Here is a 65,713-nt window from a genome sequence, read left to right on the forward strand (position 1 = left end):
GGAGAATGATCATACTAAGATCCTGTGGGACTTCCAGATATAGACAGACAAAAATGGTAATGGCTAACCATAGTAGTGGTGGATAAACAGCATAAGAGGGCCGAAGTTATAGATGTGGCTATCCCAAACAATAACAACATCAGGAACAAGGAACATAAAAAGCTTGAGAAATACCAAGGGCTAAGAGAAGAGCTGGAAAAGATGTAGAAGATGAAGGCAACAGTAATCAAAGAACTAGGGTCTGTGTCCCCAAACTGGCAGAATGGCTCCAGCAGATCCCAGGAACAACACCTGAATTTTCCATGCAGAAGAGTGCAGTCCTGGAAATAGCTAATAGCGACTATGCTGATACTACACTGAAGGCTGGTGACATTGATTTAATTAATTTTTCAAATTAATTTATTAACTTATTAATTAAATTAATTTATGTGTTTATTTACATATATACTGCAGTACATACATTGTGAGGATTTGGACCTTTGTAGAGGAAAGATGTAATTGCAAACAGTGCCAAAAACTCCTAGGCAGTCGAAAACTCCACCCCCAAATCATCTCCTAATACATTTTCTTTTTTTATCCTATGTCACGGGGCCCCTACGAGGCATGGGGCCCATAGGCTGGAGCCTACTCTACTTATTTGGTAATCTGGCACCAATTGCAAGGACGTCGCTTAAGATTGTAGAGAGTGCAGTTTTACTTTAAAACTCAAATGTTACATAGTATATTGACGTTAACAATAATAAAAGTCATAAACCGTAATATCCTGTTGAGAAAGAAAAAAAAACAACTAAAACTCCATGTCACTCTTGAATGACTTCAGGTTACAGAGATTTCCTTGCCGCTGAAAGCCCAAGCCAATTTTAGCTTTAGCTTGAGCTCTGTTGCTTTTTCGCTTTGTCCATTTGCTTACTGGCTGTCTGTAGTTATAGCTAGAGTGTTTAGTTGACCTCGCACAAAGCCACATTAAATTCACTAAACTGTCATTTATACCAGCACCGTTAGCCATGTACCCATACTTGGGTATGATGAAATCAAAGAAAAATGGAGTGGACCTAGGTTTTACATTAGAGAATCACAAAAATGAAAGAAAACCATTTAGTAGATTTTCATCTATTAACTCAGTAAAATGGTGCTCTGGGGTTGTAAATCCAATATAACTTCATGCATATTCAAGACCACCAATAAACAACAAGAATGTGAGCTTTTCACATTACAATAGAGAAAGCAAGTCTATGCTTACCTGATTGGATTTTGAATGTAATTAAGTAATCTAATGCACTTATCACATTAAAATCAAGGTTTGATTAGGCTCAGCTATGTAAAAATTGTTATGCAGTGAGCTAAGCTGCTGTCTTTACCAGATTCCAGTAAGAGAGCAGAATAGTTGCACTACACATTATATTATACATAGCAACTAAAATGACAGCACTGTGACAACAAAGACAGGACCCTGATTTATGTGCATATTCAAAAACAATTAAAAGGCTTTATTACTCTGGTCATAAAACTGATTGACTGGAGAAGAATTTGATCAAAAAAACATACTGAAAAGATGCATATAAAATAAGAATAAAAATGCATCCCACCATCAGGGCTTCTCTGTTCTTGTGTTAAAAACCATTCATACCAGAAGTCTCAAAACTTCTTCAATCATTTTGACTTCATCTGAGAGCCTTAACATGAGCCTTAACATAAGTGCCTACTGGATCCAAAGTAAAACATGTTATATTGAATTTTAGATTATTAGAAGTCAAAATTTGACTGCCAAACATTCCCCCTCAATCAGAGTTTTGTCACACACCCACTACAATGTGCTGTACAGTGTGGTCTCCTATCCTCTTCTCATACAGATGTACACAAGCTTGACACCATTCACATACATATCCCTAACTATTTGCTTCTGGATCTGGGTCTGGATTCCACAAGTGACAATGTTGCTATACATAGACATTACATCCGCTATTATACATCAGTACTGTGACTCTCCTACTACAATAGTTTTTACTCTGACTTTACACCAACAAAGTTGGTGTAGCAGAAATTATGAAAACTATTGGTCCACTATGACATCAGAACAGTGTTTTTTTTACTAAGACTTGGAATACTGATGACAGTTGTGCTTATATCTTAATTTAACTTGGCACAGGGACCTGTGGCCAAGGCCTTCCCAATTGCTAATGAAATATCAATGTGATTTAAGGAAAATTCAAAGATATTAGGCTTTTGAAGCTCTATTATGTGTAGAAAGTCTGGTGTTTCACAATGACTTCATCGTTTGGGAGTTTTTCTTGATATGAACAGACCAGAATCTGCTGGATAAAAACAGCCAGAGAATGACATTTCAAATATTGTTCATTTTTGTGACAGATGCCTCTACCTATTAGGAGTGGGGATGGAGGATGGGGAACAGTAACATGTAAAGCACACAAGAGTCAAACCACATGTCAATTTAAATTGCAAATGCTTCTTCAACGAGAGCTATCATTTGGTTTTCGTTTTCTGTCCCTCTAACTGTGCGCTCTTTTGAGGACCACCTCAAGGCTGGCCGAGGACCCCCTCTGGTCTCCGTCTCTCTCAGAGAAAAGGAGCTTTGACTGGGGATAATGAGGCCCCCCGTACAGCCTCCACATACACTCCTGCTGTCTCAGAGAACTCAACAAGCACATGTGATGGATACAAAACCCCCACACCCCCAAAGTCACTCTCCCTGGCCCCCTTCTTTCACCCTACACTCTGAAGGTCTTGGTTTGTGCTGAATCCCCATAATTTGATCTTCTATGAGATAATTAGGAAAGAGGTGCGATATTTGTCTCACCAGGGAGAAAAGGAGATGGAGATGATAGGAGAGATGCAAATGATTATGCAAAGCACACAACAAAGCCAAATGAGCTACATCTCACTGTTATATTCTGTTTACTCAGATATATATATATATATATATATATATATATATATATATATATATATATATTTATTTACTTATTTATTTTTTTATTTTTATTTTTTTATTGTGTGAGGTCTTTATATGTGAATAAACCCTTGTAAATACTAACAATTTCTGCCTACTTGGGGAGCTCAGAACTCATTAATTCAATTAGTATAGGGAGAAAAATGCTAATACTACCAAAGAAGAATCAGGTTGCCACAACACATTATAAGGATGTAACCAAAATTGATGACCAAGACTGGAACAGACTAAGGGAGAGACAAGAGACAAGAGACCAGATTCATCGTATGGTCTCGCACTATGGAGGAACCCAAGTCCTATGGTCACTGCTGGGGCATAATGCATGAAGCTGAACTAATGGGTTTTTTTGTTTTTTTTTTACTTTAGTATAGAAAAGCTTAAGTGGCAATTTAATCAGAAAAAAAATGGTAACAGACAACATAGAAGAACATCACACCATGCTAAAGGCAGGAACTAAACTGGTAAAATTATATGAAAGAACAATTCACTGAAGGTGATGGGGAAAATATCACTCTGATTCTGATTCTGTAGCAGCCTTCAACAGTGAGCCCCATGTGTAGAAGAGATGCTAAATTGAGCAGAATGCAGGAGAACAAAATGGTGGGAGCTCATCAGATGACTAAAGTCCTTTTCTCAAAAACACCTTGACCAGAAGAGATGCTAAATTGTTTGCTTTTAGTAATGACTAATTAAATAGCCTGTAAAACTGATCTTTTCCATTATTTCACATTATACACTGTTACCAGCAAAAGTCATCTACACATTAAAGGAAATGCTGAAAAAAATGTAGAAAACCAATACTCATTCTGCAAATCTGTATAGCCTTATTCCACTAAATCAATTAGATGAGATATATCCAGGACTTCACTCTTCTGGACAGAGATCTAAGATGTTGTTCCTGTTATCTGTTAGTGCCATTCTCCCAGTTCGATGGTCCCAGCCTCTGTTGCTCCAGTTACCACAGGAACCAGCATTGCCTTCACCTTCACTTTTCCAGCTCTTCTCTCAGCCCTTGGTATTTCTTGAGCTTCTTGTGTTCCTCGGCTTTGATGTTGCCATCACTTATAAAATGTATTTATTTGGAGAGTAAAAGGGTAGTGGTGGTGGTTGAACTAAACCAAATCAAGAAGGTGGACAGGTTCAAATCTCCACTCCACCCCTTCAGCTTATTTACTTTTCTTTTCCCCCCATTTTGCCTTATCAGTCATTCAGACATGATCACAAAAACAACAGTGTGAAAGTGCACATTCTTCTCATTCAGCAAGCAAAGCAGAATGGATGGAGTGCAACATTTTTATTCGCTGAAGAAATGTTCACTCACTTGTAGCATGATTGGGGGCTTCTCTTGTAGCAGGAATTGGCAATGTATTAGCAAATGACCACCCTTGACCTTTACCCTAACTGCTGTGACTAAAGATCCTGGAGCCTCTGCTCTCTTTGACTTGTAACATGTGTTCATTATGTCACTGCTTCAATTGCTACAAACATGTCAGGGTACAAGTGACCTGCTAAAAACAAGAAACATGAGGCTCATTTAAGGAACATTACCAGACCCTGTTCATAAAACAGTGTTTCATGATTGGCAGAGCCTGAAATATGTTAGTATTTTTGTGCTACCCCTAATTATACTGGGAAATAATACTAAATTTCAAAAAGAAAATACAAGTAATTTACCGGGGACTGCACAAGACCCATCTTGGAGCATTGGTCTTCACTTCCAGCCATGGTGGGCCACCGACTGTGTAGTTCACTACACTAGCAGCATTCTGAGCTCAATTAGGGGAAACACTATACTGCAGAGGCATAGACCTCCAAATCTCAAAAGAACTCCACCTTTAACAGTAAGGAATTCACTGGCTGTGTTAAAAAAATTACAGTAGAATTACATGGCTGTATTTCTTTTTTGTCCAGATTGCAAAGTAAAATACCATTAGTTTGCTTACATCATGATGCCAATGGTCTTTTAATGCAATAGACCTTTTAATGCCAGGTAGTGCACAGCAGAACAGCTCATTACTGACACCCAGAGGAGAAATCAGGAAGACATCAGCTGCTTGGCACTGATATGTGCAGGGGGGTTGGTTTCTCAGTCTGAAAACTGTGGAGCCATATTAAACAGTATATGTTGATCAGAAGTCATTACTTATTGGCACCAAACATAAACAATGACAACATACATGTAAGCTTTTCTTGGGCCCCTGTCTTGTATCCGTTATTTTCATCCTTTTTTGAAAATGAACAAGAAGTACCATCAGCCACTCTAACAGCCTTAATGTGGGTGGCATCTCAAGGGCACTGTGACGATCACTATGACAAAGAATGCTTAAAGTTATCTTACAGCACATCACTGTTGTCCAGCCTTTATCAAGTACAAAAACCAGCAGCCCTACTGTCTAAATGCTCATGCTAAGGTATTAGGGGACCCAGGGGGTGTCAAGAAAACATTGCAAACACCATTCCTCCACCAGCCTGATCTGTTGATACCTGACAAGAAAGGATCTATTAATGCTACTTGTGCCAAATTCTGACCCTCCCATCAGCACAGTGCAACAGAAATCTGGATTCACCAGTCCAGGTGTTTTTCCACTGCTCAATGATTTCTGTGCCGTTTTGTGCACTGGAGTTTTGGATTTATCTCTCCCTTAGACACCAATAGCAATCAAATAGGCTGTCTGCTGTTTTAGCCCATGTTAAGGAACAAGTTGTGGGTTCAGACACATCAGTTGGAGCACCAGCGTTGTATTTGGCTGTAATCTGCTTGACTTTGCACTGCCTATTTGTCAAAATGATTCTGACATATTACCGTCTCTTCTGTCAACATGTTTACAGGCATGGGAGCCTCTTTTGCTGCATGTTGTTCCTCGATCAAACCACTCTTGGTAGACTCTGGACAACCATGCATGAGAAGACCTCATAAGTATAGCAGTTTTTGAAACACTGGCCCAAGCCAGTCCAGCACTTATGACCATACCTCATTCAAAAGTTGCTCAGATCACTCAATTTCCCCATTCTAATGTGGATTCACACTCAAACTGATCCACGGAAAACTTGCTAACCTGATTTTATGCTGCACTCTGGAGTCAGGTATCCAAATTTCATAGTGGAAATTTCCAATCTTCAAAAGGACAGTTGTCTCTAATAAAGCAGCCATTCAGTGCATGTTAACTCATTACCCAAATATTAGACCATAGTTTTTTTTTTCTGGTCATAGCCACCGCCATCCTGCCCAAGTCACTGATGATAAAAATTCCAATCACACAGTAAATTCAGGTTGTGAGTCTAAGCAGCAGTAGAAAGAAACACCAGAGATGAGGTTGTTCTTTGTTTCCTTGAATGCTGCCGACATTCCTCAACATAGTCATTCAACAATCACTTGAACATCTCTATAGCTAAAAAAAAAATTAAGATCAGACTTAAAAAGCAGATGTTTGCAGTCACATGGAGACAGTTTATTCACACATGGACTACTACAGTTGTGATAGTTTTATGTGAGCTGTGAACTCACACTTGCATTAAAAAAGAAAACGAGAGAGAGAAAAAAAAAACAAAAAAAACAACAACAAAAAAAAAAAACCTCACACCACCACATGATAATGTTGAGATCAGGTAAGAAAAAAAAATTAAACGTTTAAAAGCCCTGAACAATAGAGCTACAAAAATGAACTGAGAACTTTTGGCGACTGGGAGAAAATGTATTCTTAACAATTACAGGCACACAGATATAACACAAAATGGGGATCAGTCGAAATGATTCACCAGGAATTGTCTGTTAGCGGACAAAGTAAAGCTTGGAATGAGCTGCCTACAGAAATACTTTCTACTGTGTGTGTCTGCCAGTCCGTGTTTAATCCATTTTTAATCCATTTATCTCCCTTTACGGCAATCATTCCAGTTCTTTAAAACGGGCAAACATAGCCTTTCGTACGGCTTGCTTGTATGTGGCATAGTTCCAGACAACCGGTTCCTTCTTCTTCGGCTGTTTTAGAGGGGGACCAAACAAACAAAAAATACATGAGTACGCAGAGAGGAAAAGATAGTCCAAAAAGGAAACTATAAACTGCAATAATAGGTCATTTGCTTTCTTCAGGGCATGAAACCCATGGGAAGCAGCTCACCTCACTGGTCTCCAGACCTAGACCTGGTCTCTCACTGACTTTGTGTGTGTCCCTATAAAGCACAGAATGATTAGGTCTAAGGTTAGCAGCTGGTCCACAGACATATCTCAAAATAGCCAAAGGCAACCAATTGTGGTGCATCACGCACTAATTGCAGCTAAAAATGGTTCCTTTTAATGTGTACCTGGAACTGCTGCCCCATGTGTTCTGTGGTTTTCGTCTCTTCGCCTCAGGTGGACTGTTAGTCTCCTTCATACTCAGCTAAAACACCAGACTCAGAGTCAGATGACAAAGCCAATGTCAACTAGACTTTGCTTCAGATAACCGATTCAAGAAATAATACTAATTGGCCACTGTTTATAAAGTTGTTATACGTTATAGGGAAAGATGTGATCACACCACTGCACCTTAAAGCACAGAAGTGAAACCGCTTACCTCTTTTTCTTGATTTTCCAAAGCTTCAAGCTCCCTTTTTGATCTTTTAATCTTCTGATGAATCTCCAAATTTTGCTACCAATAAAAAAAGGTGAGTGAATGAAGAGGAAGAAGTCAAAAAAGCAGAAGGTGTTTGTCTATAGGCCACGGAGATGAGCACGCAAGTACCTTGTGCAGGTCTGAGAGCTGCTGGTGGCGGATGAGGGCGTCTTTGTTGGGGAACTGTCTCCTGCACAGTAGGCAGGCCATCTTCTTCCAGTCCGTCAGCCGGTCTTCCTTCTCCTCTGGCTGGCTCTTGGTAGGCCCTTCATGTTTCTCTGGCTTCTCTGGTTTCTCTGTCTTCTCCTCTTCCTCTTCATCGCTGCCTGCAGCATAATCAGCTGCTAGCATTCCCAGAGAGCCCATAGGGCGCTGCCAAGATAGGGTTTGAAAAAAATAGAGGAAGAAGCGCTTTGTAAACAACTCTGATACAGTAATATTTAATGCCAAACATCAAGCTTGGTGAAGTTACTTATGAGAGCTTTTTTTGTGTTTTTTGAGTCTGGGGTGTGACTGTGTGCATATGTGTATATCCAAAGCTCACTTTTGATCCTTTCTCCTCTTTCTTTGGTGGGGCAAGAGGCTTTTTGAATAAGTCATCTCCAACTGTGGCCTATGCAGGCAAAAGAAAAGGGGAGAATGAAGTAATTACCACCTACTGGATCACACATTGAGAGACTAAGGGACCAAGGTACTAAGGGATCAAGGGACTAAGGGACCTCTTAAAACAGCTGTAAAAATCAGAGATCCCCTGACCTTCCGCTCAAAGACGGCGAAAGCTGCATCGGCTGCCTTGGAGGCCTTCTTGTCCTCTGCCCCACTCTTGAGGACAGGAGATGGAGCTCGTACACTCTCCTTCTGCCGGTTCTGGATTTTGGCCCAGCGCTCCATGTCTTTCATAATCTGATGATATCCAACATAAGAATTCAACACCAAACACACTGGTTAGTCTGTCAGTCAATTACATGAACACTGGAGTGCAATTAAAAATAAAAGCTTCTTGAGTTTGAGTGCAGTAACAGGTTTAGGACTGATATAGGATTGCACCTTGAATGCTGCCAAACTCCTGGGTTTGTCCTCCTTCTCTTTCTCTTTCTTTTCCAAGCGTGGTGCAGCATCCTCATCCTCCTTCCGCTCTGGCGTTCCATCTGGAGCCACCCGGACTTCCTCGACCAGAGGTATGGCTGGAAGTAGAGCAACCTCAGGCATTGCTGCCCCATCCACAGAAGCACTAGCCTCCATATTCGGCTCATGGACATCTGCACTGGAGCCTTCCACTGGTATGTAGGTTTTCGAGGTGCTGTCCCAGTAGAGGTATTGCTGACTCTGAGCATTGTAGAAATACTAACACACACACACACACACGCATGATATAGCCTTTTTAAAACAATTATAAATTCAATTACTAAGCCCATACCAACAATAATGCTCTCAAGTGCAAGGATCTAAGGACATAAAGCAATACATCAACCTACTCTTGAGTTGGGATCATAGTACAGTGTTGTCTGAGGGTCATAGTAGAACCCAGATGTAGCATCATACAAAAATGCAGACAAATCCGGTGTATCTGAGCCTGAGGAAAAAGACAAAAGAAACCTGAGTAACGTTATTAAACAAAAACATGGGTCTGAAGACTGATAAAGTAACATGCCCTGTAATGACCTTTTCTTTCCTCCCTTTTTTTTTTTTATTATTCCTTCCAGAAATTAAACACACATGGAACACTTCATGCCAGCTCAGCTACGCCTCCCAGTTCAAGTCATTGCTTTTGTTGAAAAAGTGAATACTTCTACTGAACATCCAAGAAACCCTAGGGATAATTTACAACATGTATTCATGTAACTATTTGTTGTGGAATATTTCACAATAATGAAATAAGTATAAATTTCAACCCAATCCATTCAATAATAGGCAATCTGTGATGCTTATAATACACAGGCAGAGAGTTGGAAAAGTGATTAAATTTAGCTGAGAGGGCCATGGTCTAATGAATTTAATAGAAGTTTTCACTTTTTTAAAGAAAATCCATGATGAACTGGAATGCCTAATTAGCATGGAATGACCTATATACAAAAGTCAATATGTAAATAAACAAATAAAAATACAATGACACAAAGGCAACCACCATATGATTTTTAACCCAAACATTTTCTATCAGGTGCACTTCAGACTGAAAGGTATCTTACCATATGTGTAGGCCTCAGATCCCTCTGCAGGGATTGTGAGAACAGGGTCAGGTAAAGGTAAAGGTAAAGGTAAAGGTAAAGCTACAGCCTGGTGCTCTGTGGCCTGCTCCAAGTGCTCCACTACAGGGGTCTCAGAGTACATCACACCCTGCACAGTGCCAGAGAGAGGGCCATGAACCTCCACTTCACAGAAAGCTTAAATGAGACTTGCTTCTAAACAAATGTGTGTGTGTGTGTGAGACTCACGTGTGCTAGGTTTGAGCTCTGGAATGTAACTGAAGCAGAGGAGGAATCTGTCCCAGCTACACACACTGCGTCAGCAGGGGTACACACCCACCCACCCACACACACACGTTATGTTTTGTTCTGCAAATACATGTCGGAGGAAGTAGTTTAATTTCAAAAGCATTTTAAAGGCATGCCCCGCTGGCCCCATACCTTGCATGGCAGGTGAGACACCCAAGACTGTGTGGGAAGGCTGAGAGTAGCACTGCTGCTGCTGTACCAGAGGCAAAATGATAATTTGTAAGATTGTATTGCTTTATCTTGAATGTAATCATTTGATTTCAGATACCAAAATATTTGTTGACTAACAAGAGCTGCCCTTCAGCCAAATTACCAACCTCCATCACATCAGGTGGGTATCCTAAGAGAGACGTGTTGGATTTATCATAGTCCCTCCGGTAGCTGTAAAAACAAACAAATACTATTTTAGTGTTTTTTTAAGAGAAGGAATGAAAGAAAACAACACCACAGATGTAACTAATGAACTCAAGTCTCTGGTTATGTCTGATATTTGAACTCACTTCTGATTCTTTAGAGGCTTGGCTACCTCTGCATATACTCTGACTCCATCAATCATAATAGGCCGAGGTTTGGTCAGCAGCTCCACCAACCGTGTCACATGCTGAAGGATAGTAACGATACAAGGTTGCAAAAGCAGTATATAAAAGGGCCATGGCTAAGTCACGTGTTTCATTTAGACTGCATATTTATTACACACATGGTGGGTCACCCTCAACAAAGCATCAACACTGACAGGGTATTGGTGAGCTATGTGTACAGAGCTGGTACAGGATTTATCCAGCACAGCAGTGTTACTTTTCTTTTTCCGTGTTACTTCCACACGCACCATATTTAAAATGTATTCATCCATTCAATGTATTTTTAATTTTTATTCTAACTGTGGTCCTGTGGTGAGGAACTTAAAGGACTAGAGGATGGCATCATAATATTATGCATGGCAACAGACTTCCAAAAGGTTTACCTAGGAGTGTGTCTAAAAGTGGCAGGTCTGTGTGTGTGTGTGTGTGTGTGTGAGTGAGAGAGAGACTAGAGCCTGATTAGATTAATAAAAAAAACAAACAAAAAAACAACAACAAACAAATGACAACTACAATTTAAAAAGGACTCTACCTCATGGGAATCCATATCGACAAAGCAAAAGCATTTGGATCCAGGTGCTTTCCCTTTGACCAGACGGACATTACGTTCATCAAGGTAAGCGAAGGGATCCAGCACCTTCAAGATTGTCTCCACCGTAGTGGTGGGTAGAATGTTCTTAATGATCATTGCTAATAGGACAAGGCAAAGAACAAAAAATGGTAAAACATTAGCTCTTAACAGTTTGACATGCTTTTGCTTTTTTGCCAAAAAATAAAAAAAAACCCCTCCAATGTCAAAGAACAGTTTAATCAGCATTAAAAGCATTAACTTAATGCAGTTTAATCAGCATTAACTTAATGCAGTTGAATGAGTGAACTAGAACCTCGGCGATTAATTGTGAAGGAGTCAATGAAAACTTGCAGGATGTCCCTGTCTTATTACTTGGTACGCTGGACAAGCACGATGCCTTACCAGTCCTGCTTTCTTGCCAAATCCACATATTGCAGCTCATATGTTCCAGTGGAAAGTGATGACATGCATTAATAATAATCCATTAACATTCAGACAACCCCAGAGCAGTAAAACATGATCAGGTCAATAACATTTATAAGCTTTCTGTTCTTTATCAATTCTCAACATAAAATGCAATTAACAGATGTTGGTGAATTTCAAGTGTTGGTGAATTTAAAATGACATTGGCAGTAAGTTAGTTTTTCCAAAGAAAAAAAAAATGTCTCTAAACACTTGCAGCATATCAACAAAGCTTTTACTCACTCTTACTCTCTTTGAAAATCGGATCGGAGTGCTGTAGGTTGTGCTGGGAAACTCTCTGGCTGGCCCAGTCCTCAGTCTGCTTCTCGGCCTCCTGCTGCTGTAACTGCTTGTCAACCTGCTGTTGCCAGGCCTCAGGAGTCAAAGTGGAACTTCTCTGCCACACACCCTGAGAGTCAGGGTCACTGGATGGCTTGGAGTGGCCTTCCTCCTTCGCGCTCAGGGGTTTCAGCAGGACTGGACTTGGTAGCAGGCCATCCTGGCTTGTTGGAAGGACTTTAGGTGGCAGATCCTGATGTTTCTGTCCAAAGTTAACATTTTTTCCTATTCAACTTCAAGTGGAGCCATCTGACATCCATCCACCACATATCCATTAAACCATTAATCTACCATCTTGGTACACAAAAAGGAAAAGTTTACCTGTTCTTCTTTCACATTTCTCTCTGGCTGAATATACTTCAACAGAGCAGTCTTGCTACCAACTTTAACAGACCCCTGTAAAAGAGGAACAGTAAGTGACCATAATCTTGTCAATGACTATTTTTCCCCCCCTACATATGTGTCTGGGTAAGGCCTGTTCCAGAATGCATCAGGTCTGGCTCTTTAAAAAGCCATGAACAAGGACACATTACGAAGGGGAGGCAGCTGTCACAGGATTTGGGATCCTTCTTTAAAAAATAATGATAATTAAAAAACAAAACAAAACAAACAAACAAAAAAAAACCCCCAACAACACACCAACTTTAAAAAAAAACCAAACAAAAGAAAAAAACAAAACAAAAAAAACCCCCAAACCCCAGCCCTTCTGACATTTTAGGAAATTAATATCCCATTAGTGTAATTGCCATTTCTTGTCTCTATTGGACAAGACACATCATCAAGCATAAACTGAATGAGGAGCATATGAAGACCTGTGTAAATTAATAGTGTGAAGACGGTATGGAGGAAATGAGCTAACCGATTCACGCTGTAACGAGACAAGCAAGAGGTCATGAAATCTGACGCCATGTTTAAAGTATCAAATTTCTGGCTTTGCATGAGACCATCATAGAATTCAAGAAAGAAAATTAAGAAAGAAAAAAGTCTGGGAGGTAGGAGACAGTTGGGTTATATCCAAGGGGAATGAAAGCTCCAGGCATAATATACATAAAAAGGCATTATAATCTATAAACCTAGAACTTTGCAAAGAAATATGATCATTTTTTAGAAATCCATATGTATTCTTTTCAGAACATTAACTGTTATGAGATCTGCAGATAATTGAGCTTGTGTGACCTTAAATTAGACTTTGTTTAAAAATCTAAACGTGTACTTCTAGGATATGACATTATGATGTGGCTCACGCAGGTGTATTAAATTATGCAGACTAAAAAGTGATAACACTAGTTATGTATCTTTCTCAGATATCTGAGAATATGTTGTTCACCCTTGAAAGGGAAATATCAAAGGACAGGGCACAGATTGATCATTTCAAAACTAAAAAAATGAACAATTAAGACAAATTCACATTATGAATTTCCATTTGAAATTTTCTCTCAGAACATAACATTCTGATGCGGTCCTTTTTTCTATGAACAGCTTTAAAACTTTTTTAGGCACCAAAAGACCTAAGCACTATGGCCTTGGTTTAACTTTTCAAAACTCCTTTTGAACATGCATGCCTAAAGAACACAATTATTCAGGCTCATTTTCCTCTGGTGTACACACCCTAAAAACAGAAGCATGGAGTGCAGCATGTCATGTGCTCCACATAGCAATACATTTGTAAAATATCCCAAACCTGCTTTTGCAATGTTCTAGGATACAATTGACTGACTCTGGCTCCTCAAGTCCCCTTAAAGGTTTATATGTCTGATTGCCCTAATGAAGCCACTGCAACATGTTAACTTTAATCATCCTGTTCCTACCTGATTCTGACTCTATGGTGAACAAAACACTACTAAGCATTCAAATATTAAATAAAACATATGATAGCCATTACAAACGATTCTAAAAATAATTGTTTATTCATTCAATCAGTCTATTAAATTAATTTACTTTTTGCATTTGATGCATTTGTTTATTAAGATAAAATTTAAAAATAAATAAAAAAAAAAACAAAAGGCAACTGTAAGGCTGTATGTATATAAGAATGCTACTACATTAACCCTATTTTGGCCAATTGCAATAATAAATAAACAAACAAAACGCTGACCTGTACTTCAAAATGTAGGCTTTAAACACTCCTAGTTCCCTGTATCCAAATCAACCATTTCCAAAGTGCCCAAATGTCAGAAAAACTCCTTAGAAATCTTTAAACCTTCCACATAAAAGAACAAAATGCCTATTTTACTGCTAGCTCAACAAAACAGTAGTCTACTTCAATCAATATTTTAAATGACGACAGTTTAAACAGTGCAATCAACCAAGAAGCATTTGATTTACCCATTATAGCATTGTACTGCAGTAAAATATGAAACTGTGTATTATAGTGATTGTTCCAGCAAGGTTAGCCTGCAATACCATTATTTCATTGCTGACATGTAACGAAGATTTGAGGAAGGTGTAGCCTGCCAGTAAAATATATGAATCACCCCAAACCTAACAGTTCTAATTTTAATCCTTTTGTAACAAGCAACAGACAGAGCTCAAAGATGGAACCAACTGGACACTGAGCTCACCTTGAAAGAATACTTGTATGTACCATGCATACCTTTTGTCCCACAAGATAAATTCAGTACCTATTCACTTCACTTAAACTCTTAACACTCAAAATGTCTCAAGACAGGCAAAAGGTTGACTAAACAAAGATGCATGAATGGAAAGTTAATAAAAAGGATCTCAGTACCACGAGACAGACATTTCTAGATAGGTGACCAGATAAAAGTAACTTGCCTTTCTTTCACCATTTTGCCCTGTGCCTTTTGCTACAACCATTGCCCTGTGCCTTTTGCCCAAACCCTTGTTACTGCAATTACTAAACAAGAAGATAGAAACATTATAAGAACACTACACATTTAGTGGTTTGCTAGCAGATGTTAAAACTAGTAGACAAATTGTTAAAGAAAATCCCTATAGGTTGATACTTGTCCAGCTAACAGGAACCATGAGGACATGTATAATTTCAGCGACCATGTGTAAAAGAACCATCACCACCAAAACTTTAAAACACACTTCACATCAGTATCAAAAATATGGGGGGGAAGAACAGCCTTAGCTTTGGAAAAATGTTAAATTCACTCATTATAAGTATAAAACCAAATAATATAGTTACATACAAAACCAACAGATCTCAAACTGAACCCTTAAGGAAACATACTGAGAAACAACGATCAAGCCATTCAGGGCAAACAAGAAAAGCAGAATTCCACGTGGTTAAAGGCAATGGTTAACAAGTCCTAACTCAAAAGGAGAAAACCAGGCTGATTCAAGTCTGTGGTGGCGGCAAAGGACAAGAATAAACCAATAACGAAGGCCGAGTTCACCAGTGCACTTTGTACCATGACAATACTTTTGAAATACAGAGTGAGGTCAGAAAAAGTGACAGAATTGCAAAGAATCAAAATGCTGGTTATTAAAACGATGAAAGCGAACAAGAAGTTGAACAAGAAACTGGCAGGATATGTAAAGAATGACTGGTACCACAGTACTACAAAGAAAAAAAGCAGCACATCACTGCAAGCAGGAAGGCTTCAGCCACAGATGGTTCAGAAATCAAATGTAGTGCCAGTTTAAGATAGGAAAAAACAAGATATAGATATTAATCCCAGGAAGTCCATTGCCAGATGACATCCAGTAGCCATTTACCATTTTTTCCATGGTAAACTTCAAAGAAGTTAGGAAAAATTATAATGAAATTTCTTACTTGTAGCCCAGCTAAGCCACAATTTCTACCAAAAAAGATAAAGTCTAATACATAATGTTAAAAAACAAATAAATAGTTGACAAGATGCCAACATTTAAGAAATCGAAAAAATGGGATACAATATCCGTTTATGAACGACATTACCTTGAACAGTTCTGCGTCAAATCTTATTTGTTCGGTACAGTGTTTGTGAGCAAAAAACTTGCAATATCAAATAAAAAACTGTCGTTTCCATGTCATGCACATTTACCAACTCATCCAAGTTCTGAAAAGTAATGGCAAATCTAAATCTCATTTTATTTATATATATATATATATATATATATATATATATATATATATATATATATATATATATATATATATATATATATATATATATATATATATATGACTGCTGCTTATAATTATATTAAATTTCAGAGATTGTAAAAGCTCTTAATAACTCTAACTTAATCATGTAGCGAAATATGACTTTTCCCTTCCATCCCATTTGCTGTCAACCACCCATTTTATCCTTGGCCCTGCCCCAGCCCAAGCCTTCTTCTTTTGAAGACAGCCGCTGTAGAGGGACAAGGATGGGCCACCTGGTTGGACTCCATGAAGTGGACAGCATCCTCGAGGTTTAAAAACTCCACATAGGCCGTATCGGAGCTGTAACCTGGGGACAGCATTTGAAATACAGATGGGTTTGCGTTAGTTAATGCCAGTCAAAATAAGAATCGTGAAGAAAAAAAAACTTTCGAATCACGGAAGTTATAATAGCGACTTGTTGTTTAATGTACATATACTTGGGGTGTCCATCAGTACTGCGCGAGTAAATTTGCTTTCAGTATATGCAATTGCACAAGGAACTGTTACAGCTCATACCTTTCAACATACCCAAAATAAATGTATTAGGATATTTTCCTTGTGTTCATCATGTCTGATGGGTGCTTGAATCAGTGCAATATATGATGGATTACTAGACTGCAGCTCACTATAGCCGGCAGAAATACACACGTACAATGTGTGAGTTAATTAAAAATTTCTACTGTAATCTAAACAGCATTCAAGTCTCCAAAATTCAACATGAAATACACCTTATATATGCTCGCTACCTGAATGGTCTGTTGTTGAAAACCACAAAATTGACCAAAACCTCATTGCAACATGAAAAGCGATCTGTTTGTATATGCAAACAGAAATCCCTTTGACTCAAACAAGCCTGCAAGTTCTATTATGTAAAGTTGCCAGTTTCAGAGGTTTTTGGTATTCTGGAGCAGACACAATGGAGAAGACGATATGAAACCATGTTTTCATGTTTAAAATCACTTAATGTGTGACCCAAAACAAAAATTCACATAAAGTAGTATTAAGTTTATGCTTTGGTACAGGCCCCACTTTGCCTTTGGTCAAGCAAAAAACATGGAACCATTTCCAGTATATATATTAAAAGTATACGGAGTGGGAAATTATTCACATAAATCGATAGCTAACGATTCACAGCTGAACCAAAAAGAGGCCACACGTGACACCCGTACACCTTACTAAGAAGCAGGGATGTCACATAGGTGTTTTGGCTACAATAAAAAGAATTGTTGATAAAGGGAACCATGTTAGGACATTCTGAGTAGGGTATTGGAAGGTCTTAACCCACAAGCCATTTTAAGATGGAAGGTGCTCAGGGAGAACTGCACAAGTTCCAGCACAAGAACACAAAGGATGGACAGGGAACCATTTGTTTTAACAAGAAACTAGCACAAAGAAAACCAATCAGCATTTTTTTGAAGTCTCTGTCTCTAAGGCACAGAAAACAGTGTCAAAAGAAAGAACAAGGATGAGCGTAGGATTCAAATAGCGAAAAGCGAAATGTTGCGAATTCTACAGAAGTTTCCAAATGCAAAATCTCACCTGGAACAACATCCCTTATCTTCATTCCTTGCATTGGCACTCCATCACGAATGGCAAAGGCATCCAGTATCTAAGAAAGAAAACTTTTTTCTAATTAGAATCTATAACACTGTCCTCTACTGTACTCTGTTACAAATATCAAGATTGACATTAAAAATCTAGCATACCTGCTGCATTGTAGCAGTTTTAGGAATTCCAGAAATGGCAATGGTATTTGAGACTTTATCCTGAACACCAGCACTCCTGTAATCCTGGTCCTTTGGTGTAGAATGTACAGAATTGTTCAACACCAAACTTCATATTGTAACAAAAATAATGATTGCTGTCAGTCAAGAACCAGCCAGTTAAACTTCCTTTGTTAAGCGTAAATGCAATTACTTACAAAGACCAAGGAAAATAAACCCCCCAAAACAAACAAAATGCTGTAAAAGTAACTCATTTTTTTCCATAAATTTGTTCAAGATATCTTCAATAAAAGGTCCAAGCTTGTAATTCTCCAGGTATACATAAATCTCTACTCTATATTAGAAATAGTACTACATGCATGGAAGAAAAGATAAATATACTACATATAAAATATTACTATGAACTTCCAGGACAAATAGCACAGACATAAGACTTATTCTCTGACCTGCGAACTAGAGTCATTTGGTCTTTCAGGTGCAGTCAATTTAGATTCTTTCAAATTTTTTTCTGCCCCTTGAAGATCACCAAGGATGTAGTCATATTTTCGCCCTGAACTCGTCCTATAGTCAATGTCTCTGTAGTCCTGGTCTTGTCTTTCTCCTCTGTTACTCTGAGGGTCCCTGGGTGCTGGTGGCAGATTCCCTTTCTTGGGGCCCTGCTCAAGAGGCATATCCTTAGATCCCTTAAAGGTTCCTTGATCAGTCAAGATTTGGTTTGGCAGACTCTTTTCTGGAATGAATGAATGTCTTCCACTTAATGGTAGAGTGTTTTCAGGCTTTTCATCTCTTGACCAGACCTGACCATCACTGTCTCTGCATGGATTTTTTAGTGCTGGAGCCAATGGCAAGAGTGGTGGTTTCTGAATAGTTTGAGGTGCATCTCTAGCTGGAAAATCTGTAGGAATATTCTTGTCCCAGTTTGGTACAGTAGAACCTTCTCTTTCTGGTCGAGAAAAGACAAAGGTCCCACGATCTTTTCCTGGTAATACGACAGGTGGTCGATCTATATCTTTAAATTGGGAAGGCTCTCCTAACTCACCTTCCTTGCCACGTCCAGGTAGAAATCGTTCTTTCATATCTCTGGGGAAAGACGAACTATTCATCATTGGTGAAAAACCATCGCGATCACGCATGCCATGCTTGCGCCACTCCTCTGAGAGTGATTTGTTCTCATCTCCTCTAAACTCTGCTGGGTTTTCATTTGGCTCAGGGAACTCCCTGTCCCTTAGAGTTGGTTCACCTACTCTAAGCATAGCTTTCTCTGGATCACGGCATTCTAGAGGCATGTCAGGTCTTGCCCTGACATCCATAGGAGTGCCATTATTGTCTCGAAACATTTGAGGAGATCGGTCCCTAAAATCACCTGAGGATCCCATACGATTTCTAAAATCCATATCTGATTCAAACCTTCCTCTAGAATTCAAAGGAGGTGCAAAGCCTCGTCTCTCAAAGTCCATCCCTGATCTTTCACGTGTAGGCATGTCTCCTCTGAAGCCATTAACATCATTCCTGCCTATTTGTTGCCTCTCTTTTTCTCTTAAATTGTCATTTCTGTCCATAGGCTCCATAGGAAGTCTTCTCCTAATATCCATAGGAGACATACCGAAGCCAGGCATGTCCATTCGAAATCTGTCCCTCTCTCTCATGTCCATAAATTGATCTTCAGAACCCCTCATGTTCCTAGCCTGCATGTTTCTGCCACCCATATCCATAGGTGGCCTACCCTGACCCATAAAACCGGGAGGATTTTGTGGGTTGTTTCTGAACTCCATGTCAAAACGTCTTCTAAAGTTCATGTCAACTTCATTTCCAGGCCTTAAGAAGTCTCGGGGAGGGTCTCGTCCTCTGTCAAGAGGACCCATGTTTCGTGCCATCATATCAGGTGGACAATCAAATCTCCTCATATCCATAGGTGGTCTGTCCTGAGGCCCTGCTCCCATGTTCATGCCATCTCGTCCTCTAAAGCCAGGCATTGGTGGTCCACCTCTTCCTTCAAACATCTCCCCTCGAGGATCCCCACTGCAATGACAAGTGGCTTCATCACAAACTGTGTTTTTGGAAATGTCTATCAAAATTTACTTTTTCAAAAATGCAAATAGATTACATGCATGATATAAAGCTTGTCTGCAACAACCCAGGTCTTGTCAAGCTGTAAAATGAAGTTGAGGTTAGTGGCAAACTGGCAATAACAACGCCTGAATAAATGTTTTTTTTTTGCACAATAGCACCTTCTGAATTTACAAAATGCTCTCACAAGATTGGAAACACAGCAGTACCTGTGTTCAGTTAAGTTATGTAGAATTAATTTTCTAACAGATAACAGCTCTTTCTATTTGGGTTAAATCCGAAATGGAATGTGAAAACAGAACTTCAGTAATGTGTTTGGTTTCTTTATGAAGGGTTTCTAACAACTACCGTATATTAAAATGACATTTTAGAGGCAGGGTTGTCCTTAATAAGAGAAGTACATCTAGGGACCTCAAATTTAGACTGGACTAAAATTTACTAGTGATTCACAGTAGTGATGACTACTTAATTCCAAACTGCCATTGATTAGCCCATACCCAACAAATACCGAAAGATCTACCAGTCATGACCTTTAAGACATGTAGACATGATGTATTATTCAGATAAATAATTTTTCATTTTTATACATAAAATAGAATAAAAAGAACATGGCTTGGAATAAACAACTTGTGTCTAACTGACCAGAACATCACCAACATGTGTAAGTACTATTTACTAATTATGGCAGCTACTCTCCAAGCACAGGAATTGCAAACTCTTTGGCAGATCAACTGCAGCTGAGCAAAGATGAGATAATCACTGACAAGATAGTGAATATTTGGAAAAACCTAATCTCCAATACAGATGACCAAATACTGGAAAAAACATCATTTGGAAACTTGACAACCAAGTACCTGGGCCTTTTTAATGTTTTTATGCATTTGACGCAGTAGAACAATAGGTTAATGCAAGGATTTCCTGCGCAGATAATAGTGAGGTGGTTCATGCAAACATCAACGCCATTCAAAAACAGTGCAGACAGGGTGTTGCTTAATACTCCACGTGCACTAATTTTGAATGGCACTGAGGACAGCATGAGATGTGACAGGTCAGCTCTATATTAAAAAAATAAAAATAAAGGCCACAGAGATACAGCTCTGAAGAGCATGCTCACCATGCCCATTAAAAATCACACATAGGTCTGTCCATATGAATATACAGAAAATAGTTTTAATCAATAGCACTTTCCAAAACCTTTTTTAGTTATCCAAAGCTGTTTTCATGTGGACAGAGGGCCAAAGTGTAGAGAAAATCTCTCTACATTTTCAAAAACATCCATGTTTGTTTGTTCAAGCAGGCCTGTGTTTATTAGTATACATTCCACCCAGATAAACATTTTGCTGTGTACCTTATCGCTTGAGCCAATGCTGCTCATTATATTTGCTAAACTAAAACAGATTTAGTGATGTTTTGACTTCTGACTACAATTTTAATATATCACCATGCTGCATTTGTGAGTGCAGTATCTGTGTTTTCTATCAGATCCTCATGCCTGACTTCCATGACACAATGCCAGGCAAGCTCAGAATTACACAATCTTACAATAAACCATCTTTTAGATAACAAAAGGGGCTAAATCTGTGGATCATTAATGACTTTATACTGTAGTGTCCACTACAGCCATTTTACCTCTTTCAATCACATGACTGAAAAGGAAGGCCATTAAGTCATTAATCAATAACATGATAGTTGCAATCTATTGTTGCAGCCCTAAACCTAAATAGAATGAGCTAATTGAGGTCTCATCTCACTTGCTACAAAATGTTACACCATTAGCATAGCTATTTTAAACATTAAGAAAAGTGTTTCCTTTATTTTTAAAACAGTCTAATTGCTAAGTGCAGGCTACAATTCAGGGAATGTGTGTGTGTTTGAGCTGTATTCTCACTTTGGATATTTTTAGACAGAACCAAAAAAGCTGATTTTTACTTGCATATATGAACCTGCTATTACCTAGGTCAGTATTTTCCAGTGTTAATTGTGGGGTATTATATACCCATTTTAAATACATGTTACTGAGGAACTCAGTCATATGTCATCAAAGAGAGAACATTAAAAAGTGCATTCAAAGGAAATTACAATGTTTTGGCATTGTGACATATGATTCCTTACCGAAATGGCATTCCTCCGCGTGGACCAGATCTTGACCCGTTCCACATGATGATCCACCTTCTATTGGAACTCACCTTTAGCTTACACAACCCTCGAGTATACAGTTTGTTTACCTGCAAACATGCTAATATTATTATTATTTTATTTTTTTATTATCCCCCCCGCCTAAGTCCATAAACATTCCAACTCTTCAGTCTAACAAATGTAATGCTCACAATTTGTATGATGGCAATTGACCGTGTTTTAGCCTAACATTTACAGCTACATGTTAAACAAACAAGCAATTACACTTAGTCATCTGTCTGTTAATGACCTATAGTACCACAGGCACTCAAACTAGGTCCCAGCAACTATGTACACCTTTACTTTGAAGCAATGATGGGTTAAAAGGGTTTAGACTTAGCTTCATTTATAAAATCTCTTATTGGGCAGCTTAAAACTGCTGCATGCGCGCGCACACACACACACACACACACACACAAAAAAAAAAAAAAAGATATGGGGACATCACATGCTACAATTACATTTTCACGCCCAATGAAGATTAGTTACTATAACTAACAAATGAATGAAGTTGAACATTACTGATTAGATTTCAGATTTCAGTTCAATGCATGTATATTTCTTCCAGGGTAGGCTTTCATATTGTTCCACAGTGAAATGGGGCAACTCAAGTGACAGTTGTCATTACTGAAGGAGACTACCTAAAACACATTTGCCTTTAGGCCCAATATGTTGTCTTCTCTCATAACACCCTATAGGCTAGCCTATAAATGTTAGCTTGTTGTTTTTAAAAACATGACTCGAGTAACAAAGTTACTTTTCATGGGTGCAGTGAAATATATAGTGGATCAATACTGCATGGTGTACTTTCCATTACAAACATTGCTACATTATAGCTAGCCTAACCCAGCGTTAGATAAGTTAGCCTATATCCATCCATTTTAGTTGGAGTTTTCCTTCTTAGACACGCTGCCGTGACTATAACAAAACCTAGCTAAAATAGCTAACCTAGGTTAGCGAAATTCGAATTGCTTCGCTTCTAGTGAATGTATTTTCAAGAAATATATGCCAGGTAACGTGATTAAGCAACAATACATGTAATGTTAAGTTATCTGTCTAGCTAGCTATCCAGTAATGTAGTTAGCTAAGCTAACTATCATAGCTAGACTATCTAGCAAGTATAGTGACGTACAATGAAGCAGCTAACGTTACTGGGCTAGCATTGTCTCGACCAATATGTTTGCTTGTATGTTACGTTAATTTCTTAACATTTAGCTAGATAATGTATCAACTTGCAAACGAAGCCCCGAATGGTAATGTTAACTAACTAGCTAGCTAATAGATCTGTGTTTATAATTTGCTAGAACATCTTGCTGGAACTGTAACCTAGACAGCTAGCCAGCTAACCAGCGATATCAAAGATAGCTAAACTAGCTAGTTAGCTTTAGTTACGTACTCAGCTAACGTTAATCAACTAGTGCCAAGTCAAACACCACCAAGTGCAGAGATACTAGATACCAACATAAATTAGATAACTGACAGACGTAAAGGTGTCAACCAACTATACATTACATTATATAGCTAGCCAGCCGGCCAGTTGGCAGAATTAAAACTTTGGAGCCAACCCAACTGAACAGTTAGCCAGACCGCTTGCTAGGTAGCTAGCTCACAAACATTCATGGCCCCTAACTAGCTAGCTAAATTGGTTATAATTATTATCCACGGATAATACATTTCTATTCAATCGTTACTGGCAGTATCGTCCCTCGGGAATCGGGGGGGGGGGAAAAAGTGACCTTAATCTCATGAGAAGATGCATTAATCAACTCACCCTGGATCCAGGTTATAGTATCTATTTAGCAGGCGAACGGAAAGAAGCCGACTAAAAACGCTCCAGTTCCGGTGCAAGAACACTGTTGAAGCGAGATCCACGCTGGAGCAAGTTCAGCACATAAACATTTCAGTTAGCTGACATCACGCACAAGCAGGTCAGAAAGATGTGTGTGGCCAATCTTTAGATGCGAAGTTCTTCATGGAACTGGGTTGTAAATCGCTCACATAATCAGTCTTAGTAAGCAGTTGTGCCGTTGCGGTGACACGGTGATGCCTCACATCAATACTGTCCTTGTTAAAGAAAGTATCCTAGTTAAAATGTTTGATAAGCAAACTGGACAAATACTGCAGCTATTTTCGTCACGTGCATAATATGCATTTTAATACTAAGTTTATGTAGACAGCTATGCAAGCCAGCTAGCTAAAATTAAAGGTGGTATGTTGGTTGGGTTGGAACAGGTTACTGGCTGCTAGCTAACAAATTGTTTACAACAAAGCAAAGCAAAACAAAGCAGAAGAGTTTACGACAGCATGGCAGTATGAATCCATGTAGCTAACTTTAGAGTTAGATATTGAAATCGAGTCTAACAGAACCTTTAAAGTGTGGACGCAGAGTATGAGTAAAACTGAGCATAGGCGATGAAACTTAATGCCTCGCCGTTACACATTTTCGTTACACCGCTTTTTCCAGCAGTGTGTGTATGTGTGTGTGTGTGTGTGTGTGTATATATATATATATATATATATATATATAATTTCATTTTTATTTTTTGCCATTGTGACATACCAGAGGACTGGCTTTTGATACAATCAGTAGTTATGCCAATCCTGGTAAAATTACAACACCTTTTAATTAACTTTTTGTAACGTATTCATACCAAAACGTAGATAAACAACTTATCAATGCCTGCAACATCTGTCCACATCTTCAGCTCTCCATCTTTTTAATAGGTCGAATAACAATGTGCACTGAACACTTAAGCAGTTCCTTTATTTAAGATGCAATTTAATCACAGACATGATACATATAAAATGAATATGGTTTTGAAAGTGCTTTAAAATCACTGTGTACATAAAGAAGATAGACTCAGTGTAGATTAAAATAAAGTATGAAAAACTAAGCATCTGAAATCATAGCCAACAAGAAAATAAATATCCTGACCAAAACTAGTGACCAAATAAAATGGCCACATCATTACCGATCCATTGTTTTTGCAACTGTGGAATGAATTTGATTCTGAGGGAAACATAATCAAAATAAAATCACTGTGAAATGTTTTAAGTTCATATTGTACAACCAACTGTGAAATGTTTTATATCTTAATGTACAATTAAGAAGGAAAGCTGAGCTTGCCAGAAACGATCTGAATGAAATGGCAAGTGACCCTCTACATCAACAGTATGGCAGTTTCACAGTATCACAGCAATAGAGATATTGCTCAGTTTGTACTGTACATTAAACAGAATTCATTAACAACCCAGTGATGGGCTTTTTTTACTAGTAAAATACACAACACCTACTGTATTCCGTATATTATGAAGTGCTCTGTAAAATACAGTACATACATCTACAGTTCACGTCTATAAAACACAGATTTATGGTCAAATTCAATCAAACCAAGTATCACTCTGAAATCATTGTGTATTTGACCCAAGTAAAAAATACTTGGTTCAATGGTAGAGAAACCACCAATCAGGTCAATGATGGTGTCAACTATTATGTTAGTATTCTTTGCTTGGTTATCTTACATTATGTTAAAAGTACTATGACATGTTTTATTGAGCTGGCAAATGTCTTAAAATTTCATTAGTAAACTGAATTGATTGAATTAGGCCTTTTAAAATAATTGAGAAAATATATAGACATGAAGACAAATTTTTCCTTCTAAAGCATAAATTCGTTACAAAACACCAAAATCAAACAGGACAAATGCACATTTTCTTTATTATGCAGTCCTCTCTTCAGTGAGAAATGCATTTACAGCTGGCCTCTTTGAAAGCCATGAATTTGTCATAGGTTTAGGGCACATGTTGATGTGCAATGTTTTAGGTGGTATGCCATAAAGACACTGAGAAAGGCATAAATATGAGATGAACAAAATAAATGGCATTTATACAGCAATAAAAATGTATAATAATACTGGCAATTAAAGGTGCGGTATGCAGAATTTTTACATTTATGCTTAAAAGTAATCAAATCATTAAATTACAGTCGCTAAGTGACATGTCTTGTTGTTTCTAAGGAAACTTTTGCATGGCTCTTGGTAAATGCATTAAAATATGAATGTGTTTATATGTATAGTCACATAATGAACACTGACTAGGTGTTAAATGGTGATCGAACTAGCTCAAATGCTGCCACAGAAAGTTTACCTGGCAACTCTAAAATTGTGCATTTTAGAAAGAAAATATGTTTATATGAACTCACTGAGGAATTCCATTTCTTGCAGTATCATAGTACAATTAAGATTAAATTTAAGCAGGCAAGCACTTAACATTTACCTTTGTCTATGATTTGCTTACTAAGTAATGTTCGCTTTAACATTTAAAAACAGCTAGATGTCAACAAAACCTAAAATAAATTATATTCATTGGTAATTGAATGGACTGGCCTAAGGTTTTTGCTTGTTAGCTAAAAATATTTTGTTGCTGCGAGTAGTATATATGATAGGACAAAGAGTAACACATTCCTCATGATTGAAAACACCTTTTGTTAAAATGCTAAATAATCTGTTCTTTTTTTAATAGAAACACATAAATCTTATAATTTTATCAATATTACAAGTAATTTTCTAAGCAAATATTAGCAACTCAAAACTTTATGCAGGAAGCGAACTAAAAAGGGAAGGATTTTCACAAATGTAATGGATGTGGGTAACATTATAGCTAGGCCTGGCCATTAGCTTTCAGTGTGTCTTCCTATGTACAGTGTGTGTGTTTGCGTACATCTGCATGTATCGCCCATTAGCCGTTCTGCTCCTCCCTTGTCTCCATGTTGAGCTGTGGAGGGGACAGCATCTCTCCATTACACCGAGCCACATTAGTGGTATCCTCCGCTCTTGCACCCTGGACCTCCAGGGAGGTGTGGGAGGGCTCAGGAGTGGCAGCCACAGGAAGAGGTGTGATGTTGGGAGTGACGGGCCCTGCCGAGGCCTCCGGGGCTGGACTGGAGGCCCCAGAGTCACTCTGGTCTGGTGCTCGCAGCCTCTTCATTAAAGTGGTCACTCGAACTGCTTTCTGCATGCCACAAGTTAACATAATGTATGTCTTAACTCTAGACTTATAGACAGTGGCTACACACAATGGCTTGAATGTTGATTGCTGTCTCACCTTCCATTTAGCTTTGGCAAAGTTCTTTTCAATCTGAGCACACACACCATCCTTGATGTTCTTGTCTGAAGCAGCATTTCCAGATATCCTAAAGAGTGAATGTACAAAAAGAAAGCCATCACATTACCACAGTATTTAAAAGGTCAATGGTCCAAATGGCAGCAATAGGGCAAAAATCAAAGCATCTAATTTATCTGAAGATGGTGTCTACCATTCATGGTTGATAGCCTCCTGTGCAGTAAGTCTTTGGTCCTGGTCCACTTCCATTAAGGATGCAACTAAGCTTTTAGCTGAAATATAGAAAACCCATTTTTACTGTAACAGTTCTGAGTGGACATGGTTAAAAGTGTTTTAAACTGTCAGCTATTTTTCAACTTAATTATAGACACAGCGTTGTCACCATACCAGAATCAGAGATGTCATCCCAGTAGGGTGAGTCAAACTCATAGTCTCCTGAAAGAATTTTCCGGAACAGGTTTTTGTCGTGACTGTCATAATCATCATCATCTGCCTCATCATAAAAAGGAGGGTTTCCTGACAGTCTTTTAAAAAAGATCATAGAAACATCATCAGAACATTCATTTTAGCAATGATTCCAGATGCATCACATTAAAAAGGGGTTCATAACAGTCTTTAAAAAATACTAAAAAAAAACAAAAAAACAAAATACTAAAACCATTTTAAATACATTACTTTAGAAAGGAATACAAATGAACAATAAAAAGAATAAGAGTGAAAAGTACATATAAGATATAAATACATATACAATGACCAATAAACATGTTGCATGTACATGTGTGTGCTGTAAATGACATCAGAAATCATGTAACCCCAAAACAGAGCTCCTTATAGATCTTTGTAATACTAATATAATAAATGATGAATGAACATATACATGAAGCCAAGGCAGCATCCTTTTCCATTTCCATAATTGCCCTGGACTCTCGGTTTTCTTTAGATCTGTCCTCTTATTGGCAGGCTGAGTTCCGTGCCATGGCCTCACATAAATTATCACATAAGTAACACTGTTGATACCACTGTAGATGGTTTAAATATCTGTGTATTTAGGTTTGCTAGTGGGAGAAAAATGACTATATCTCTGCTGAATGACATCCAGAGTATGTACATATGGTTGATGATTGAGAATACAAACATACACAGACAAATAAGACATAGCCCTGATGCAAAGAAACTGCTTCACACTCACAGGATGTACATGACTACTCCAATGGCCCAGCAGTCCACTGGTCTGCCATATCTTTGTCTGCCAACTACCTCTGGTGCTGAGAAAAGCAAAGACATCATGGTTGAATAAACAAACATCTTCATATGGATTGTTACTTATGTGTGTAACCATATATCTGCAGACTAATAGTAACAGCCTGACAGTTTTTACCCAGGTACTCTGGAGTGCCACATGGCTCTTTAATGAGACCGTTCTCCAGTCTGGCCAGGTGAAAATCACTAATGACAATTTTAGAGTGCTTCAGACGATTGTAGTAAACAAGATTTTCCAGCTAGAAGAGAGAGAAAAAAATAGGCCATGGTTATCATAGTTTGACATATTTAAGGTGCCCACCTCCAGTGCTGGAGATGCCAGAACAGCAGAACAGCTGTCCTGAACAGCTTGGTGATTTCCCTGATCTAAAGAATCTTCTAAACTTTTCATAAATTTATGAGTTGAATCAGGTGTGTGTTACCATGGTAATCACCAAACTGTGCTGAGTTGTGCCCTGCTATGGCTACAAACAGGTATGGAGAAAAACCTATATATATATATAGGTTGTATATATATATATATATATATATATATATATATATATATATATATATATATATATATATATATATATATATATATATATATATATCAGGTATTGTGTATTGCAATGGGTGTGGATAGTACTACCACCTGTAACCACTTGATGGGAGTAAAGCAGCAAGCTACCTTCAGGTTTCTGTGCACGATGCGGAGAGAGTGGAGGTAAGCCACAGCCTCCAGCACTTGTCTGATCACATTGCTGGTGTCACGCTCTGAGTAGTAGCCCTGGTCCAGGATCCAGTCAAACACCTCTCTGCCTGTGGCTCTGTGAGAGGTATCAAGACATAAGAGAGTGTGAATAGAACTAGTCTTAATCATCATCCACAGATTCATATTTGATTTGACACCCTATAATGAAAGAAATACCTTTTATTTATGTACAATGAGATACAAAATGTTGACCAAAATAGAATACTTATTTGTTTATCAAGACAAACAACATTTATTTGCTCTTCAAAACATCATTTGGTTATTATAAAAACAGATTATATTAGCTGCTTTGCTTTAAAACCAGGAATATTGAAAAGAACAAGTCTCCACATATTAGTGACAGACAAATGAAGCAAAAAATGAAGAAAAATGTTTTATTCTTTTCCTTTAAACCTCTACACTATAATAAAATGACAAGAGAACTCCAATTATACTCAAGAACTGAATAGAAGTCGGTTATCTTATACCTTAGTAACAGCTTTATTTAACACATAATTATTAGCTGCAAGAAATGTTCACTTACATGGGTAAACTGACTCAGAAAACCACCCAGAAACACACACACTTGTGCAAATTCACTCCACCCCCCCCCCCCCCCCCCGCCCCAAAAAAACCACACACTTCCATAACACTCACAGTTCCAGGAAGAGGAAGTACTCTTTTCTTGTCTCAAAGACATCGACCAGCTGGAGGATGTTATGATGCTTCACCCTGTGCGGATAAGAGAGCAAGAGACAGCCTGTGACTGTGAGACAGGAAGCAGAAGAGAAAGAAATGCACAAAGAGAACAGTAATCATTCACAAAACAGGGGAAATAAAAAAACATTCCCAATATGCTCATTTAGAAATTCCAGCACCACTATCTTACATTTTTAAGATGAGGATCTCATTCTTGGCAGCCTTCCGCACTTTTCTCCCATCTTTTTTCAGGAATTTCTTGCAGGTGTACATTTTTTGTGTGTTCTTGTCTTTCGCCCGAAAGATCTCACAAAACTCCTCCCTGTTTGTAAGGAGGAACAAACCCATAAGAACCACTGCAATTTAGCTGCATGTGGAAGGGTGTAAATGAGATTCCCGTGGTAAATACTTACGATTTTACTACCTGTCCAAGGTCATATTTATCAGTGACCTCAGAAGGACTGTTGTAATCCTTCTTCTCCCCAAAGGTCAAACAGCCAAATGGCATGGCTGCGCTGGTCCTTAAATAGAAGAAAAAATAATGTTCTATTTTCCTACAATATTCATAAGAGGTTGTCAGATGCTGAAACAGTAATTACATAGGTATTACATAATTGCACAGGCATTGCATAATTACATTCTAAAACATAAGAAATATATCAAAAACATGAAAAACATATGGTAACCATAACACTGCATAGCTATAATATACCACATCACAATTAAATAAGATCAAGCCATAATGATCTCTTTCATAACATAAAACAACAATGTTCTCAAAGTAGTAAAAGCTAGCTCAAAGCACTTTATACAACACCCAATGCACAAATTTAAGAGGCTGAGAAAATGTCTTCTGTATGATGCTCTCTCTTATAAAGGCTAACAAACATAAAATCAAATCAATCACATGGATTGTGTGGAAAGCTCATAATTGGAAAAGCAATCTTTACACTCAGAATCCAAGGATCTGCTCATAATTGAAAAAAGCGAAAGGATCTGAGCCTTCATCATTCATTACCTATTGTGATACAAGGAGCTTTCTTTTCATTGAGCAGTGAGTCCATTTTGTGACTCTTTCCTTTCTCTTGTCCTCTAAGCAGGAACCCAGCAAGTCTGCAGTGCTAAGAAATAACACTTATTTGACTGAGGGTGGGAATGGTTAGTTTTGCACATGAGTTTACTCTGAGTTTTAAACTGAGTTTACTTCAGTTTACTCAAAAAACAATCAGCTCATTGACACTGGACACTTACCTCTTTGACACATGATCTACTAAATGAGCCCTTTTTGCTAAATAGATTGTGGTAGAGACAGCAATAAAGCAGTTGGGACACCTTTTAAGTGTCACTGATGCTTGAAACCAGTGAAGAAAACTGTGGATTTATGTCAGAAAGTCAGAGGCTAAATCCTATTCTACTGCTCCACTGCTCTTAGTACAGTATAGTCTTACAAGCATCCTCCAGCCTCCATTCTGGTCAGTGATATTTACCAACGCCTGTAATGCAAATTCACTATAAAACTCTATTTTCACTTCTGCTATTTTGATATTAGCCTTTCCCTCAGGGCATCACTGCCTAGACGGCTAAAACTGAAGAGTCTGCAGCAATCTGAGGGAGGAAGCTAAATGAAACTGACAGAGAGTGTGTGAAAGAAATCCAATTCTACGCAGAAGCATCTCTGTCTGCAGCCTGCTTCCTCTGTCACTGGTGGCCATTCCTTTTTCCTGGTTTCATGGGTGCTGACATATCACATGAGGGAAATCATCAAATTTCATTTTCATTTGGCATTGGATTGGTACAGGTTTTTTTATGAAAGTGAAAACCACCAGAAAGCTTCAAACCATGATATGCATAATTATATTTATTTAGTGCAGGCAGGTTTAATGAATTGCAGACTTGCAGTGGAAACAACAGCCTTGTTTTCACTGCCACAGCCGGTTATCTAACAATCCAAAGTTTTGCTGCTCTGCTCTCCCCTGTATTAACCTCCCCTCATTCTCTGGCAGGCTCTGTGCTGCAGGCTTCCGTATGCTACAACCCAGCCAGTGGTTGTCTCGTAGAATTTCTGAGAAACTAGACATGCAGCTCCACAGTATGCAAGTAAGACACATGAAGATCTTAATCCTGAAAAAACTGGAGGCTCCATGAACCCTACATGCAGCAAGCAAGCGGACAGAACAGGCTATTAAGCACTAACACATTTTCACTTTTCAAAAAACTCTTTCACAGATCTGTACAAAGTGAAGCCTCAGTTCAACCCATGTGGCCAAATTCAGTAAATGTAGGCTAATGAATGTCACTACCACAGCCAGTTCATCTCATCTGTCAAAACCTACCCTCAATCACAGCTTTTGGTTTCTTCTAAAAAACAAAGATGGATTAATAATGTAAGACCATGGAGGATATCCACCATCGATCACTGCATGAAAAGAGAGCTCCAGAAGGCTTTCACAAAACAAGTCTTTTTGTTTTAGGCATACCTTAGCCTCCATAACAGTACACCCCAACCTTTAAGCCCAACTGCTCAACTACAAGAGAATTCTTCTCGAGTTTCTGTAAATATCTTTGAAGGATTTTTTTCCACTTGGAAAAACAATTGGAAAACATTTCCAATGTTCCATTTGGAAAAAAATAGTCTAAAATTGGATGCTAAAGGATTTTGCAATATGACCTTATAAAAACTGGATGGCATTCATGAAAGTGTCCAGATTAAAGGAAAACAGCTTGAGATACAAGAACCATATTGGTTAACGTAAAAAGAAAAAGGATGTGTAAGCTCCAATTGCTGTCTTTACTCTGACATTTGAAAAACATTGATATAATCAGGAATAATGTTTGTCCAAATTGAACTAATATGTGGCTTTTTCTTTGCCATGAGCAAAATCCAGTAGCTAGCAAAATATCCATATTGTCAGCAGCTGAGTAGTAGCATCACCAAACAAGGAATTACACATGTTCTTATGTATGTTCATGTTCTCTTGAGAAAATAAAAACAAACAAACAAAAAACAATCCTAATAAGCATTGGCTCAAAATTACTTTTCTCCAGTCTTTTCTGAACTGATATACAGGTCTAGTCTACTCTTAGAATAGCACCCAGGTAGCAGGAGTACTGGTATGCATCAGTGCTGCTCTGCCAATGCTACATGTCAGATGCATGGAAATGGCAATTTCTGAAGTCTACCAAAAAGGAAGCAAGTCATTACATAAACAGTTAACTCAGAGACAGGAGAGTCACATTGCTTGTCAGATGGGCTCTGGGGTCTTTAATTAATCGTCCTTTTCACCCATTGCTAGGTCCACTGATGCATTGCAAGTCAAGAAGAATAGCATTATAATGTTGACATTCTCCCATATACTCAGCATCACAATCTGCTACTTTGCCATTTATTTCAAGGCAAATAAAAAGGAAAAGAGGCATCTCCAGCAGCGTGTGTGCATACATGTTTGATGTATGCATGGTTTTTCCACAGTAAGCTGTCCTCATAGAACAGCATTCGGTTCGAAGCCCTCTGTCTCTGCAGAACTGCCAGCCTAGCCTCAGCTTGCTGCCACCCAATCGTGTCTGTAGCATATGTTACTTTATCTATTTACCTCTTCCCCTCCACACAGCACTGAAGGATTCCGACTTTGTAATCACTTTCTGTGTTGCATTTGTTTGGATGCATGCATCAGTCCTCTGCTATTACATCAGCCCTCTGCTATTATCTCTTCCTCCATTGCTAATTCACTGCATGTTTAAGTCAGGTCCATGAAATGCAGAGCAGGCAAAAACATATTTTTAGTCCTAATACACATGGTCATGCAGTCATAGACAAGTACTCAAATAGAAATCATACAGTTTGTTCACAGTATTGTTGTCTTATGCCACTTTAACTTGTCCTGTAATCAGGCTACTAAGTGCTCAGTTTCAGTTATCTGTTTTACTTTCAGCTCTTCTAAAAAAAACAAAAAAAGCAAAAACAAATACAAACTACACTCATATTATTAGAATCAAATGATCAAATAACATATATCAATTTTCAATGTAACTTCCACATTATCCACAGCCATTATTCAAGACTGTAATATGCTAATAGGCATAAGAACAAACATTCAGACATTATTCAGGTTTTCTGTCAGTTGTCCCACCACTGATAGGTTGTCCTACCATAGGTGTTGCCTTAATTGACTGTAATGGACTGAGGTCACAAAGTTACACTTTACAACAAAATGACTTTGCAACAGCATCAGGTGACTTTCACTGTAACACAAATATACCAGTCTTACCAGAAAGCAGCCATGATTTCAAAATACTTGAAAAGAATAGTTGAAAAGTCTCTGTAGGGATGTCACTTAGTCCTTGAAAGATTCAATCTGTGCAAGCCCTCTTTCTGAGGGGGAGAAAGATCAATTGTACCTACCTGAGAGACCTAGAAACCGGATTGATGTAAATTTATATTGAATTAACTAAAACGGAAAGGTACACAATGAAGTTACCCAAAAGCCTTAGATTTTTCATGACAGAGAGGTTTACCAGAGGTTTCCTCACACTAGTTGGTCAACCAACAGAAAGCCAATGATAGAAGCTTCCTTTACAATACAAGTTAATACATTACTGAGGTACAGTCATGGATACAATGATATGAATCACACTATGATGTTACTGTTTTGATCCAACTTGCAGTATGCCACTTGGGTTTAATAACAAAACAAGAGGATGTTAAAAACAGTAGAAATGTAATCAACACATCCAATGTTTTTAAAAAGACCAAACTGGCTGGACCATTCACAGCCATTAACTGTGTTTTATGTACAGAGAGGAGCTCACATTTTACTCTAACAAGATAACATTGAGAGATTGTCCTTGGACTGCCATTCTTTCCCTCAAATAAATCAAATAATAATAAAAAAAAGTTAGATAAAAAAAAACACTTGTCCTTCATGGAATTATATGCAAATATAATGTGAACATTTGAAAGTCAAAGCAATATCAGATTTTCTTTTTTTTTAAATCAGAGAACTATCTGATGTCTGAAAACATTTCAGCAGTGATTCATTTTTAAAAGTTTTTCATGTTGCTAGACTAAAATCAGAACACAACATAAGTAAGCAAGATGAAAGGTTTTCTTAAAATCCTCTGTAACTTCTAGACAAATCCAAACATGCCTTTTTATTATTTACATTAAGAAGAAATAAAAAATTGCTTATTGACAGAAATTACCAGAAATTTGTTTCAGAGATTAGCATTCAATTTCTCAAAACTCTCTCTCTCTCTTGTCTCAGTTTTTCTTGTATCTTGTGTAATTTCTTGCAGAAAAGAGAACATTAAAAGGAACTTCCTTTTTAATTCATGAGTTAAACCTTTCTCAAATCACATCTCATATAAATTCTAGATCCTAGCTCTTCTCTCAGGTCCAGCTCACCATCAACAATTGCAATTGTCTAATTTTGCTGTCAATATATGTTAAATGAAAATCACAAACATAAAATTTATTTTTGCTACAGAAAAAGGTATAAATTATAATTCATTTTATTAAACAGAAGCACATATATAACACATTTCTAAGTTATATATTTATGAGACATTTCTGAGTTATATATTTAACTAGGAAACAAGCAGCAAATAGAAAGCAATGCAGGTGACAAGCACATACAGACAACTGACTATGGTATGCTAATTTGTGTTCCTGTAGCTCAACTTACAAGGTGCTAGTTATATAAGCAATATATTTAAATAAGAATATGAAGCACTTTGCTACCACAGCTGATGAAGGACGTCTGTCCGAAATGCTCTGTTTCTTTGGAAACCTTGTGTACTTCACTGCAAATTTGACTAATTATATATATAATTGCTATAAAAGAATTATGGTCCAGTAATATAAGATATTCATAAATGTGGGACAGATTTTATTATATTCTCATTGCTTTCCATTTAAAAAGGTTGGTATAATGTAGTAGGTAATCACGCTGCTTGCCCTGTGTGGGAACAGGTGTTCAAAGCCCATCTGGGCCAGTGCTGTATGCTATACCAATAAATCCTTGGACAAGACTCCTAACACTTATAATGTGTAAAATAAAAAATCTCAGGTATGACTTATCTCTCAGAATTTCAGCTTTTTTTTCATCTCTTTATTGCTCATGAGAAGGTTAGGTAAGTTTTAAATGAATTCTAGATTATCCTAAAATTTGGAGGATCAGTCATGGGAGATCAAAGAGATATTAGTGAACACACTGTTCCTATGGCTAAAGTGCAGTTTCACATGATATGCTGCACATTCCCTTTTGTGCAGTTGCTGGCAATTAACAGACAGTACAATGGAGGCCATGAACATTTTTCAACAAACCCCTCCTCATTCCATGACGCAGTCCCGTGTTTGGAGCAGAGTCTTGAAAGCCTTTTTGAGCACCTATAGAGGTCCATCAGTGCCCACGGTGGGTCTGGCAGACAGCAGGGTCTTTGGACAGCTTCAAAGGCTGAATGTTATCAAGCTGTGGTGAGACAGTGCAGATGGCTCAAGATGGCGCCAAGCTGCAGAAACCTTTTGCTTCATGATCTCACAAGACAGTAAAGTTGGTGCTCTTTGATCATTACTTTCTCTTTGGTAAAGAGGTCAGAGATGTGGCATCTTGACAGGGGAATACAGCTGCGGTCATGGCAAGCTGCTGTAGGCAGGAAAGATTAGCAAGATTAGCACTACCAAAATATAGACAAGGGCAGCCCAAGAAGGAGCTGCTCATAATGAAAACAGTCCATTTCACCATGAACAGAGATGTGCTTAACACTTAAGAGACCGTGTCAAACCAAACGTACAAACTGAATCAAGCCTAAGATAAGATAGAACACAGATTTTGAGGATGGAAGAAAAGACATAGGAAACAATACTCACCAAGCTGTTTGAGCCTTATAAACTCCAATTTTCTACTAAAACAATAAAACCCGCACTCCACCTATCGAGCTCCCACACATGCCTCTTGTCCTTATAAATGGATTTTTATGGACTAACTGTTTTTATGTCTTATGTCACTTATAACACTATTAAGCATTAAAGGGTTTCTCACAACTTTCACAGAGGTGACTATGTGCTATCCTACCAAAACTTGCCAGTCTGTGCAAGACTGCTGCAGACTACATGTCTGACTGAAAAGCCTTGTGAGCCATCTACCAGTACCAGCTAACAGGGAGAGAAGTATGAGCTTTAATGTATTAACAAGCTTTGCTTCTCTTTAGACCCAGGCGACTAATCTGACCATTCTGTTTCTGATGTTGTTTGTTGCCTTGGTTACCAAGCCCTACAGAAGCATCTGCAGCAGAGTACAGTATGTTTCTTTGAGAATAAAGCCAGCTCCAAGAGGAAGGGTGTGTTTGTGTATGTTTGTGTTTTGTGTGGTTGTCCATCAAAATAGCATCATATAGCCTAAGGAAGCAGACAAATTCTTAAAAATTAGGACATGTCATGTTCACATCTCTCTATGGGTTCATTGGAAGCTCACCAAAACTCTAAATTTTGTCTCATTCTCTCATGACCAATAGGAGTTAGCTCTCTATCTGTGAATGGTTCAGGAATTGTACTATTTATAGAACTATGGCATACTACTGCATTTTTCTCTTTCATGTACACAGATGAAGAACTGCAGAGATTGTAGTTGCCTCTTTTTCTGTGCCATTACACACGGCCTATCATCTGCCTTTGTGCCAATTTTCATAGTTTTGCTACTCTCCTACTTCTAATCAGCAGTCAAAGAAACAAAAACACCTCAGCTCCTCATAACCAATATATTTTCTGTTACACATTAAAGAGAGGAATAAAAAGTAGCCTCTGTACTGAAGGAAGAGTTTACAAGAGGGAAGAGGGGAGTGTTGCTCAATTAACTTCACCTCATGACTTTCCTGGGCATGCTTCCATTAAAAAACACTGAAGGAGGAGGGTTGCTTGACGGCAAGCAACTGCCTCATAATAACATGTTTCCCAGGCAACAAAAGGGGTGGGAAAAGCAATAGTGGATTCCAACAGACTAGAAAAGACAGCTTTTTTAAAATCCCCATGGGCACTCTCACAAGAATTAGCAAAGACTGAACTTACTGTGTCTGAAACAAAATTTAGCTGCTGTAGCCTTGCTCTTAGCATGATATCAAGTTGTGTACTCAAGCTATGTTAGCATTAGCAATTGTTCATTGATGTTGCATTGTCCTATTCTATCTGCTATTGACTGATAGCAGCATTACTTTATTGCCTCCCTGTGACTTCTTAAAAAAGTTTTATATTTCCACTGCACCACGGACTTATTGGTTAAAAGGCACCATAGCCCATGAGCAAATTCAAACAGCTCATATTCCATCTCTCATTGAAATGATCCACATAAAACTGTCACAAGTATACATACAAAATCAGGCACTGTAATGGAATCTCTTAGAGGTTTCAGTAGTTCATAGATCCTAATACTCCACCAAACTCCATCAATAGTAAAGACTTTAAGAGATTATTGCTACCATCTCTGTGGTAGTGCACTGACTGTGCACTCACTGTGTTCGTTAGCCTGCCTTCACTAGAATTGCATGAACTGATGCATCACCAGATGGGCATGGAAACGTTGACTGTGTAGCAGCATGAGCTGAGAAGGCGGGTGAAATATTCATTAACATCTCTATTTCATATTCCCCTTTATATCCATCATCAGATGGCCAGTCACTTAGGCTAAAGCCCCACTTTGAAGCAAGCTGCTACCGCCATCAACAATTTTTAGTCATGACTTCAGACCTGCTTTTGATTTATATTCAATAGAGCCATTCACCTTTACACAAACTAGGGAAATAAAGTATGAAAATGAACATATCCTCTTGATTGTTTTACTGAATTCAGTTGTTTAAACATTTTTCAGTATTGTGGACAGGTGTGAAAAATATCTCTAATAACCCGAAGTGAAACGAAACACAATTACAAACACCACCTTATCCAGACCTTGTTTAGACCTGAGTCTAAATTTTGAACTTTCAATTTAACTTTTATAATGTTACTTGATCTCATTGGTTAACTTGGTTAATTTTGGTTAATGTTGGCTTTTGGGTATTCCCAAAACAAAAACTACTGAAATACATAAGGAAACGATCTGCTGAGGCCCTGCTCAAACTTCATACCCTTATCAGGTGAAGGAAAATTCATCACACAAGCATTTAGGTTTGCATGAATTTAATCAGCAGCAGTTACATGATTTTTTCCTGAGTAAACAGAATAATATAGATGCACCGCCTTTGTAAAAAACTATTTATTGAGATAAACAAAGCATTTATTGAGATAAATCAAATGTGACATCTTCAGCACTTAGACCATAATTTCTATATTAGATATTAGTTTTAATATTATATATTATCTTTGGTTGTATTTGTATGCAAAGGCATTGGAATCACCTTCTAATCACAGAGGTAAATAAATACAAAGTAATTTCTTCACTAAACAATATTGAGAGTTTTGTTCTATATTTGGTATATAAAATGGTATATCCAGGAACAGCAGAGTGTTTAAAATGAAAACAAAACATGCAGTAACACAGAATGTAACAGTATGTAACAGAATGTAATATTTTTTCAGGAAATGTTCAGGCAACCTTTCTTTTTTAACAACTGTACAACCTTGATATTAGTATATTTAGTATATAGTATATAGTATATTGATATATAGTATACAGCATTTTATTCTATCATGCACAGCTAAAAAACAGCACTAATCTATAAGAGTTAAAACGCCAGATACATTCAGTAGTGTCCACTCTGAGTCCACTACCAAAAACTTGTTTATTGAATAATTTATCAAAAATGAATATAAAAGTTTACTTAATTAATCATTATTATTCATAAAGCCATTATTTAAAGGAAATTCCATGTTTAACTGTTTACGAAACGCCCTTATAAAATTGAATTTTATCTGAATATTCAGTCTGCATATCATTTACTTCAGTTTGCTGTGAAATCAAATATTTAAGTTTGTAAAATGTGTATGCTGCTAATACTGTGTTAATAGTTGTTACATCTTAATGACTAACACTATACAGGAAATCAATTGTTATGTTTTTTCTCTGTTACTGGGGCTACTGCAAGGTTTTTAGCCGATTAAGGGCTTTCAGCTGTCAAATTAGCTTTGTGAAACAGTCTAAGGCCAGTTTGTTCTCATGAGTACAGAAGAACTACCAACAGCAAACTGTTCAGTAGTGGATTCAGTCTTTTGAACTGTACTTTTGTTGATTTTAGTTTTAAAAAAGCACAGGTAAATATATGTATTTGAGTAAAAGTAGGATATTTTGAAATACCCAAATGACCCTAAAGTGGTCCAGGAGATGTCTTTAGGAGAAATGATTCAACACTGGAATCTTGGTGAGATAATCCCTGAAAACAAAACAGGCAAATAGTCAAGGAATGCCAAACTTTGTAAATGTATTGCTGCATAATCTACCTATCTGACAAATAATCATTCGGATTAACTGAAATTCTGTAAAGATTTTTGTGCTCCTTTTGTTTGTGCATTAAATCTAAGGCACAGATCAGACAGAGGAATACATCACTAACAAAATTTCCCAGAATAACACCTGTTGTTTCTAAATTCAGGTTAACTCAACTTTATTTGTACGGCACTTTTTTTTTTAGGACAGACATTGTCACACTGCAGCTTTACAGCAGTCTGGGTCTAATGAGCAACCTCAGGGTGACAGTAGCAAAGAAAAATCACACAGCAAGGGGAAGAAGCCTTGAGAGGAGCCAAATTCAAAAGGGAACCCAACCTCCTCTGTGCAACAGAGCGGGATTGTGATGTGAAAGACTTTCCCAACCCATCCCATGTCAAATCTGTAAAAAAGGTATGAAAATAGAACAACCAAAACAGGAAATCTGTGAATGTGATAACACCTGTATGCTGTCTAGGGAGCTTTCCTACACTCAACATCTATAAAATCCTTTACTGAAAAAAGCCAGCAACCTGAAAAGACAAACTAGTGAGCAATACTACTGAACTAATGTCCACTAGGGATATGCATTTAATCTTTTAAAGTACTTATCTGTCTGTCTACTATTCTGAGCTTTTTATACCCCAAGCATACAAATAAGTAACAAATACAATTATACTATGCATACAATATGATATGGCAGAAATGACTGTATCCATTGAAAAATGACCATTTATATATTGTAATACATGTCATTAAGCAAAAAGAAGCAGATAAAATTCTTTAGTCACAAATGTATCTAGGATTAGATTCTGCATGTGTACTTTACCTTACTGCTTATCAGTGGCATTAATTGCCACCCATGGGAATACTTTGCTCCTCTGGCAATAACAACTTTGTATTGAGACATGAGTCTTGACTTTAGCCCTTTTTAGGAATAGCTCATCATTATGTTTTTCATGTCAAGGTTTAAGTACAGGTATGTAGAGGGTAAAGGTAGAGTGAATCTACTGGTCATCAGACAGGTATGATTAAAATGGAGCTTCAGTTAGCTGCAGTTTGCAGAGCACTCTTGCGTTGGCATTTCTCAGACTTATTTGCATTTCTGTGCCTTTGCTTTGTGTGTGTCTACTTTGATTGCATTAGAAAACCTTTCTCAGATATCAGCAAGTTACAGAAAGATTAGTTTCTAAAAACATGTCATTTGGATCAGTGGTGTTTACCATCAATGGTAAGGAAAAGCATAACTGACAATGCTAAATGTGATTTTAATATGCCTCTGTAGTTAACCATATCACTAGAAGACAAAAAGGTAGGTGCCTAATTGATAGGTTTGGCCATTTTTAATTGGCAGACATTTGGAAACCAAAGCTGGTGTTAAAAAACACTTAAGACATAATGAGTCTAAATCTCATTCTTTAATGCACTCAAAGAAAGCAATATCATCTGCCATGTTTTCTTTGTGCTTTTGGTCCATAGTAACCTCTGGGTTCATGATAAACCATGGCTCAATTTTTGATTAGAACTTATATAATAAGTACTATAGGTGCTCTTATTACTGATTCATTTAGAAGCAACTTCATTTTCAGATATTTTGTAGAAACCCTTTACACCATTTACACCAAAACTGGCAGTACTATTTGTTAATACTAAATATTGATGGCTTGATAAAGGCTGCCTGAAAACAAAAGGGTTTAAAATATAAAGACTAACACCAACTTAAACAAAACAGTTTTGGGGGGACTATGATAGTTGGACATATGACTCTACTGTTTAATTTTTCCTGTTTTACTTTGTTTTTTAAAATTACTTTTAATGAATGTGACACAGAGGCAAACAGCTAAAATGTACACAGTACACACTGTATACTAGAATAGGACTACAAACAAATCCTACTAAATATTTTTCCCTTCAGATACAGTTCCGTTTTGCATTGCTTGACATTTAAATGACCAGAGGTTATATGACCAGAGGTTATATAATCTGGCTGGGTCAGATTAATTTAATCTATTTCATCTTCCAAAATAAACATCACATCTATTACATAACTATTGTTCTTAGATGCTATAAATTCTATCTATCCTAAATAATTATGTGTTCAACAGCAGACTAATACTAGACTCAAATGAAAGCAATCATCGACAAATCATCAGCCAATGGGAGATTCCTATTAGTCTTAATTCACAGGTAAGGAAACCACCTTAAAAATAGGCATTATTAAAAAAATATGATGTGGCAATAATTAAAAAAAAATAGCCATTTGGGAAATCTCCTATTCAGAAAATTATTTATATGAAATAAAAACAAACTAACAAACAAATAAAAAACAATACCTGTGTTTTAAAAAGACATTCTGGGGAACATTGCAGAATGAAAAGCAATTTCAATATTTTTCAACATTGAATTTAATAAAATAATATAAATGTATTTTTATTTAAATATGTATTATTTTCAAGGTCTATTAACTCTGTGTATATACACTGATGTACATATGATTTTTTTCTTTCATTATTTATTTTTTCTGTTTTTAAAATTGGCACAAATGGCATTCCATAGTTTGTTCCTTTTGTTAAGCATATCTTAGCCAGTGCTGCATGGTGGTGGAGGTGGGACAGGTGTAATATTATATAAGGGGATGACAGGCCTTGCTGAGAGCCCTACAGAACAGGATGAAGCTTCTAAATAACGGCGGTGTGGGTGGGTGGTGTACTGCTCTGTGGGCTGCATTCATACACACTGTCCTGTGTTTGTCTTCGTGCTTTTGTGCATGTGTGTGCTGATGTTTTATGAGAACTATCATAAGCCTTGGAAGACCTACCTTGCAGATCAAATCATTTCAACTCTCATACCACAAAGCATTAAAGTAATTTCTTAATAAATGTAATAAAAAATGTGCAGGTTTTCTAAAAGCACATTGTTGATGACAAGCATTGAAAAGTCAAAGGAGGTGCATTCAGCATAATGCTCCAAGTGACTCCAAGACCATTAATGGATTGATTTTATCACCTATGCCTAGCATTAAATTGGGAGAGATGGAGCCAATCAGATGTCAGTCCAGGTAATTCAGTCATGAATTAAGATTCATGATGTGGAAATAAAGAAGGCTAGAATCAAGATGGAAGTGATGCAACAGCCATTGTCTGTGTGTACACAATTTTATGAACACTAACAAACAATTAATTGTCCTCTTATTTATTATTGTCCTCTTTCTAGAACAATTCTGTGGAGTGCTTACTGTTCATAATGGGGACCAGTACCTTAAAAGCACTATTTTACAATAATGGAAAATACAGTGTACAATGCACAACGTTCAAATACATCACTCACATTTTAACAAATAGCCTGGTTCTTACGTAACACATAATGGCCATTCTGGAACAGTATTTTTAGGGGTGTGATGAGCAAAAGTGATTAATTTAAATAAAATCCAATGCTAATTATATCCATTATTAACAAAATCAGATAATAAATTCCTGTATGTTATGTGATATAAACAATTAAAATATATAATGCAGGAGCACAAGAAAAAACACAACATTTATAAAGAATTTCAATGTAATGGAATAATAATTATTCAATTTGGAAACAATTTTTTTAGCTGCTCTGTTCAACAGTAAGCACTTACTGACAATTTAACAAAATGGTGAATCATCATTCTGTTAATGACCAGATTAAGTAAATGCCACTACCTTTCAGCATTATGCGTCCAACAAGCTGTTTAAAATAAAAGGTCATAATGACACCAGAAACAAAAATAAAACACAAACAAAGCTCAGTCCATATGTGTGTGAGAGAGTTAGCAACAGGAAAGTTAACTTGTACAAACAATATCACACAGCCATCAATAATAAAGACACATGGCCTAAGTGTATATGACATATACATATACATATACATATACATACAGTATATACTATTTCAACCAATACCACATACACACTGACAATCTGACTTTATACACCTCAATCACAAGGCAAGTTACCATTACACATCACCTCATTATTACAGCACTGCCAAAGGCCAATTATTTATTTATTTTTAATAAGGGTTCAGAAAAGAAAGAAAAGGTTGCCAGTAGAAGGTAAGATAACCACAGATCCAGACAGCAAAAAGGACACTGCCATCTATCCTTCCCTTAAAGAACATCATATTTACTTGAAGAATACCAGTCCAAGCAGCATATGGCATGGCTGTGAATTGTACCTCAGCTGTATGACATTACACAATGCCTAATAGCCTGCTTCATGCTGCATCAAGAGGAAGCCATAGCACCTTTGCATTTAAGCAAAATTAAACTTTGTTCTAGTTTATATGAATATATTACATTGAATCTGTGTGTGTGTGTGTGTGTGTATGTATGTATATATATATATATATATATATATATATATATATATATATATATATATATATATATATATATATATATATATATATGAGACGTTAATAATCATTTTCTGATTCAGGCCAATAACTTATGAATCCATATTTCACTTGCTCTGAAGTGCACAGTTAAGTAAATGACACCAGGTATGTTCATCTCCCTTGCTCACCACAGAAATCAGTAATCTGACTTCCAATCAGTGACATTATGGGCGGAGATCAATTTAGTAAATTTGGTAAAAAAAAAAAAAAAAAAAAAAAAACAGGTTCGCAAACGCAACAACTCATTATGTCTCCAGGACATTTTTGTTGCGACGTTCGCCATCCGGAATATGTATGCGATAATGATCTACTATGACTCAGTATGATGTCTGACTTGTAAAAGCATTTAGCTTTACAATGGTAAATTCATACTGGTGTTACGTGTTCTTTCTTGTTTTTTCACTATTACCAAGCTGGCCTGTTTGAACATTCGATAACTTCCAATGCGAAGCTTAATCCTCGAAGTTCTATTTGCTGCGCGCGACGACGACCGAAAGTTCTACGTCTCTTTTATTTGGCACAGCTCCGTAGTCACAGGTGTATTGCTCACTAAAAGAAAGCGCTATTTGCGTAGAATTGTGAAGACTACAGCCACTCTGCGAGAAAGTGCAATCATCGAATACAGAAACAATTCGTCGTGAGACCCCCCCCCCCCCCAATTGTAAATTTCAATTGAGATATTTATTTTACTTACCAGATTACTTGCAAATCTCGATGTAAGTGGATTTAGTCTATCCGCGCGCAGTGTTATCCTGTGGTCTTCTCTCCTGAGGAGCTCCTTAGATTTAAACCATGGGATTAATGTATGGAAATTAAAGAAATATTCCGAACTATAATTCAATCGGTGACGCACCTCACAAACCAACTTCGACTGTGAAATGTGCGCAAAGGGCGAGTAGCACGCCTCTCTCTGTCTCTGTCTCTGTCTGTCTCTCTCTCTCTCTCTCTCTCTCTCTCTCTCTCTCTCTCTCTCTCTCTCTCTCTCTCTCTCTCTCTCTCTGCGTGTGGTAGAACAGCACAATGCACATGGAGCTGCAGTATTATTCAGTTCACAATACTGATGTTCTTTCTGCAAAGTAGCCAGCACCCTAAACTAAATTTTGAAGGGGGAAAGTTAGATATATCGGAAGGTTTCTGTCTACACAAAGTCCATGTAGCAGGGCTATGATAAAATGTTTTCATTCCTCTCCTTTGCATTCAGCAATATTCACCTCCATCCCAGTGCCACAGAATATTTTCCAAAGTGCAAGGAAACATTTTGACCTAAAATGCCATGCCACCCACTCCCAGCTGCCAGCAAAATGGTGGTAAGAGGGTTTGAATAGTTAGGACCCAGGGAGTGTGGGGAAGAAAATCTGGAATTTACTCCTCTTAACGATGACTCTTCTGCAATCTCCTGCAATTATCACTCCAGAGGGCAAGACCTATTGTGATGTAAAAGAATGGCTCTGTTGCTTTTTTCAAGCTTAAAATTGAGGCTCTGTGGATGTGTTACATGGGCGTAATTGTGGTATATGTGGCATTTATTTGCTGTCCCAATTGTTTTCTTGTGCGGTGACTTCTCTGCACTGTTGGCAGTCTTCCTGTTGGAGGAGCAGTTCTAAGTATATAATTTAAGCACGTCATAACGATAAGGTTTTCCAGATGAATGTTAAGCCAAGCCTTGTCTAACATGCTCTGACAATGGCATTTTCTCACTGAAAACTTGACTAAGACTAAAGCATATTTTAACTTTGACATATAGTAGGAATATGCCACATATTTGACATACCTATTCCTGCAAGACATATACTGCAACTTGGAACTAATAGGTTGGAAAATGAACAGGGCCATAAAAAGAATCAAATAGCAATGCCCTGAACCACCTTAAGCACTGGCAGTTGCCATACATTTATGGCATTGACTCAACAAGGGTCCAATCTGACCATACAGGTATCTTATTGCAACTGCTCATGTTTGATGGGTGGGCTCTTACATATGCTGCATATGAGTTCATGCCAGATCTGTTACATGGATCAATATTGGGATTATATTGACCCACTACCACATCATTTCATTTGAGTATTTCTCAAACCACCCTTGGACAATTCTTGCACTATGATAGAGAGTTTGTTATCTTATATAATTAATTGCCATAGGATTCATGTCCTTAAGGATATATGGTGGCCATGAACAGATGAACCTGGTTTGCTACAGCATTTGGATAGCAAGGCATTAAGGCACTGATCTACAGTTAACAGAACCACTGTATGCCAGATAAATGTCACTCTCAAATGCCCCTGTACAGCTGTAACCATGACGGCTCCATCACCTAATGAGTCTAAGAGCTGGAACTGAAATTCATTAGCCTGGACAAGCATTTTTCAGTCATCAGAAGTCCAGTGGTAATATTTTTTAGCCCACTCTGTGGTTGTCTGCTATTATACCCCATAAAGGCAAAAGTGTGACAATACTGCTCATTAAAATAGAAATACTTCCATATGTAAACTTAACGAAATGCATCTCTACCTGTAGCTTTCAATCAAATGCAGAGCTGTAAATCAATCTCAGGTATATATAATATACACATGCATTCTATTATTATATAATATACAGATGCATTATTATATAATATACACATGCATTCTATTATTTATCAGGTATCATAAAATAAAATAAATGGACATATGTGCAAGTCTAAGTACATCATACTGCATAACAGGAGTACAGAGAAAGCACCACATGAAACAACTGGAACAGTAAACAAATGCTACATAATACCACAATTGTAACGCATCACATCTGTTACATTGCTACATTAAACAGCATATATGTTAATGCATTTTGCAACCATGGAAGTCTGTCTGAGATTATAATTGCCCAATCTGTAACTTTAAAACCAAGTATCTGCCAAATAAACATGGCAAAAGTATTTTTAATTAAAGTGGATGTTGACAAAATTCATGGTTTTAGGGTTTCAAATCGGAATATTTCTTTGATGGTGTCACGGAATGTTCGCGTTTCGCGAGTCGCGTGGTTTGGCCAGCTACGTGCTGTAGGAGGACCCTCGTTTATGGCCACGCCTGCACACAACTGTACCTCGTTTGTCTATGTTTATTTAAACCCACTTCAGGGTGTGCAGCGTCGTTGGTCATTGTTAATGTCGCGTGTTGATGCTATATGTTAGCGTCGTCGTTACTACAAGTATTCCTGTTTATCGTGTCTTGTTTATTGTTAACCATTTCATGTTTGTTTGTAATACGTGTGAATGCCGTTGTGTTTGTTTAATTTAAATGTTCGTCGTTGTCGAGGAAGTATGTGCGTCCTGCCTCTCGCCCTTCGGTACTGGGGCCACAAAGCGTTACAGATGGTACTACTGTAGCACTGCAGTTTACTATTACGGCGTATGCCACCCAACATTTCCCATGTTCATTCACCAAGGGCCGCCTCCCTTATAACACACATAGAAGCCACTCTTCTGACACCCACGAATGGGCCTTCTTTGCGGTAGTCCGTTAGATCATGCTTTTATGCTCATTCTCATAATCTGTTCAAATGCCAAGTAAATGTGATAATGAAGCTGCGTTTGCATTTATTTGTTTACACAGTTACACATATGCAAACAGGGAGAAAGAGGGGGCCCAATCTTTTGCTGGCTTATATATTTGTCTGGTTGCTGAGTGTATTTTGGCTTTGATGTTTTAGTATTTGCATTTAATACTGTGGGGCACTGAATGTTTCTAAAAGGTATTCCTATCTGCTGTAATGATAACTATAAACAGTGTAAAATGTGACCTATTATAACATTCCGGTAGAGACTGTATAAATCTGCATATTGCAGTTGTAACCTAGCACGTTTAGCAAGGAGATGGAGGAATGCTATGAATATATACAGAATATCCTTCTCTTACAGTCAGTTTCAGCAGACATGTTCTATTGGGACTAGCCTGAAGCAAAGAATTACACATTTAGTCATGTCATTTCACTGCTGAACATACACAGAAAAAGTCTGTGAACTCTTCAGAATTACCTAGATTTCTGAATTTATTGCTCAAAAAAGGTCTTATTTCTAACAGTTAAAACAATAGGCAAATGCTTTTTCTTGCAAATAATGAATACATAATTTTAAAAATTGCTAGCACAGGCTCTAAAAACGTATATGAACCATTTCACTGAGTAACTGATATAGCCTTCTTTAGCCAACCTTCTTTAACCTCTCCTAAACCTTTGCTAGAGCACTGACTTCGACCTGTACAAGGAATTGGACATATTTTAGATTATTCTGGCAGTCGAATAGTAATAGTATATTGGAGACATTTCCCTTTAAATTTCACCTATGATGTTTGCAGGTTAAAATTTGCATTTTGTCCTTGATTTTTGTCCTGTATGATACACTTATATCACCTATCAATGTGTTTCAGTGAAAAATCACTTATTTGACATTTTTATTAGATGCTGTCTGGGTGGTGGAGAATAAATGGCAGTGCTTTGATGGTGCAAGCAGAATGTGTTCAACTTTAGGATATCAGAAAGCTTTGAGTATAATGCTTTTTTCACACACATAAGGACTCAGAATCCTTCCTTGACAAACACGCATACATTACTGCTTCTCCTTGTTTTCCACATTGATGCAACAGATTCAGCTATACACAGTGTATATGCACAGGGATAACAATGACTCAGAATCATGTCTCTACATCCTCTGATGGCTTCAAACTGCAAAAGAGAAGACAAAGATCATTTTGTGGATAGCATTTTAATAACACTTAGTACCAATGCACCAAAGCTTTAGTTAAATATAGATTTAGTTTAAACTTTAGTGAACATAGATCATTAGTTAGCATGGGCAGCACATACTCCTTTTGGCCTCATACAATTAAATTTGCATTTTCCAGACTGAATTTATGTTTGCCAAAACTTTCTCCTCTCCTTGTCGTCCTCCCCCTGATTTGGAGATGTTTTGTTTGGATCTATTCCTGTGAAGCCAGTTGGAAGCAACAACAGTGTCAGGGTAGCTCGCATACACGTCAGCATAGTAGGGCACATAAAAATGGAGTTCTCAATTATCATGATCCTGTGGTTTAAGTAAGTCTGTTATAGCCTGCTAATGTATTTATTCAGCAAAGAAAATTCATAGTGTGTCATTTTGTATGGACACAGTTGGGAATGTTGTCTTATGGACAAAGTTGGGAATGCTGTATTATGAGACAACAATGCCTCAATGACAAACATGTGAAAACTAAAATGAAAAGAGTTAGAATCTGAAATGGAAGAATTGCTCTGAATGTGTTTTCAGCTTGACTAATAACCTCTCTAATTCCTGAAAGATTTATAAATGTAATAGATAAAAGGAATTCTGACATCGAACATGTTGATTCTACTTGTTGGCATTTCAACACATCAATGCATAAAACTTTCTTTTTAATACTTAGCTTTTGTTTTATTACATTGGGAAACTATAGGAAAGAATATCAGAACTTATAATAGAGGTGCTATGAAGTCATGCCACCCATTTCCCCAGTTCACTACAACTCCCAGCATTCTGATTACAGCCCAGAGGAAAACCCAGCCAGTCATCGACAATTCACAAGATCTTCATCACTGGACTATTAACTCCACCTCTTTACTCTATCTATTTATACCTGCCATTTCTTTAAACTCCTTATTAAGCATTGCCACTGTTTCCTATAAGTCCATATAGAGTGTTCTATCTGTATGTCTTAATGTATTGCTGACCCTCTTCCAACTGTGCACTTTTGATTTTGCCTGCCACCTGTTTCGATTTGTCTGCCTGGTTATACTATTTTCTGGAATTATGACCTGGACTGTTCATTTACTCTGTGATGCTCCCTGGTTCTGTTAATCCCAAAGTGCTGGTTCTGACCCTTGACTACCATGTTGGATTGCCCTCTTCTGAATAAAAGCACACCTCTTTTTATCCGCAAACGTCTGGCTTTATCTGAAACATTACAGAAATGTGTAAGTGTGAAAACAGTTATTAATGCTTGACTCTCTCACCTTGTTCCCCCCCCCCCCATTTTTCTTTCAGAAGGGCCAGATGAATTTCAAGATAACATATTTAGATGCACAATCTGATATAGTCATGAATGTCAACACAAGTTAATAAAATTGGAAGTCTTAGAAAGTTTCTAAAGCTGTTATTTGTGGAAATTGCCAAATATTTTATGACACAAGCGGTCTTGTGGCACAAAATGATGACTACTACATATCCAGTAAAACTGTGTCAGTAATCTGTGAAATTCAGTATTGAAATAACTCTGTATACTAAGGATATTGATTCTGCCATAAAATAATTCAGAAAGCATTTTGTTTCTGGTGGTATACTATTTAAAGTGCTTAATATAATTGGTCTGGTGCCACTTCAACTGTTGACTGAAGAACTCAAAACTAGTGCTGCTGGTTTTATTCTTTCCGCAGACATGCTACTCACACACACACAAACACACACAAAAAAAACATCTTCCAGTACATGATACAAGGTGAAAGACATATAAGGCACTAAAAAAAAAGTTAAGGAGAACATATAGATATATATGCTTAAGTAACTGTTGTTATTTCCTGGGCTAGTAAACGAGCCCCTTTTTCAAATGATATCATCTGGGAGCAATGGAGACTGCATACTTTCAGAAATATTTATACATCTATGCATAATTGATGATGTAGTGTGTGTGTGTGTGTGTGTGTGTGTGTGTGTGAGTCAGCTAGTTGGTAAGAGTTTTTCGGGGGTTGGCCACCTGTGCAATATAGGAACAACGTGGGTGGACTTTGATGATGCGTACCAAACTTGTTTCACTAGTGACACCATCCTCAGACCTTCGTGTGTGTGTGTGTGTGTGTGTGTGTGTGAGAGAGAGAGAGAGAGAGAGAGAGAGACAGACAGACAGAGACAGACAGAGAGAGAAAGGGAAAGTGAATTTTTTGTGTGAGAGACAGAGAAGAAGATTTTGAGTGACAGAGAGAAAATGTAAATCTAAATTAAATATAAGAGTGTTAAAAGAAAGTGCACTGAAGCGCTAAGATATTGATACCCCTTCTGCAAATATTTACAGTCCATGTGATATGTTTCACATTATACCAATTTCACAAGTTAGGCACTTGAGATGAACAAATACCAATGTCAATTACATGGAATATGGAATTAGTAGAGGACATTGAATATCGTGTTGATACTGACAATACTCAAAGATGTGTTAATTTTATCTTATGTGATTTACATAACTATTGATACTGTGACTGGGGGCCAGTGATTAAAACAGAAAAGCCATTATTGTATCTGTTAGTATCTGTAGTTGACATCTGCATGCTCTTGAAGCTCAGTAGTTGTCATCATGCCCTACTCGACATAGGTATTTCACAGTCCCCAAACTTCTCTCACGTAACATTAGTGAAATGTAAGCATTGGAAGTTCATTTTTCACTTCAAGGAAAGATTAAATATTAGACATGAAGTATATGTTACAGTTATCTGTAATCACAGAAGAAATCAAATGGATAATGGTATGGATAATATATTTCTACTTGCATCAGTTTAGATTTGATTTATAGAAATTAATTTGGGTACATTAACATTTTTTTCCTGAAGTATAATAACTCTGAAACACAGAAGATCCATTTTATGGGGTGAATATAAATATTCTTTTTAATTTATGAGGGAAAGATTATAAATGAAGGAAGGAAAAACAGTCTTCACAAATCAAATAAAAAAATCTTAAAACAACAACAACAAAAACACACAGTAATGCTTCATAAAAACAAACCATTCTGAAGGATTTCCAGAACAAATCACTTACAGGAGCAGAAGAACAAGTGAAGCATCTAGAATGTGCCAGATACTGGCATGCTGTCCACACCTGGTCCAGCCATTACAGGACACCAGATATGAACTATTTTGCCAGGTATATTTGGCACAGGAAGAATGTAGTGTGAGTTCGAATGTTTAACAAAGACTCAATTATTAACAAAGTATTTTTAATTTTGTAGATTATTCAACACTTTCCAGAACCAAACACCAATATCACTCCACTATCACAAGACATGTGCAAAGACAAGACATGGACAAGATATCTGAATCTCGGTGAAATCACCTAAACATGCTTGCTGTATGCAAAGTAACCACCTGCATGTTTTTTTGTTTTGTTTTATGTTTTGCAATTTTCACAAGGTTCTGGACAAGGAAATACAAATTAAGATTGCAAAATCCACCAGAGCAACTGTGATTTGAAATGGACCATTAGAAACATCCACATCTCCTCATGCTCTCAGGTAAGAAGTACTTTTGTTGGCATGCATGCTAGCAACACACACAATACAAATATTCAATCCATTTTTACTAAAGCATCAAAATGTGAAAGTACAAGAGTAATAGAGCTAACAAAAATGTAGAACTTAAAACTATTTCAGGAAGGCACACGTATGATCACAGGATATAACCCGCAGGATCCATGTAGTGTCAGAGCTGCTCAGTCTTCTAATCACCACCTGTATTTCCCACGGGTGTTAATTCATTCATTGACAATTCACAAGTGATATGGAATTAAATAATTCATAAATTTTCACTGGCAATTACTTTACAGCTTGTAGAATAACCTTTAGATTGTAATAATGCCAGCAATTCTTTACAAGGATGGAACAAGATAATAGAAACACCATATGAAGAAGGACTTAAGCTAGGACTTAAGCTTTAGATAGCTAGAGGTCTGATACTCAGTACTTTGATATGTGAGTTTTCAAAACTAAATGAAACAACTAAAAGAGTTCCAGAGACATTACAAACAAAACCTGCATTGACAAAGAAGAACAGTTTTTGCAGTTTGAATGTTACCAACTGGGTAGATAGCTATTTAACAAGATAGTTTCATTATCACAAAATGACATATGCAAAAATTAAAAACACAATGAATACATCACCTCTATTATTCAGTCTCAGTGCAGAAGTTGCCTGTGAGGCATACACACAAAGCCACAGGTCCTGGGGCAGAAGTCGAAAACTCAGATGCCTGAGGGATGGAAAAGGGAATAAGGCCTTTTTCATCCATCTTATACACTTTTTCCTTCAAACAGGTTAATTTGGAGAAAGCCAACAGGTACCTTCATGAACCCCCAAAGACGAGCTGTGTGCTGCTGTACATCAGCCCAGATGTTTGAGGCCTTTTTATAAAACTAGATGCATCCGGGGTGCAAACACTGATGCCTTGTTCCCATGTTCCAAGATGACAATGCTGTCATGCATACTACTTAACAAATTCAACAGTCCATGAAGCTCATGAAGACCAGAATGAAGTTAAATGCCCTGCAACTCATCAGATCTAAACCTCATAGCACCTCTATTATAAGTTCTGATGAAAAAAATGCCAGCAATTTTCTACCTCCTTCATTTCTCAAGGACTGGAGGATTTCTTCTTGAAGAACTGTTTAATATTCCTCTAATGCACACAGGGCTTGTTTGATGCATTTAAGGGAAAGGGTGGGCTAACTGCTTATTAGCTGCTTTATATTTAAATATTGTGAGGTTAATTTATTTACCCCCTAAGTACAGACAGAAATAAAACTTTTTTTCTGGCCATTAGGAGTGTTACATTCAAGAAATACAAAACTGGAAAAAACCCTGAATATGGAGAGAAATAAAACTGGCCATTACCATAATTTTCAAGGAAGATCTAACACCAATTTTTTGCCATAAATTAAAATTTTTGTGCAATAACTATAAAATCTTTTGTGAAGATATCTGTTCACAAGATGCAGTATATGTTATAACTTCCTTTTCTACTTGTATGACAATCATTATGAGACAACACTTGAGCCTACAAGCCTGTGGTGAGACGAATAGTACAGCCACTCATTATAACCTCCAGCTTTTACTGTTAGCATTACTTTTAAAGTACACAGGCTAGGTCATACTTATTTATGCTCACTGAACACTGGAGTATATGAAATTACATTTATTATATAAATAAATCTTGTGTGTCACGTTTCACAGCTTTTGTTTTTCAAGAATGAAACAGTCTTTGCTGTTCTGTTCTGGTAGGGTGCTCCAGGCAAGGGTTGCATATCTCCCCAGGAACAACACACATTGGGGGTCACCAAAAGGCACCCCACCACCCCCCAAATCCAACAACTCTCTCTGAGGAAGAGCTCAGGGGGTCTCTCCAGTTCCCTCTCTCTCTTTCTTTGCTACTCATTCACTCACCTCATTCACTTATTCATATTAATTATGGCTTCTCTGTAATTCAATCAGATGAACTGTCACTTACTTTCAGTGGTGGATTACAGACAGGGACATCAGTCTAGAGGGAAGACATGTTCCATCAGTGTCATATTAACACTCCTCATCTTCAGCCCTCGCTCTGTAATCACACCAACACAAATATTCAACACCAAATGCTCCAAAGCAGTGGCCTAAATCCAAAGACATTAATGCAGAAAAAAAACACAGAATGTTGCCAACTATGCTTTTCACAAACAAAATGCAATTTTTATAATATACATTTTTAATGCAGAGATGTGCTATAAAGCCTTTCATCTGAAAAACCCCTTTTCACAAGATACTTTTTGTACTACATCAGAATTTTTCCAACCTCACCTTTACCAACCTTGTAGTTATTTCCTGAACCTACACACAACATATATAGTAAGCTTAGGCTTATTAATTTTAAATATGAAGAAACCTATCTGGGCACAAAACTGTGATGAGAGAAACTGTTGTGGCACAACACTGATAATGGAGAAAATTTAGGGGTGCTGTCAGCAGGCACACACTAGAGCAAATAAGTAGAATTATCCACTTTCTAAATATCATATTAAAAGGTTCCCGTAAGTCTTAGCATAATTGACTTGAGTTTTCAAAAGCTTTCCATTATGGGTTCTGGTAAAGACGGTTGGTTGGGTGGTTTCCTTGACAACAATTGTCTAATCTTCTGCCAGTATCATAACAGTGTAGAGCTACAAAAAAGGGAAAAAAAATAAACCTTTAATAACTAACAAGCAAAGCACAGTGAGACCACACTGTCTATATCACAAGTGTTTTATGAATCAATTTAATACAGTGAAGAAAAAAAAGACCAAGAGAGAGAGAGAGAGAGAGAGAGAGAGAGAGAGAGAGAGAGAGAGAGAGAGAGAGAGAGAGAGAGAGAGAGCAAAGACTAATCTCATAGCAAGTTGGATAGTGCATTATGTCAGGGTGTCACTGCCTGAGTTTTGTATCTTTACTCAATCTCTGTGCCATTACATTTAGTACAAATGAATCAAAGTGCTTTTCACTGCACAGTCAATAAATAAATGTGTCCATGAAGCACTGACTATGACTATGACTATGTCATATTTAATCTATGTATTCAAGCACACAGTATATGAAATGAAACAATGAGGTTAAAATAAAGAATAAAAGCTTAACTTCAAGGGCATTGTTTGAATCACACAGGAATCACATTTTTTGCACACATTTCGGAGAGCAATCACTCATTTGCATGACCTTGATTGTCACATTAAGTACTTGTTGAAATCCTTCACAGGGAATGAGTATCTGAAGTGTGTGATCCCTAAGTTGCTGCCAGGTCTGTAATGAAGCTGTCATGACCTCCTGCTTCCTGTTTGTTTCTAGGGCTTTTTCTCATCGGTCTTGTCTTCACTAAGTGAAATACAGTGGGGTTCCTGCCAGGTGAAAGACTTTGCCTGACAAGAACATACGCTTGCTGCTAAGAAGCTCCATAGTTGCCTGAGTTGTATTTTAGGTCATGTCCTGCTGCAGGGGAAAGCACAATAACCTGATCTTTGGGCTATTTGGATAGAACTGACCAATTAAGATTCTGTAACACATATAGAAATTCACTGCTGTCAGCAGTCCCACCATCTATAAAAACAAGTAAACCAATTACATTGGTTTCATAGATGAGGTGCTTTGGGTTATATGCGATTTTTCTCCCGTTCCCTGGTACAAGTGCTTTACCTCATCATCACCAGGCTTTGGCCCAGAACCCCTCAGGTTTTTAATGCACTTTTTTTTTGCAAACTTGGCTTTTCAGTTCTCAAGGCTTACCCGTTTTTGGCAGCTTGTGGTAAACCCTCTGGTTTATTCTCTTTATGATAGTCTTTGACACGACAATGCCTATAACCCCTTCTGCTATGCAGTTTGCTATTGCTAACCTTACCAGTGCACTCTTTCTTCTTAAGTGTGTTGTTGATACTAACACGACAAAGAAACATGAGCAACTGACTGTCCAGTTACTAATGGAGCCCTAAAATGGTGGGCTAAGTTTAAAATTAACCTGGAAATATCCTCAAATGAATCCTGACTTTCTTTATTTGAACCTCATAGTCAGTGCTTCATGGAGTACAAATCAGAACAACAACAAATTATATCACCGTCCAGTTACTTACAGACTTGAAACTGAAATTACAGTGAGTCTACTAGAGCATTTAACAGTGGAAGTGATTTAAAAAACACACATATACAAATACAATGTACCAAGCATTTCCATGCATTATGATAATCTCTCTGCCTTCTGGTATCGTTAACCATACAGATTGCATGTGTGTGATGCTACAGAGACACAGACACTGCGAGCTTACTACCCTCAACACTTAGCCACTGTGGGTGACAAACTCACATGTTGCCATGGTTACCACAACGCAGATGCCCCAGTTACGTCCAGTGAAATGAACAGTGGCACATTCCCTATTACATGTAGTGTCACTTGCCTTACAAGAGAAATGTAGTCTCAATAAACTAAGTATTAAGAATGAATTTGTTGTTAAATTGTAATACTCAAAACACACCTCTTCTTCTTCAGAAAGGATTCTTAAGGGTAATCTCTATTTGCAAATAAACCACAGTAAGTGTGACAGTGAGGGTGTCAATTCAGTTATGGAATTTTCTCTTGTTAACATGTTTACTGAAAACAGTGCAAACACTTGGCATAGAAGCAAAACACTGGGTTGAACAACAGTTTTGACAATTTGCAACTACATCTGGCTGGTTGTCTGCAAATAATTAACAAATCAAAAAGGTGAACTCCATCAATTAACATTGCAGTGAAACATATGTTTTTGTGAATTATTTACTGAAATATTTTTGTAAATTATGATAAATCCGTAGAATTTAAAAAAAAATGTAGGGGTAGGTCTAGGCTGCTTTTCTAGAAGGAAGAATTTGTGCTAATGTGCTAGCCTATTGCCATTCAGAACAAAGCAAAAACCATTCTTCCTGATTGTGGATGAATACCATAAAAACTTTGGGACAGGGTACATATCAAGAACTATGTTTTACTGCTCCAGCCTCTGAAAGCTGCATAAAACTACAGGAGAATAGCTTTGGTAAGACATTCTCTCATGTTTGTCTCACCCATGATACTCTGATAATACTGAGACTGTAAGCTTTATATTGGCATAATTATACATTTCAAATGATTATTGACAGGATTCACCAGCTGCAACAAGGCTTCCATTATGGGTGTGTTCAGAGTAGGTTTATAATTTGTTTCCACAAATAAGAAAACATCTCAAAATTGATGTACATAGTAAACCATCATATGCTACAGTTGCAGTAGATTGATGGTTGAAAAAAGATGGAAAATTCTTTTGACACACACACACACACACACACACACACACACACACACACACACACACATGCATACACACACACACACAAAGCAAACAATACCATTTAAGTCAAACAACGACTTTCATATTTTTACCAAAGTCAAAATATATTATATTATAATATTATATTATAATATCAGCATTCTCCCCTTCAGGCTACATCTTGTCATAAATATTTTGCAATATCTCTAAAGAAAGAAACTCATTGCCAACCTGTATCCGGTGCTTTCTACAGATGTGATGAAGTTTTGACAATTCGCCAGAAATAACCAAACACCTCTAACTTGTTATGTTACTATAGAACTTGGTGCAGCTACCCCACATGTACAAAACTGCATCAGAGCGTGGAGTGACGTTCAGTGTCAAGGCATGTGTGTATGTGCACATGGCTGAAGTGAGCAGGGTCAAGTTCACTGAGTTTCAGTTGTAAACATATCTGCAGTATTTGAGAACAGCTATAGCGTTCTCCCTAGGCTATAAATATTTAATTTTTTTTCCCTATAGATCTGCCTTACCACATCATTGGAGCAAATTCAGAATCTCTGTACTCTTCGAGGCGAGGAGCAGAAGCACTCAGCCAATACTTTTATCATTACAGCTCAAGATCACAGACACTCTAAGGCCAACACTGCATTAAAAATTTACTAATAATGTAACTACAATTCCATATATTACATTAAGTTCTCAGCAGGACAATAACAACCTTTACTGCTGGTTTTCTCAATATATCTAATGGGTATATCTAATGTCAAGATGATGAAGGTATATTACCTTTATTGGTTTTATTATTTAAAAGCCTGTACCATTTACTGTATTCCAGATTTCCAAATCCAGATGAACCAGTTTCTCATATGCTTGAAATTAAGGGGGGGGGGGGGTCTCTAAAGCATTGCTTTTTGCCTTCCTACATATTCAGCGTCAAAGCAAGGTTGCCATAGCAATAAGCTCAGAAGCCAAAACAGGGTCCTTGGATGACAAGTGTACGTGTGCGTATGTGTGTGTGAGGTGGAAGGGCAGACCAGAAGCACTAGATGTATCCGTAATGGAATTAACCCTTCTGTGGCCCTTTTCCTCTCTCTGCACCTCAGGTCCCATGGATCAGACACTACCTCAAAACAGCCTATATACAAGCTTCATCTTTTTTTGTGAACAGCTTTGATAGGTGTTTAAACACAACAGACACGGCGAATACTGCAGTCCGTCTCAGGCTGGCTTTCAGTATAGTCACATATGATGCGCCTTCTGCACAATTTAACTCTGTCCCCTTCATCCTGGGCCCGATCTGCTTTAGTGTCCTTCGCACCACCTGCGTGCACCTGGCACACTACAGACTGGTTTTGTGCCAGTGACCTGCCATGCATGACAATGACGGCTCATACCACAGCACTCTCAATCTGTGTATAACCCACTGACATGCCTTATACTGAGTTTCCAACAGGCTTGTCAGTCATCTGTGAAATAGAATCATGTATTAGTTCCTTGGGAGTCAGCTTAAGGAAATATTTTTTTGAGCTTTTGAGAATGCAGACATTCTTCCCTTCACCCCATTAAAGTGTCCAAAAAATGCCCATCATGTGGATATTGTTATTTATGTTTCCTATACAATTTGATCTGATTTTTTAATACTTTGCTGTATTCCCAGATTCTAGCACAACTGCACAAGGATTGCCCACTTGGTTCTGGTGTGAGAGAAGCAGGGCCAGAGAAAAAATCTAGATTGCTTGGAGGTCTATGACAGCTGGTTTGGAAAACACAGCCTTATGTTTTACTTTAACTAGTGGGGTATGCAACTCCGGTCTTGCAGGGGGGGAAGTGCTGATATACACATGATTCAACTCATTAGCCAAATATCTGGTTTAGTATGTTGCATTAGAGCAGAGGAATCACAGCCCTCCACACTGGGGTTGTGTACCTCTCTATCTTTTGTATATTTTGTATCTTCTAAGCCTCTGTACTAACATACAATGTTAGCATACATTACTAGGAGAAGCTCCAGCCAGGCTTTAGCAAGTGCCTTTTGAAAAGACCCACCTGACCCAAGAAAAAAAAGATTATAATCTATTTATTGCACATCAAAGGCAAAATAACTTCCCAAAATGCTATTGTTAACCTTTCATGCATTTGCTCACATACAGTACTACTCCATTTACAAAGTATTGGGAGTGCAATAGAAAAACCTGCTCCAAAATCATCTAGTAGTTCTGCAAACACCACCACCAAAAACGATTTTGTTTCTGAGCTTTTTTTTTTTTTTTTTTTGCTGTTAGTGATGTTTTCTTCCAACATGCATCCCCAAATGAGGTTCCAGTGCACCTCTGTAAGGAAACCACTCAGGGATATACCACTGTCATGCTAAGCAATGTGTTTACCTTTAATAGACATATTAGGCATTCACTCTGCTATAGGTCAGCTGTAAACATGAGGACACTGGAACAGTAAAGAGACTGACTGTTATAGATGGGAGCTGTGAAGAAATGTGTTTCTTAGTCATTGGTTGGCCATAATGGCTATGACTCATCCCCGCTTGTCTCCCTGGGAGAGATAAAGAGCTCACAGAGGCTTTTAAAGTAAGATAAGCAAGTTCCACTTGGACCACTGAAATTAGCTTGATACAAATTCAGATAAAGCAAAACTACTTAATACTAAAAAAGGAGATTTAAGTGGAATCTGAATAAGTAAATGGATACATAAAAATGCAAAGCTGGGTCAGATTTCCTTGAGGGTAGTATATATCCACATATCATTAATATTATATCCTCTTAAAGCTGCCAGACATTCAAAAGGTTTAGAAGACTACAGTGACTAGCTTGCTGCTGGTGAAAAAAAAATCAACTTCTGCTGTTTCCAGGTGGTTTATCTTCTAGAGTATACTGCACTGATCTCTGAAATATACTAACTTCAAGCAAGAAACTATTTGCCTTAAGCAAAAAAACATTTCACTAAGCAATTTCCCTCTCTCACATACACACACACACACAAACACTCACACACACAGAAAGAGAGAGAGAGAGAGAGAGAGAGAGAGAGAGAGAGAGAGAGAGAGAGAGAGAAAGGATCAAGCTGTTGACCTTGATATTTGATTCTTTAGAAATTACTGCAAATAAAAACTGTAAAAATTCACAACTCAAAAGATTCAAGCATATATTTCTACAACAACAGAGCAAAGAATGTATCTACATTCTTATTACTGAGATTTTTTTTTCTTGAATGAAAACCTCTTGTCCTTTTAAAAAAGGTTTCGTTATTCCTTCATTATGACAGAGTGACCACAAAATGAGAGAATCTAACCCTTTTCTAATGTCTAAGCACTGGTCAGAGCTTGTTGAAAGGTCTGTTTATGACTGAATGTCAGATATATTTGTGTTCTTTATACCATTGCAAGATTAAAAAAAAATCTACCAGTGTCAGTTTAACTTGTGATGCTGTTCATTACCATTTATCTTTGGTTCGGTGAGTCGGTAACAGTTCAGTATGCTGCTCCATCTAATTGTAATTTTGAAATACAGTGGATATTCTTCCCCAGTCATGGGTGATTATGAAAAAAACAAACAAACAATGATTGCTTTTACATTTACATATTTGTTTGCTAAATATAAATTTTACACCTTAAGTACTCAAATGAACATATTCATTCGATGCAACAACTATAGAGAAACATAAAACATCTGAACGTTTGATGCTATGTATATACACTAGTGATCAGTAGAAGAGGGATTCCAGGTTATGTTATCGATTTGAACACATTAATTTGCATGACCAGTGCTATTTTCTACCCCACTATTAAAGATCCCACTGCACAATGTTGTGCAAATCACATTGTGGTTGCATTCACAAAAGAAAAGAGAGTAATTCCTCAATCATACAATATTCTAACTCTAATGAATATATAGTATTATAGACTGTGGAAAATGAATTAAATAATAACTTATGTCAACTAAAAAAAATTAAGCACTAGCTACAGAAATTTTTAAAAAGCCCATCACTTTAAGGATTACATTGTACAAGCATCTAAGAAACTCCAATAAGCACACATGGAGTAAACATTTGTCTATATGTTTGGTGACTTCACACATGTGATTGGTGATAGTTATAGGTATTAGTCAATGTGATGTACAGAGCCTAAGTTTGCACCTAGGTGATGTGCACCTTGTTTGTCAGCAGACAACCAACCAACCAAACAAACAAAAAAAGAGCCCAGTCATTATTTATTGAATTGATGTGTGCACTAAGTAAATACACCTTTCTTAAGTGAATTAGCAGTGAACAACCTAGCAGAGTGTAGTGCTGGTTGTGTCATTTACATTTATGGCACTTATCCTGAGTGACTTACAAAAGGCCTTTGGGATGTCTCAAGACATCAGACCAATGCAAACAGTACACTCTCCAGGTCACCAAAGTAAGACAAAGCCTCACAACACTGACTTATATAGGTCTATTGCTAGTGAAATCTAAATTCAAAGATGTGGTCTTGCTAAGATGGTATCAACTTATTTGGCTTGTAGGTTACTGGTTTGCAAAAACCAAAAGAACAGATTTGACTTTCTGTTGATTTCCCAAGCTGCAAAACAGCATACTGAGTCAGATCCAAATCTCTTCAGGACAGTCACTTACATAACTTGAACTGTTCGACGAATTAACATTGTGATGTTCAAATGTCTGCAACTTAATCACATGAGTTGCCTATTGGAGTTCTTTTGAGGAAATAATTTTCAAAAAGGGCTCTTTTTTTTCATTTTAACGTGTAACTCGAGTGAGAATTTAGAGCTGAATGCGTTCTAATCATGTCAACACATTTAAACAAGTGTTTCTCAGTTCCCAGGAGAACCCTGAACAGCGGTATTTTATCTTTGTTCATCTCATAATATTTAGGACTGCAATTAGCTGATTAGATAAGTTGTGCTAGAGTATACATACTAGTGTAGTACAGATGACTATAAGGGTCTGGTATTGAAAACTGAGTTTTAAAAAAAGTTAAAGTTTCCTTGCTTGTATCCTTACTTTTTGGTAATACACAAATAAGTGTTCGGAATGCATTCCGTAAAGTGTTTCATAAGCATTGCTTAAAAGGAGAAAAACCTTAAGGGGTGCTGATCTTGTAGGGTAAACTAAGCTCTGGCAGAGAACTGCTTGTTCTTTCTCATACGACTGAACATTCTGTCACTGGTGATTTTCCAGCGACCTAAGCGTTAACAATTGCTCTATTGGCTCGCGCAACCTTGAGTCTGTCAAAAGCCTCTTTTCATGTCGCAGCAAACATTTTTCAATTAGCCTAACTCCCATCCAACTCCCATCTTCAGACAAATTCAACCACGGAGAAGGCTCGAGTCAATACCAGCCTTGTCACCCTGTGGCCTTCATTCTGTGGAGAGTTTCTTTATAATCTTCCCCGCCGTCGTGCGATAATAGCTACAGAAGAGGTGTGGAGGATGTAAAGAAATGTTCCTCCCAAGCCTGTGTTCGTTGGTCACACACCGGCTCAAGGCTAAAAGACGAACTGATTTCCGATAGAAAAGGTAGGGGTAAAGCAGGGCTAAAAAATGGCCACCCAGTCGTGACACTTAGGATTGTTCACTGATATGGCTTGTCAGGTCACGAGGAATGGGGAATTTTTTGAACAAGGCTGGTTTACATAGAGATTTAACATACAACCATCTGGTGCACTGAAAATACTAAAGCTTTAAGTGTACAGTCGTGGCCAAAGCTTTTGAGACTGACACAAGTTTTGGTTTTCACAAAGTTTACTGCCTCAGTTTTTTGTCAGAAGTTTATATGGTATAGTGAAGCACATTATAAGCATTTCATAAGCATTTCAAAAACCTTTTTATTGAAAATACATCCAGTTTAAGCAAAGATTTAATATTTATAGTGTTGGCCCTTCTTTTTTTATAACTTCTGCAATTTGCCTTGGTATGCTGGATATCAGATTCTGGGCAAACTCTTGAATGATGGCAACCCATTTTTGCCTGATCATTGCCATTTTTGCCTGATCACAGTTTCTGTGTTTTTGTTTGTCCACCCTCTTTTTAAGGATTGACCAGAGGTTCTCAATGAGATTGAGATCTGGGGAGTTTCCTGGACATGGACCCAAAATTCCAATGTTTTGTTCATCGAGCCACTTGGTTATCACTTTTGCCTTGTGACATGGTGCTCCGTCTTGTGGGAAAAAGCATTGTTAATACCAAATTGCTCCTGGAGCACTGGGAGAAATTTCTCTTGGAGAATGTTTTGATGCCATTCCTTATTCATGGCAGTGTTCATAGGCAAAACTTTGAGCAAACCCACTCCCTTGGATGAGTCTTTGCTCAGGAATGGTAGAAGGCAGGTGTGAGTGCATCTGCACACACAATGAGGCAAAGGCTTTTGGAGGATGTCTTGGTGTCAAGAAGGGCAGCAAAGAAGCCACTTCTCTCCAAGAAAACATCAAGGACAGACTGACATTCTGCAGGAAGTAAAGGGATTGGACTGCAGAGGACTGGGGTAAAGTTATTTTCTCTGATGAAGCCCCCTTCAGACTGTTTGGGACATCTGGACAAAAGATTGTCCAGGGAAGCAAAGGTAAGCGCTAACATGAGTGTCATGCCAACAGTGAGGCATCCTGAGACCATTCATGTGTGGGGTTGCTTCTCATCCACGGGAGTGGGTTTGCTCAAAACCTTGCCAGGAAACTCCCCAGATCTCAATCCTATTGAGAAACTGTGGTCAATCCTCAAAAAGAAGTTGGACAAACAAAAACACAGAAACTGATCAATTCCAAGCACTGATTAGGCAAGAATGGGTTTGCCATCAGTGAAGACTTTGCCCAGAAGCTGATACCCAGCATGCCAAGACGAATTGCAGTAGTCATAAAAAAGAAGGGTCAACACTAAATAATAAGGCTTTGCTTAAACTGAATGTATTTGTCAATAAAAAGTTAAACAACTTATGGAATTCTTATAATTGTACTTCACTATAACATATAAGCATCTGACAAAAGGATCTTAAAAAAAACTGAGGCAGTAAACTTTGTGAAAACCAAAATTTGTGTCAGTCTCAAAACTTTTGGCCACAACTGCATTCAGTTTATTCATTGCTTCAAGTTATAGCGTGATTGTAGGAGAACATGCTGAGTTATTGAAACAACGGAAATGTATGCTACAGGGCGATTTTAAAGTTTTTTTTTTTTTTTCTGGAACCAATTGTCACATTTCTTTCAATGTGTGCATGAGATGGTCAAAGCCAAAACTAGATAGAAACTAGATATAATCCTAAGACTTCTTTTCCATCTCTGCATCCTGCCAGCATCTGGAGAACAGGTTACATACTTATCAGTTATTTATAAATCAGGAGAAAGGCCTAGCTCCCCCAAGAGCACTGCTATGAGCAGCACACTCCCTTGACTCAGTGTTACTCTCAAAGGTCTATGGCAGTATC

At 37.6% G+C, this 65,713-nt stretch overlaps 2 protein-coding genes across 4 annotated transcripts; both read right to left on the reverse strand.

Annotated features, from left to right (window-relative positions):
• Window positions 1-6,393: 6,393 nt before the first annotated feature.
• Window positions 6,394-24,124, reverse strand: rbm6 (RNA binding motif protein 6). 3 transcript variants are annotated; one of them, XM_081717837.1, is made up of 23 exons: window positions 23,836-24,124; window positions 22,002-22,114; window positions 18,269-19,841; window positions 17,805-17,894; window positions 17,638-17,707; window positions 16,332-16,405; window positions 12,321-12,395; window positions 11,910-12,201; window positions 11,160-11,317; window positions 10,550-10,650; window positions 10,367-10,430; window positions 10,182-10,242; window positions 9,990-10,054; window positions 9,744-9,891; window positions 9,033-9,130; window positions 8,605-8,901; window positions 8,314-8,460; window positions 8,102-8,170; window positions 7,687-7,929; window positions 7,519-7,593; window positions 7,268-7,344; window positions 7,084-7,135; window positions 6,394-6,944 (listed from the first exon to the last, which is right to left on the reverse strand). In XM_081717837.1, the coding sequence occupies exons 2-23, from the start codon at window positions 22,046-22,048 to the stop codon at window positions 6,852-6,854; spliced, it is 3,969 nt and encodes a 1,322-aa protein (XP_081573963.1). In that variant the 5' UTR covers window positions 22,049-22,114; window positions 23,836-24,124; the 3' UTR covers window positions 6,394-6,851. The 3 variants fall into 3 exon arrangements, with proteins under 3 accessions (XP_081573963.1, XP_026856417.2, XP_081573964.1); XM_027000616.3 differs by having other exon boundaries at window positions 11,904-12,201; window positions 23,836-24,119; XM_081717838.1 differs by lacking the exon at window positions 22,002-22,114 and having other exon boundaries at window positions 11,904-12,201; window positions 23,836-24,120.
• A 683-nt stretch (window positions 24,125-24,807) lies between these two features.
• camkva (CaM kinase-like vesicle-associated a) lies at window positions 24,808-45,627 on the reverse strand. Its single transcript, XM_027000547.3, has 11 exons — window positions 45,403-45,627; window positions 30,291-30,398; window positions 30,068-30,199; window positions 29,836-29,910; window positions 29,116-29,254; window positions 28,564-28,684; window positions 28,375-28,450; window positions 27,573-27,709; window positions 27,379-27,457; window positions 27,168-27,255; window positions 24,808-27,074 (listed from the first exon to the last, which is right to left on the reverse strand). The coding sequence occupies exons 2-11, from the start codon at window positions 30,383-30,385 to the stop codon at window positions 26,802-26,804; spliced, it is 1,215 nt and encodes a 404-aa protein (XP_026856348.1). The 5' UTR covers window positions 30,386-30,398; window positions 45,403-45,627; the 3' UTR covers window positions 24,808-26,801.
• Window positions 45,628-65,713: the final 20,086 nt, after the last annotated feature.

The sequence above is a fragment of the Electrophorus electricus genome, chromosome 7, assembly GCF_041902795.1.
Source record: "Electrophorus electricus isolate QZ-2024a chromosome 7, ASM4190279v1, whole genome shotgun sequence".
NCBI lineage: Eukaryota > Metazoa > Chordata > Actinopteri > Gymnotiformes > Gymnotidae > Electrophorus > Electrophorus electricus.

What these genes read in the sequence shown, in the direction of transcription:
- rbm6 (XM_027000616.3), bottom strand. Translation starts at nt 22,048, where the DNA reads ATGTGGAACGGGTCAAGATCTGGTCCACGCGGAGGAATGCCATTTCG. An exon ending in TCGATATGGATTCCCATGAG is followed by an intron (nt 10,651 to 11,159) that starts GTAGAGTCCTTT and finishes ACTATCCTTCAG; the next exon opens with CATGTGACACGGTTGGTGGA. An exon ending in TCGCCGTCTTTGAGCGGAAG is followed by an intron (nt 8,171 to 8,313) that starts GTCAGGGGATCT and finishes TTGCCTGCATAG; the next exon opens with GCCACAGTTGGAGATGACTT.
- camkva (XM_027000547.3), bottom strand. Translation starts at nt 30,385, where the DNA reads ATGCCATTTGGCTGTTTGACCTTTGGGGAGAAGAAGGATTACAACAGT. An exon ending in TACTTCCTCTTCCTGGAACT is followed by an intron (nt 29,255 to 29,835) that starts GTGAGTGTTATG and finishes TACCTCTCACAG; the next exon opens with AGCCACAGGCAGAGAGGTGT. An exon ending in GAGGCTATCAACCATGAATG is followed by an intron (nt 27,256 to 27,378) that starts GTAGACACCATC and finishes TTCACTCTTTAG; the next exon opens with GATATCTGGAAATGCTGCTT.